Genomic DNA, 72,089 nt, shown 5'->3' on the forward strand with positions numbered 1-72,089 from the left:
TGGCCCCTGGAAGACTGTGCCCCTGAAAATGTATTAACTTTTATTGGGTATGTATGGCCCTTTAAGAACCGTCTGGGGACATATTGTGACTTTGGTGAACAATGCCCCTTTAAGACTATGTCCCCAGACCTGTAAAATAACTTGTCCCTGGCTTTCTCCCACTTGGTTCAGTAAATAGGGCTTACTGAACCAAGTACCACACAGGCAGAGTGTTCCACAGAAAGGGAGCACTGTTACAGAAGCATTAGTTTTCATTGTGTGCCATTAAGTTCAAGAAGCTATTTTCTAAATACAAGTTTGCTGGCATCAGCTCTAATTAAGTTTAGTGATAAACATTCCCATTGTCTAATCAACTCCAGAGTCAGACGGCTAGTTGATAAGATGGACTGCATTGTTTTCTTGTGTGTAACTTGTTATCTGCTGAAGTAATGTAATTCTATGGTGGCCTGTCAAAGGATGTTGTCTCTCTATCTAAATGTACCAAATGTGTGATTGGGGATTTTATGCCTCCCCCTGAGAGTGTCCTTTTTGCATGTAACCTCAATAACAACCAGGCTGGGTGTTCCAGCATGTCAGACCTTTTCTGACCCTCTAACTTGCAGCCTTGACTCATGTTTGTAGGGGACAGCTATAATCACTACAGGGATTGCTATGCTCTTCATACTCCCTTAGCTACTGAGCTCTTGTAAGAGCTCTTGTTCCTAATCCTGCTTCGCTCTACAGAAGGAAGAGGTTCACCTACTGGAGCCTGGTCGTAGGTCCAGGGCGCAAAGCAGACGGCGAGATACCAGCCCAGCAGCGGTGGTTCGTAGAGTCTGAATTACTTATGGTGGCTACGCAGTAGTTAAGGTGTCTACGGTGCTGATGATCCTTTGGTGAGCGCTAGGAGCATCCTTTTCTACGGTCCAACTTCCAGCCAGCCTGGAGGCAACCGTAACATTTAGCGGCAGTGGTGGGATGGCGTCCTAGCGCAAGGAGCAGCACCCCAACAGCACTGGTATCGTATGAGAGTTATTGAGGGCAACGCTAGCCACTGCGCAGCGTCCCTACCTACAGCAGCATGGAGCTGACAAGACACTGGTCAGAACCCTGTGAAGAGCACCTCAACCGGATCCGTCGCTATGAGGGCGCTGATTTCGTTCCAGAGGCAAAGAGGCGGCTAGTCCGATATGGTCCAGACTCTGTGCAGGAGGTAGTCAGTCGAATAATCCGGGAATTGGATACTGAGAACGAAGCGGCACGAGCCTTTGAGCGCCAACTGTGGAGTTTGGGGGTATGGACACCTGGTCTCCAGCGAGAAAGTGAGTTACAGGGAGAGGAGAGCAGCGACCTCCCTCCCCAGCGGCAGTATACCGTGCAGAGGGAAGAGACAACCGGTCTCCTTCCCCAACCCCAACCAGAGATACCCAAGGCAACAGGCCTCATAGACTGGTCCTGGGAGGACCCCCAGCAGGCAGGTGGAGATGGGACCACAGTCTCTCTACCGGCCCTACAGGGATGCTGGGCAGGCGGCCCAGATCCCCAGCGACAGACCCAGCTACAGGGAGGGGAGAGCATCGACCTCCCTCCCCAGCCGGAGTGTGCCTTCCAGGGAGAGGAGACAACCGGTCTCTCTCCCCAGCCGCAGCATGTTCCACAGGGAGCGGAGAGCATCGACCTCCATTCCCAACGGCCGCCAGAGTATCAGGAGGAGGAGGTAAGCCAATCTCCCCCTCCCCAGCTAACTCCTAACTTGGGCCCAGGGTTAACAGTGGAGATGTTAACCCCCACTGACCCCCACGTTCCCTTTGCCACCGGGCAGGACTATGCCCCAATTCCCCCAGCAGAAGAGCTGGCACCAGGACAGAGCGCTGCTGGCCTCTGCCCCACAGACCCCCTTGTTACAGGACTGGCCTGCAAACCCCTCACCCCAGCAGATGCGCTGGCACCAGGGCAGAGTGCCGCTGGCCTCTGCCCCCCAAGTACCACCAGCTATTTGCCCAGCTGCGCCAGGAAGACCGAGGATGCTACATTTTCATCCTACAACCTGGAACCTACAGGCCAGTACTACTTATTGTGGGGTGGCTACTTTGCTGCTAATTTTTATTTGTGGGTGGGTTGCGAGACTAACTTAGGCACTGACCGACAGAAGGTCAGGTGCCTGGTTAGTCTCCCTCCAAAAGGGGAGATATGTTACAAACTGCTATTTGTAACTGGCCCTTTAAATGGAAAATTGCCCTGTTTCCCTGGATTGTGGAGAAGCCTATTTGCTAGCCTCCTTCCTCATGACTATGGCCCCTGGAAGATTGTGCCCTTGAAAATGTATTAACTTTTATTGGGTATGTATGGCCCTTTAAGAACCGTCTGAGGACATATTGTGACTTTGGTGAACAATGCCACTTTAAGACTATGTCCCCAGACCTGTAAAATAACTTGTCCCTGGCTTTCTCCCACTTGGTTCAGTAAATAGGGCTTACTGAACCAAATACCACACAGGCAGAGTGTTCCACAGAAAGGGAGCACTGTTACAAAAGCATTAGTTTTCATTGTGTGCCATTAAGTGCTATGTGACAGACCATTCGGTCAGAACTGAAAGAGTTAAATGTGTTCAGCTTCAAGAAGCTATTTTCTAAATACAAGTTTGCTGGCATCAGCTCTAATTAAGTTTAGTGATAAACATTCCCATTGTCTAATCAACTCCAGAGTCAGACGGCTAGTTGATAAGATGGACTGCATTGTTTTCTTGTGTGTAACTTGTTATCTGCTGAAGTAATGTAATTCTATGGTGGCCTGTCAAAGGGCATTGTCTCTCTATCTAAATGTACCAAATGTGTGATTGGGGATTTTATGCCTCCCCCTGAGAGTGTCCTTTTTGCATGTAACCTCAATAACAACCAGGCTGGGTGTTCCAGCATGTCAGACCTTTTCTGACCCTCTAACTTGCAGCCTTGACTCATGTTTGTAGGGGACAGCTATAATCACTACAGGGATTGCTATGCTCTTCATACTCCCTTAGCTACTGAGCTCTTGTAAGAGCTCTTGTTCCTGATCCTGCTTCGCTCTACAGAAGGAAGAGGTTCACCTACTGGAGCCTGGTCGTAGGTCCAGGCGCAAAGCAGACGGCGAGATACCAGCCCAGCAGCGGTGGTTCGTAGAGTCTGCATTACTTATGGTGGCTACGCAGTAGTTATAGTGTCTACGGTGCTGATGATCCTTTGGTGAGCGCTAGGAGCATCCTTTTCTACGGTCCAACTTCCAGCCAGCCTGGAGGCAACCGTAACAGCCATATGACGCCATGCCAGTCTTGGGATAATGTTGGACCACCCGATTCTCACACCAGTCAACCACCCCTTGAACGTTTGCAGATCTGACTGGATTACCGCACTTAGGTCCCTATCGGAAATTGATCCAAGATGATTGCCTCCCAAGTTGAGGATTAAGATATGTTTTTTTTTCCCAACGCCTCATAGCATCTTGCAGTAATCCAGGCAGATCTGCCCAGCAAAGGCCTCTCCTCCCTAACCACCTAATCACCACCCTTGAGGAAGAAAAACCCATCTGCTGTCCTCCATCTGCTGTCCTCCCGGTCTTGATGATGCACGGATGGCTGCCCAGTGCATGAACGAGTGGCCGACTATCCAAACCTGCAGCGGACCTCTTGCAGGCCCTGCAAAAGAAATAACTGTTAGAACCATACAAATAACAGTGAAACATCAAAACACTAACAACAGAACTGGTCAGCAGTAAGCTAACAGGAGTCTCACATAGATCTGGTATCTTTTAGACTTCCGCCTCCCCATAACTTTTATTCGCTCAGCAGACCAATCTATAGGTGCTGCTGTCGTAGCCGCCCCTACATGAAAAGAATGGGGTGCAATAGTGTTATTTTTCAAACCAGCCTTCTCTGCTGCCCATCTCAATACCCTATGGAATTGGGATCTCGTACGAGCGGTACTATCATTGTGAACTAGAAACTTGTGATAGCCTACTGGACACACATCCAAGAAGGCCCTCAGCAAAGTATAAGGGCCACTAGGAGATCCCTTTTGGGTGGGCAGCGACTACCATGCTCCCCTACCCTCCTGGTCCACTTTGGAGTGAGGAATGAACAACAATACGCCACCGTCCACAAATGTAATGTGATCATACAGGATCCCCCCTACGGTGGCAGTTTTTGATTGGGGTATGAGCTTGCCTACTCTAAGAGCACAATGAAAGCAACCGCAAATACAGAGGAAAACAGTCAAACTTCAAAATGCGAGTTGCATATTTCCGAGTTGCTGACACACCTCTGACCTCCCCCAGCCCCGGAGAATTCAGTGAACAAAAAACGTCTTGGAAGAGTCTATCAAGGTGAACAACTTTAAAATAAAAAAACTTCCACAATCCTTGCTGTGACCGCCCATTTCTTTGCATGCCTGTCCCATAGCTCCACGAGCCAGCTCAAAAGCCAGCCTTGCTCACCTTTGCAGGAGGGGAATCCATGCAACTCTCAGAAGAAAACCCATTTCTCCCAGTACCTTACATATAACTTCCAGGTAGAAAGTGCCAGGGTTGCCTTCAGCAGTGGTATCAGTGATTGCCATCCAGTGCCACCTGACAAAGAAAAGGAGGACATGGAACACCATGTGTTGCAGCACTTGGCACAGCAGCCCTGAATGTATCCTATTGAAAACATGAAAACGCATCAGCTATGATTTTGTTAATGCCAGGAACATGTCTGGCCTGGAGCTAGATGTTCAGCCGAAGGCATCTCAAGACCAGTAGCCTTAAGGACCTTATCACTGCTGGGTATGATGAAGATAACCTATTGACAGCAAAGACAACGCTCAGCTTGTCTGTGCAGAAAACCACGGATCTGTTTTCTGTCGCCTCTTATCTCTAAGGCAACCAGTATGGGGAAGAACTCAAGGGGGCAAAGGCACCTGGTGAGCCCTCTCTCCTTCCATGCTTTGGGCCAAGGTTATGTGCTACAAATCCCACCCAGGTACACACCATACCCAAAATAACCCGCCGCATCTGTGAATAAGTGGATGGACTGATTAGAGGCTGGTTCTTTGTGCCAAATGCAAATGCTGTTACATTCCCTAAGAAAACAGTCCCAAAACTTGGAGGTCTTCTCCCATCTCAGAATTGACTGGAATCCTAGCCTTCGGTGAGGATACCCTCAGCAAATAACGTCTCATCCTCTTGAGGAAAATTCTACCCATTGGGATAACTGGCCCTGCAAAATTTCAGCAAGCCCAGTAGGGATTTCAATGCCTTGAGGGAGCAGGAACCAGTGAAAACAATCCTTTTAACCTTCACAAGCATCTTCTGAACTTTATCCCCTGATAGTCTACATTCCTCAGCAACTGAGTCGATTTCTATCCCAAGGAACGTAAGGCAGGTGCATAGCCCCAAATTTACATATCAAGACCCTCATGGAGTGCAACAGCAGCTCAAATTCCCTGGAACCCGGTCTTCCTACTAGTAAGAAAACATCAAGGTAATGAGCAATTCGATCCTCCCCAGCCACTTCGGACATCGTCCAATGCAGGAATGTGCTGAAAGTTTAAAAATAAATGCAGGAGATCGAACAACCCATTGGGAGACAACTTTCTATCTAGTAGAAACCTATAAAAAACAAACCATGAGGTTAAAAGAAGATGGGTAAATCTGCAGTAGTTGAAATGCAGATTCCACATCCAGTTTCACTAGCAATGCATATTGTCCTGCCCTACGCACTACCATGAGTGCTTTGTCAAAGGACTGATAGTGTACTTTGCTCAGCTCGGCAGGAAGGACATCGTTGATTGACTTACCCTTGGGGAAGGAAAGGTGCTGTATCATCCGGAATTTCCCTGGATTCTTCTTAGGTACCACCCACAGTGGAGAGATAACTAACCCCAGAATATGCTTTTCACAAAATGGTCCGGCCATGCAATCTAGCAAGATCTCTTTACCCAACGTTTTGGCATGCATGCCAAAAAGGAGCAAGATGCTAACAAGGTGCATTGCCTGTCCTGGAATTTCCTGCACACTCCGGCCACACGCCTCCAAAACCTAGGTGATGGACATACCTGTGCAGTTTCCCCGGGGGCGCAGGGTCCACAGGTATACATTCTGGACCTAATCTGGCCCAAAGCTGCATTTACACACACCCAAAGTCCAGCGAGTTACAAAATGGCTTCTTGAGGAAAAAGTCAGTTTATAGTGTGACCTCCCTTGGCACTAAGCACATCTTGAACTCTTTTGGGGAGACTATCCTGAAGTTTTCTGAAGTAATCTTCTGGTATATTATACCAGGCTTCTTTCAGCACTTCCAAGAGTTCTTATTTAGATTTAGGTTGCCTTTTATTTCTTTCTCTCTCCAGGTGATCCCTTACTGCCCTTATAATATTTAGGTCTGGACTATGTGGTGGCCAGTCCATGACTGTCAGTGTTTTATCAGCTGTTTTCCCTCCAAATATGATTTAATTGCTTTAGCAGTGTGCTTGGAATCATTATCATGCTAAAAAGTAAAACCATTCCCAATCAGGCGCTTTCCAGAAGGAATGGCATGATGAATTAAAGCCTGTCTGTATTTGTCAGCATTCATGATCGAATCAATTCAGACTAAAACCCCACTGGCAGAACTGCAGCACCAAACCAGGATAGAACCTCCACCATATTTCACTGAAGGTCACAAGCACTCCATCTCTCTCCAACTCTTCTTCTCACATATTGTCGACAATTGGACCTAAAAATATCAAACTTGGATTGAACACTGGGATGGAAAATTATTTTTCACTGATCTTCATTCTAATATTTGTGAGCTGCCTTTGGCATATCTTCGCCTTTTTGCCCTGTTCCCCTTCTTGGCTGCTATTCTTCCACAAAGACCATTCCTGATCAAGCTTCTTTGGACTGTAGAGGGGTCAACTTGGCATCCCGATGAATCTGCCAGATGCTGAGCGAGGACCTTGTTAGACTTCTTCCGGTCTCTCAAAGAACAAACTCTGAGAAACTTCTCTTCAGATTTTGAAAGTTTATTTTGTCCTTAACTTCTCCTGATTCTTCAAATTTCTTTATAGCAGCCTGAATATCACATATTGAGTATCTAGTTTGTTTGCTGATTTCCCTTTTAGAGTGGCCTTGCTAATGCAAAACTATGATTTTATGTCTGTCAAATTATGTAATCTTTGTAATTTTGAATGGAATGATGTGATTGAAAGTTGGTCTTATTAGCAACCTTCCAATTAATTAAAAACTCATACCATATGTGTATGTAATGTCTTGCATAAACCTGGGGTAATATACTTTTTGACATGAAATATTAAGGACAATAACAGGTGTTAACAATGACATTTATAATGGTTCCATTCCATTTAGGTTTACGAGAGCCAGGTTCCTGCTATTGCTCAAGTATAAGGGGAGGTCACCCTTAATTACTTGCCACTTTTCACTTATAGAAGCAGTTTTTCTGATTTGTTTCTGTTTTTTTTAATATGTATTTTTTAATATGTACAGTACTGTGCAAAAGTCTTAGGCCACCATTAGATTTGCTGTTTAGGCAATGGTATAATGACCATCCATATTTATTTTTAAGTCTCTTTATTAAGACACATACAGAAAATTCAGGAAATATTTACAAAACATATAAAAAACACAATTTTCAGAACAAATTGGCTTCTTTAGGCAAAAGTCAGTATTTAGTGTGACTTCCCTTGGTACTAAGCACATCTTAAACTTTTTTGCGGAGATTGCCCTGAAGTTTTCTGAAGTAATCTTTTGGTATATTATACCAGGGGTCTTTTAGAACTTCCCATAGTTCTTCTTTAGATTTAGGTTGTCTTTTATTTTCTTTCTCTGCCCAGGTGATCCCATAATGCCTCTATAATATTCAGGTCTGGACTCTGTGAAGGCCAGTCCATGACTGTCAGTGTTTTATCAGCTGTTTTTCTCTACAAATGTGATTTCACTGCATTAGCAGTGTGCTTGGGATCATTATTTTGCTGAAAAATAAAACTATTTCCAATCAGGTGCTTTCCAGAAGGAATGGCATGATGAATTAAAACCTGTTTGTACTTTTCAGCATTCATATGCCCATCAATTCGAACAATATTGCCAACACCACAGGCAGAAATGCAGCCCCAGACCAGGACAGAAACTCAACCATGTTTCATTGAAGGCCGCAATCACTCATTCTTCCATCTCCCTCCAACTCTTCTTCTCACATATTGTCAACAATTGGACAAAAAATGTAACTCCATAATACTCTTTTCCACTGATCTTCATTCCAATCTTGTGAGCTTTAACAATTCTTAGCCTTCTTTAGAAGCGTCAACTTGGCATCCCAAATGAAGATGCCAGGTGAGAGGTTCCTGCTATTTCGCAAGTGTACGGGGAGGTGACACTAAATACTTACCACTTTAGCCTATAGAAGCTGCTTTTTCTGTTTTTTTTTTAATTCTGCATGCAAATATCCTGTATTTTCTGGTTGTATTCTAATAAAGAGACTGAATAATAAATATATAAGGTCATTATACCATTGCTAAAACAACAAATTTAATGGTGGCCTAAGACTATTGCACAGTACTGTATATATATATATATATATATATATATATATATATATATATATATATATATATACAGGGAGTGCAGAATTATTAGGCAAGTTGTATTTTTGAGGATTAATTTTATTATTGAACAACAACCATGTTCTCAATGAACCCAAAAAACTCATTAATATCAAAGCTGAATAGTTTTGGAAGTAGTTTTTAATTTGTTTTTAGTTATAGCTATTTTAGGGGGATATCTGTGTGTGCAGGTGACTATTACTGTGCATAATTATTAGGCAACTTAACAAAAAACAAATATATACCCATTTCAATTATTTATTTTTACCAGTGAAACCAATATAACATCTCAACATTCACAAATATACATTTCTGACATTCAAAAACAAAACAAAAACAAATCAGTGACCAATATAGCCACCTTTCTTTGCAAGGACACTCAAAAGCCTGCCATCCATGCATTCTGTCAGTGTTTTGATCTGTTCACCATCAACATTGCGTGCAGCAGCAACCACACCAGACACTGTTCAGAGAGGTGTACTGTTTTCCCTCCTTGTAAATCTCACATTTGATGATGGACCACAGGTTCTCAATGGGGTTCAGATCAGGTGAACAAGGAAGCCATGTCATTAGATTTTCTTCTTTTATACCCTTTCTTGCCAGCCACGCTGTGGAGTACTTGGGCGCGTGTGATGGAGCATTGTCCTGCATGAAAATCATGTTTTTCTTGAAGGATGCAGACTTCTTCCTGTACCACTGCTTGAAGAAGGTGTCTTCCAGAAACTGGCAGTAGGACTGGGATTTGAGCTTGACTCCATCCTCAACCCAAAAAGGCCCCACAAGCTCATCTTTGATGATACCAGTCAAACCAGTACTCCACCTCCACCTTGCTGGCGTCTGAGTCGGACTGGAGCTCTCTGCCGTTTACCAATCCAGCCACAGGCCCATCCATCTGGCCCATCAAGACTCACTCTCATTTCATCAGTCCATAAAACCTTAGAAAAATCAGTCTTGAGATATTTCTTGGCCCAGTCTTGACGTTTCAGCTTGTGTGTCTTGTTCAGTGGTGGTCGTCTTTCAGCCTTTCTTACCTTGGCCATGTCTATGAGTATTGCACACCTTGTGCTTTTGGGCACTCCAGTGATGTTGCAGCTCTGAAATATGGCCAAACTGATGGCAAGTGGCATCTTGACAGCTGCACGCTTGACTTTTCTCAGTTCATGGGCAGTTATTTTGCGCCTTGGTTTTTCCACACGCTTCTTGCGACCCTGTTGACTATTTTGAATGAAACGTTTGATTGTTTGATCACGCTTCAGAAGCTTTGCAATTTTAAGAGTGCTGCATCCCTCTGCAAGATATCTCACTATTTTTGACTTTTCTGAGCCTGTCAAGTCCTTCTTTTGACCCATTTTGCCAAAGGAAAGGAAGTTGCCTAATAATTATGCACACCTGATATAGGGTGTTGATGTCTTTAGACCACACCCCTTCTCATTACAGAGATGCACATCACCTAATATGCTTAATTGGTAGTAGGCTTTCGAGCCTATACAGCTTGGAGTAAGACAACATGCATAAAGAGGATGATGTGGTCAAAATACTCATTTGCCTAATAATTCTGCACTCCCTGTATATATATATATATATATATATATATATATACATTTATATATACATATATATATATATATTTATACTGTTGTCTTTTGGAGTCTGACGAAACGTAACCAATTAAAGGTCATGATTTTGCAAATTCCTGGAGAGTTCATCCTTTCTACCAGTTCTATTTATTATTTTGGAAGCACCCTGGGTGATTATTGGAGGATTTGTGAGTGCTGGCCCCTGCCTGAATTGTATATATATAACATAGATATAGATAACATACAGTATGTATCTATCTCTCTCTCTATATCTATATATATATATATATATATATATATATATATATATTTGTTCACTTGGTCTTGAATTCTTCCATTTATTTCAAGCCATACCTATTTTCCAGAGGCAGAAGTTCACAATGACAACATCATATTGAAGGCAGGCCTGGGAGTCAGAAAAAATATGTAATGGACAAGACATTTGGCTACAGTACTGATGCACATTCCTCACCATTGTGCATCTCGCTGAAGTTCCCTCCCTTCACCAAAGCATCATTCTCAAAGTAGATCTCTCCCTTCTGTTTAAATGTTGTTTCTGAGAGATACTGCTCTTGCTCATGTTAAAGGACTTTCACAAGGACTTTGTAAACAGATCTGAGTATTGAGTCTACAAGGATAACTTCAAAAATGTTTAAGGAGCAGGTATGTGAGATGGTGAATGTGAGTGAACTTTATTTCCTTTCACCCTTACTACTTTCGCTCCACTTGTCACATTCCTTGGAATTGTATTTATCGACCTATGTACTAGAATCTAGAGGTCTTCTTCAGTAACTCTGCTTCCAATCCTGCTCCCGCCTTCCCTGCTTTGTGGTAGTCATCATTTGGCATTCATAGAAGATCTCAATTGCTCAATTAATGGCATTAAATTTACTTTAACATATGATGAATGTTCAATCCATTTTTTGGATACAAAAATCTATAAAGGTGAGGATGGGTTGAAAGTTGATATTTATTCCAAACCTACGAATATGAATAACACATTCGCCTAGATTTAGATTTTTGCGTTAGCCGTCAAAACCAGTGTATAGGGCTTCTAACTCTGCTTTTTACCACCCACTGGTATTTAGAGTTTACTTACCAACACTCCAAAATCTCCTAACGCTGAAATTTCTACCGACAACTCAGACCCAGGAGTTAACATCTACCGACAAAATAAACATCCACGAATCACAAAACAAATATTACACAAAGTACACTTACACTTATACAAACACTACGCTATACTTATTTTTCATATGTAATATTTTTTCATCAAAATAGAAAGGATCAAAGTTGCGAGATCTCGGGTGTTAGAAAAAAAAACAACACAAATCCATTTTGCCATTGACTTACATTGACAGACGGGAAAAGACACTCATATAGCTACATCTAACTAATGATATTATCACAAACATACACTCATCGATGCATACAAACAATATACACCACATTACATACACAAAGAAGTTATTTATTACGAAATGAACACGATTTAGCTACTTTTTCACACAAGACCATGGCGTCACTCACTTTACGCTTAAAACCAGTCTTGGATTTTATTTACACACAAATTTTGAGCCTCCATTGACTTCTATGGGGAAGACGTGCTCGTGCACGCGACAGACAGATTTCCCTAACGCACGCAAAAAAGCATAGACAAAAAAACTCTAAATACCAGCACTAGAATTCGGAAAATAACTCATGCTTTTCTGCGTTAGACCCAGCTATGACAAATAGATCAAGAAATGGCTATTTCCCTACGGTGGACTTATGGAGTTTACTTATGGGAAATTCATAACAACATTAAGTTGTATGATACTTTTACATTACATCAACTACAAATCACCATCACTAGTAACAAACATTTTCAACAATTACATCACATTTAAACGGACACAAAAATAATTGGAACATTTCAGGATTCACAAACAATACACAATGGGAAACACCTCTCGTTTACCTTTATTATTGCATTTCATTTATTCAACTCATATGCTTGCAACAACAGCATATCTACATAGGCTTAACACATGATCAGTCATGGATGCACATACATTACTTTTATCATTCACTCATACATGTGCATTCAAATGATGGGGGAAAAACACATTACATTCTCTCTAGGAATCAGGAAACAGAAAATAGGGGATTTACTGTACCTTTAACATCACGATTCACTCACAATATACCATTAGGAATTACGTACAATAAGAACATCATTAGAACAGATTACAGCTGTCACTTTATGGGAAGGAACAACAATGCCAGACCGCTATATAGAAGTCAGCATATGTGGGAGACAATCACAATATATACATACATGTACATAACACGCATCACCCATCACGCAACCACAAAGCACACATTTATATTTTAATCAGCACACAATAACAATGTAGTAAAATACAAAAACACAATGATGATTTCAGAACTACACAGGCAGGTTAATAATATGATGACGTCATTAGAAGATTCAACCATACACATTACAGCTTTAGGACTGTACCGCCCCTTTCAGAACTTTAGCACTCAATACTACAATACAACATATGTAAACAACAGTTTGGAACATCATTATTATGGCGATTTTAATGGGACGCGTAATAAATATTGTCAGCTCGCAAATCACTTATATATACAATACTACAGATGACAGCCGGAAGTTCAGAATTATTATGGCGATTTTAATGGGACGCGTACAATATTGACATCTCGCAAATCACTTATATATACAATACTACAGATGACAGCAGGAAGTTCTTCAGTATTATTGAGATTTTAAAGGGACGCATACAATATTGACATCTCGCAAATCACTTATATATACAATACTACAGATGGCAGCCGGAAGTTCAGAATTATTATGGCGATTTTAATGGGACCCGTACAATATTGACATCTCGCCAATCACTTATATATACAATACTACAGATGACAGCCGGAAGATCTTCAGTATTATCGCCATTTTAATGGGACGCGTACAATATTGACATCTCTCTAATCACTTATATATACAATACTACAGATGACAGCCGGAAGTTCGGAAATTATTATTGCGATTTTAAAGGGACGCGTACAATATTGACATCTCGCTAATCACTTATATATACAATACTACAGATGACAGATGTTACTTTATCGTTTACAAACAATATTGCAGCAACATTGATCGATCAGATTCTATGCACATTATACACAACTATGCACTTTCATTCATGTTAGCCTGGACGTGTGCTTTTTACTATAAGATCGCGTTTAATAAATATTTATTACGCATATGAACAAACATTACAAACATGCACTGTATGTGTGATATTTTACACTTTCACATTGAGAATCATTGGCGGAAAACAACATTTCACCAAACACCTAAGTAAACCGCCCACTTTGAAAGCATTCGCGCCGCTCACATACAAACAAGTGTATACAATCAGCAATCATTACAAACTCACTACCATTGGACTAATTGCACTATAAATCCCACAAACAACATGGCCAAAGCGTCCATGGTGATCGACATTGTATCAATTCGCTTCTGTGTTTTTGCATACCTTGTTACTCCTTGCGTTGTGTTTGCTCTGCTGTTTGGCTTTGTGCTGCTAAGCTTGGCAAATATGGATGACGATGATCTGGTTGACGCTGCTGGTGGTTCTGTTGCCCAAGTAGCGGTTGATAGAATCAGGCAGCCTCGGCGGCCCGAGTGAGACAAAGGGCTCGTCTGGTTAGAGGTCCTCGTGTCTACAGGGTAAGACCCACCTTGGAAAACATGAGCGACTTCGAGGTTTATGACAAGTATAGGCTCAATCGGGAACAGCTCATTGGCCTTTACGATGTTCTTAGACCTCATCTGGAGCCACGTATACGAATAAGGACTGCTGTCCCTGGCATCACTAAGATGCTAGTTTTCAATCAGGAGAGATGTACATGCATGGCCTGTCTCAAGGTACATTCTCTGTGGTGTTTGATCACTTTCTGGACGCCATGGTGCGTATCAGTAAGCGTTACATAGGATTCCCTCAGAATGATGGTGATTGGAGGCGCCTGAAGAGGGAATTCTTTGCTATTGCTGAATTACCCAATGTCTTGGGAGCAATAGATTGCACCCACATTGCACTGCGTGCTCCAGCTGATGACTTGCCCTTCCGAAATCGAAAAACATTTCCATAGCCTCAACGTGCAGTATGTTTGTGAAGCACGTATGAGGATTATGCAAGCGTGTGCAAATTTTGGCGGGGCTTGTCATGATGCCTGCGTCCTCTCTCTGTCCTCCCTGTGGCGGCAGTTTGAGGAAAGATAATTTCCCCCTGGGTATCTAGTTGGTGAGTATTTGTGCACAACATGGTTAATTAGTTAGACAATTGCCAGTGTAGTCTTAAACTGTTAGTGTGGGGGGCGGAGCCAGCTACAGAGGTGGAAAGACGTGTTTTCAAGGAGCTCTGAGCCCTTAGTTATAAGTATATACTTTTAGTCACATAAAGAGGGTCTGAGCCTCTGCTCTAGTACAGTGGTCGACTATCTTAAGCCGTTCTGAAAACATATTGCTAGAAAAAAAGGAAGAAAGAAACAAAATAATTTTTTTTCCGCCATCTCAGCTAAGCCACGTGGAGTCAACAGAGCATAAACATTCACAAATCATACTACTACTATGGAAGCCTTAGATTCGTGGGACCATCATATCCAATGGTGTCTAGAGAGACATTTCAGGAGCCTGAAAGAGGACCTTGTAGCTCTGATATACGCCTGTGTACCACGATCGGAAGACTCAGATGTGTACCCTGATATCATACAATGGAGTAAGGCCTATATTGAAATCCCAACTGAGATTCCAGATGATGAGGGGGCTCCCTCTGGCAGTCTAGTGGTGAATACGAGATGCGGTAAGCTGAGACACACACCGGACTCTTACATTAGCTCACCTATACCAGATGCACCAGAAACTATAGCAACCTTTTGTTCTCATGCACTGCGCACCCCAACTCAGAAATCCACTGCTGCAGTGGCTCCCCCCAACACCACAGCTCGGTCAGAGAGCGTTACAACTGCTGGGTCTCATTTAGAAGGGGTAGCACGATCTCTCTCTACCTCTGGAGACATAACCTGCGGCAAGAGCGCTGGCAGCCTTGGAGCAGGAATGTTAACTTGTCCGGGCATAAAGCGGCTTCCAGTTACAGAGGGCCCATTTAGGAGACTGCAACTTTCTGCTTCTGACTTCGCAGCTAATACCATAGGTAACATCACACCAGGATCTAGGCTGGAGTGGGAGAGGGGGCCCTCCGCTAACCTGCCAGTCGCAATGACATCACAGTGGAGATATACAGGGCAGGTAACCCCTACCTACATGGCCACAAACTGTCTAGCCACTGTTACTTTTGAGAGCCCCCACTGCTGCTCTCCTCAAGCAATCAGAGTTGGGTAGCACTTAAACTTCACTGACACTAATCTATACCCATATTGCCCTGTTGGCTACTGATCTTGCACCTGTTTAATATGTTTGTGACTGTTTTATATGTTGCCTGTTCCCTGTGTTCTGTATTTGATTGCTTATTACACTAAGATCTAATTTAACTTGGTATAAGGTATTTCCCTTCCTCTGCATCTGAGCCTGCTAACCTAGTTCAGATGGCATTTAACCCAATTGCCTGAAGCCGACTATGAGATCAACATGCCTTAATAATAAGATCCACTGGATAGCAAATAACTCCCCTCTGCATGCTACACAGTTAGGTTGTGCACCCATAGTAATCCATAATATCTATGGAGCACTCCCGTATGCATGTTAATATGTAGCCACAGCACCCTAACTCATAAAGCACATAGCCTATAACATGCTCATATCCCTACTGTTCAGTAACGCATGTTGTTCAAAGTCTATCAGATACACATAGCCCTATCTGCTTTATTTATGCACCTCTGTGACAAGGTCTGAGGGATCCGTTTGGACTCTATGGCTATGAATGATGCTATATAAATGTGTATCCAGGATCATTGTGTGCAGCCTTACACTGCATATTATACTACATCTTATAATTTCCTACTACCGCTAAATATAAGGTTTTAAAATAGCCCTCATGCGCACTTGATGTATGCAAGAACTCATTTTCCTGTATGCGTGCAATTTGGTATGTACTAGTTATAATCTTCTCTTACAATCATAGCATATACATTGTGTCTGTTAACATGCTGTATAATTCTATGCTGAATACCAATGTACCCTACCTTTTTTAGAGTTCCATTATTTCCTATGGTTCATATGAGCTACTTCATTAACCCTCAAGTGCAGATAAGATTTACAGTACTAATGTATTTAGATATGCTTCTATAAATCTTAGTAAACCTCTGATATATACGATTTTCTTACCAATGTTGTTTTATGCTGTGGGATAGATAATGTCACCCTCGAAAGCTCTTCTTGACATGCGCTACATAAGCTATTGTTCTGTAACATTTACCATGCTACTTTTGCTTCCATGTTTATAAGGTTTATTGATTATGACATCTGTAGTTACTGTTCATCGCCTACAGGTCTCTACTGGTCATCGTGATCATACTTTATATCACTTCTCCCTCATATGCTTCACGCAGCCTCTCTTTAACACTCTAGTTTAAGTTATCAAGACGTGATATTACGCTTTAATGGTTATCCTACAGCAGTTACATAGACCTTGCCATTCTACAGATATATTCCCCCTTACCAAAAAGATAGAATTATAACCCCCAATACCAAATGCCATGGAGCCCAGTTTATATATTCAGTCTAAATTGTCCACTATATTATTAACCGCACTATTATTGTTTTTGAGGAATATCCTATCTCTCTGTATTATGGATCTCTTAAAGATGCCAAGTTACCACTATCAGCCAAGCTTATAAATTACATTCCATTTCCATATGGGAGACTCACAACATACATGATCCCAGGTACCCCTCAGTATACTCAACACCACATGAAGACTGGGAAAGATATCTTTACCAACAATTTGCTTATTTTTCATTTTTTTTTACTCTAGCCCTTTTGTATAACTCACAGCACCTTTTTTAGCTCTCCTACGACATTCAGTCATATAATTACCTCTGCGTACCCCCCTAGTAGTCACCTAAACAGTAAGTCACTCCTTATAGAGTACATCCCTGTAACTTTATCACATGACCTTTATTCATCCCCTCCACATTACTATCCTGGCATCTCAGATGGCTCCGCCCCTCATCCCCCCCCCCTCCTTTATTTCACTTTGAGTGGCTCTGGCCCACTGGACTCCCTTTGCCCCCTCCTGACTAAGTAGGTCCAACAGCGACCTACCAAATACTATTCCGCACTTGCCCCAATTCTACCAGAATGAATAGCTACATAAACTCCCTCTATGGTAAAGTGTGGACCATTCTTCTTACATATAACATATAAAACTGAGGTTTCAGTATTCCACATACAAACATTTTCCCCTTTACTAACATCTATGTTTTACATGCTTCACAATCGCAATTACATGCGCCTCTTATCTGTTGCAAATTTTCACTTCCATAAAAGAGGCATGAACATTGATCACAGCTGTATATTTCATGATTTTTGTACTCATCTTATCCCAAAGACACAGAATTTTTGCTGAGAGCTGTTACCTCTCTAATTCATGGCTATGTTTATATCCTGGAATGAAATGTACTCTTTAGTTCCATGTTAACATTGTTTTCAGATGAAAATGTTATGTCTCATTTCTTATAACCTCAAAAAAAAAAAAACAAAAAAAAAAAAAAACAAACTGTTAGTGTAATGTGCAGCTATAGGATGCAATTTAACCATTTATTTCGCTTTCCGCAAATGTCTAGTTTTAGCTCAAAACAGATATGTAGCATGTCTTACCTTAAATGCTCAGATACAGAATGCAATGTAACAATGCCATTGTCTCATTCCGAAAATGTCTAGTTTTAGCTCAAAGCAGATATGTAGCATGTTTTAGCTTAAATGGCCAGATTGAAAATGCAATTTAACAATTTATTTTGAATTTTAGCAAAGGTCTGGTTTATGCAAAATACGCATATCTAGCATGTCTTAGCTGAAATGGGCAGATAGAGAATAAGATTTAACCATGTCATTGTCTCTCTTTACGCAATGTCTAGTTTTAGCTCAAAGCAGATATGTAGCATGTTTTAGCTTAAATGGCCACATTGAAAATGCAATTTAACAATTTATTTTGTATTTTAGCAAAGGTCTGGTTTATGCAAAATACGCATATGTAGCATGTCTTAGCTGAAATTGGCAGATAGAGAATAAGATTTAACCATGTCATTGTCTCTTTACGCAAATGTCTAGTTTTAGCTCAAAGAAGATATGTAGCATGTTTTAGCTTAAATGGCCAGATTGAAAATGCAATTTAACCATTTTTATTTTATTTTAGCAAAGGTCTGGTTTATGCGAAATACGCATATATAGCATGTCTTAGCTGAAATGGGCAGATAGAGAATAAGATTGAACTAGCTTATTATTTTTAAATTAAAACATTTGTTATTGGATTATCGTGTACACAAATAAATTTGTTTAATATAATTACATTTTTGTGGATTACATTTTAATTTTGCTCTGTTCATAATTTATAGGTGAATCTGGTTATGTGATCCGGCCTTGGCTCATTACGTAACCCTACTGATGAGGCTCAGGAGCGCTACAATAGGGCGCACAAGAGAACTAGGGCTGTGGTCGAGAGGATGTTTGGGCTCCTCAAAATGAGATTCAGATGCCTTGACAGGTCGGGAGGAGCCCTCCAGTACAGTCCTCAGAAGGTGGCTAAGATTGTTATAGCCTGTAGCGTCCTGCATAATATTGCACAGCGGGCTGGGATGCTGCAGGCCGTCCAGGCGCCCCGACGCCTGCTCCAAGATGAGGAGGACGAGCCTGTTCTAGAGGGGAGATTCCGGGACGAGGGGCACAATGTCAGAGCAGACATCATCAACCGCCACTTCAGACAGTAAATAATAGAAGTTAGATTGGAGTATTATCAATAGATGTGAACTCTAGGGAAATGACAAGTAGAGAATTGTGCAAACATGTTAGGATTGTTCATCAAATTATAACAATTTTTACATTTATTAATATAGGTGATGCTCTGGTCATTGGGTCCTGTAACGAGTCTTTGCCACCTGGTTTTTAAAGACAACATCAGCTGGTAAGTATAAATTTATGGACTGTGGCTGGCAGGAATTTTCTACAAAAATACATCATATGGCATACATTTTAAAAACTAGTATTTAGTTTACACATTACTTAAAATTTAAATACTCAGAAAGGGATCCTCTAGCATGACTATGGTTCAAAGTCAGATTCAAAGTCACACATTAGAGGTTCGTTCTGCTCAATATGACTCATCTTCACACTTGATTGATAGAACATAACACAAGATGCTACACACGCTTAGTAAGCTAGTGACAGAAATTGTTTCAGAAATGGGGGGTGGGAGAGGGGTACAGAACTGATTCACACACTTGTATTAATATTTTTATTCACACTTTTTCTGCCATTAGGGAGATGACTTCATCTAAAGACTGAAAGTGAATAATTCCAAGACTGAAAGTGAAGAATTCCAAGACTGAAAGTGAAGAATTCCCAGACTGAAAGTGAAGAATCCAAGATTGAAAGTGAAGAATCCAAGATTAAAAGTGAAGAATACCAATGGGATCATGTCTGGCATTGTCTTTCAAATGTGCTGACCTAGAAAACCATACAAAGACACGTTCACATGGTAAGTGGCAACAATTTGATGGATTAAGGCTGTGGAGGCATCCTATTGGAGACACTTAGATTATTTTTTTTATCTTTAGATGGTATTTCACAGTCCTCTATTTTGGAAATGATGAATAAGACACCTATTGAAGATAAACTGTTTTCTAGAGAATTGACTTTCAAAGACCATGCATAATCCAGGTTGGTTTGCCCAATCCATGCTAGTTAAGAATCACAGGAGGAAGAATGTAAAATATTTTGAAAAGATACATGTCCTATATTAGAATATTTGTAGCTTACATACATTACCCCTACTTTGTGATACAGAAGAATCCAATTATGAACAATCAGACAAAGGAATACATATTATAGTTGATATAGAGGTATTTGAATGGACATGAAATATTACATTTATGTTCAGCATACATATATGTATTTTTATTATTTTAAATGTTATATGCATTATTTGGTATAATTGGAAATGCTGATATTTAAATGTAATATTGATTACACAATATAATGATATTTTAAATGATGGATAGGTATAGATTTTATGTTTATTTTTTATATTCGAAAAATATCTTTATAAAATTTCGCAAAAAGTTAGAGCATAGACACTGTCATGTCCCATTGCAGCTCAATGGAATGCTGTAGTAAAGTCTGTTGGCTCCTATAAATCCTGCATTGGTCTCTCTGCATTCTCTCACAGGTTGATGTGAGCCTCTCGCAGGTTGATGTTTGCCTCCTCTGGAGGGCAATGTATTCGTCGCCCATGGCGGAAGTCAGAGGATCTATAGGCTCTTCCCCATCAGGGACTCTAGGCGCAGGTTCACCTCTAGCTGCTGTTTCAATTTGAACATCCTCAGCTGCTGGTGCTGCCGGAGGGATCACAGCTGGTGCTGCCGGAGGAATCACAGCTGGTGCTGCCGGAGGGATCACAGCTGGTGCTGCCAGAGGGATGATGACAGGTGGTGCTGTCTGAGGGATCACAGCTGGTGCTGCCTGAGGGATGATGACAGGCGGTGCTGCCTGAGGAATGCTGACAGCTCTATGCTCCTCCTCAGATGCTGGAGCTCTTCCAAGTGAAGCAGATGGTGGAGATCTCCGGATGGACTGGTAGTCCCATTGCCGGCTGGTGTGCACCCACTCAGCCTGCTGGTATAATCCCTGACTGGCCTAATATTGGTGGGGGGGGGGGGTACAGACATCTACCCTTCGGGGCTGACTTGGCTCCCCCTCCAAGCCAAAGGAATAGTCTTCTGGCCAGGGCTCCTGCCAGGTATCCTCTTGCAATGCTGGCGGCATGAGATCTGGATTGTCAACAGAGGCACTCCAACCCAGCTCATGCCTGGGAGCATACTCTTGTTGGACTCTCTGGACCGGTGGTTGAGGTGGAGATATTCTTTGTGGCGGTGGTGGAGGTGGATGCATGGGTGTTTGCACCCTGGTGACTGGAGGTTTTGTGGAGGAGTCAAATGATGAGAGGGATTAGTACAGTCAGATATATATCCATGTGGGCATACAATGTACATGCTAGGGCCTATACACATTCTCATGTCAAACTCTATAACATGCATGTGCACATTGAGATTTGTGATATGAGGGTTTTTAATATGCAAAGTATACATGTATGTGTTTCATACAATAGTTCTGTGTACATGTCAGTGATGGTGAAAATGTGTTCTTTAAGTGACACTATGGTTGTGATGACTATAGTGTCCATTTACTGAAAACTCTACATGTGGCTTGTGGCCTGTGTTGCTCTGAGACATGTTAGTATTTCACTATTCCACCTCATATCATGAATTTCAATGTGTTAAGTAGCATTAAATGGACATTAAACCCATTTTTATTCTTTCATGATTCAGCTAGAGCATGCAATTTTAAACAACTTTGAAATGTACTTCCATTACCTAATTTGCTTCATTCTCTTGATATTCTTAGCTGAAAAGCATATCTAGATAGGCTCATAAGCTGCTGATTGGTGGCTGCACATCAATGCCTCATGTGATTGCCTCACCCATGTGCATTGATATTTAATAAACAAAGAATAACAAAATAATGAAGGAAATTAGATAATAGAAGTAAATTGGGATGTTGTTTAAAACTGTATTCTCTATCTGAATAATGAAATAAAAAGATTTGGTTTAATGTCCCTTTAATGTGAAATCTAATTGTAGATGTTTTTGTTAGTAGGCCAAATACCATGCACCTCATTGTGTACATGAATGTGTGACATTATAGGATGTTATATCTCAAATACATATAATACTGGTGTGTGGGATGTTACTCACCAGCATGATGTGCTGTGGTTGCAATCCCTGAGTCACAAGCCCCTGGAAGTCCATGGACTGCTGTGACGCTCAGGGACCTACGAATGAGCTCCTGCCACTCGTTATATTCTGCCTCCTGGTGAGGCCCACCTCCTGTTGCCCTCTGGGACATTGCTTCTTGGCCCATCTTCTCCTTGACTCTCCTCTTGCAATCGTTCCACCTTTTCTTTAGGCCATCCACAGTCCTCCTCTGCTGGGACACACCATTAACTGCCTCCTCCACCTTCAGCCAGGCATCTTTACGCCTATGGGCAACTCCTTTGCCCTTCTCTTGGCCAAAGAGGGAGGTATGGTTCTCCAGGACGGCTTGGTCTAGAGCGAGGTTTTCAGCAAAGGGGAAGTTGGGGAACCTCATACGCTCATCATCCTGGGCCGCCTGGCTCCCTCCCTGGGATGTCCCTGGTGTGGGTTCCTCCCTATCCTCTCCCTCCTCCCCCCTTCTATCCCCATGTGCACCCTCTATCCCTCTTCTACTGAGTGTGCCTGGCCTTGGGGCAACCCACTCCCATCCTCCCTTCTAAGTCTCCCTCTCCCCACCCCACTGACTCCCTGACGGGGACCCTGCTGCTCTTCCTGACCATAATCCTCTCCCTGCAACTCCCCTTCCCTCCTCCCCCCGCCCTAGCTCTCCCTGACATCCTCACACTACACACACTCACACACTCACACTCACTCCCACTTCAATCACACACAATCACAACTCACACTCAGCCTTTCACACTGTAAAAGATAAATAAAATGTGTAAGGTGTTATAAAAAAAAAATGTTGTGTATTTTGTATATGTGTGTATGCAAAATGTGTGCAATATGTAAAAAAGTGACAGTAATGTACAAGCTTAACAAATCCACCAAATCCGACCTAACTAAATATATGCAAAGCGCCTCTCTCTCTACTCTAACCACTTTCTCCTACTCACTGTAGTGTACTGTAGCTCCAAGAACCAACCAAACACACTAAAGAAAATGGCGGCTGCGCAGGGGTTTAAGTATGATTTTTGATTTAATGAATAATTACGTGGCGCATCTTTTAGAACTGGCGGTTAGTTTTTACGATTTGTTGCCTAATTTGCATAAAACTACACTTTATTGAGACTTTACGTGAACAAAATACTGGCGTAAGTACTTGCAACGACTAAAATGTGTATTTGCGCACATTTTAGCTGATCAACGGTTTTTCCTACTTACGCCAGTTTAGCATCTGACGGCGCAGTATATTGGATAGGTCGAGTTGCGAGGTGAAATTACGGGCGGCGCAGGTTCCCTCGCTTGCGCAGAAAACTACGCCGTATATAGGATCGCGCCCCATGTATTGAATTAATTCGAAAATCCACTTATTCAGAGAATGTTAAAGTCAAGTAGCTTTTATAAATTAATTTGGGAGTGAAATCCATTGATGCTTTTATTGTGTAATTTATAGATGTTAAAATTTTAAAAAAAAATCGGATATGTAGTCAGAATTCGACATAACAACTTTGTTAATTTCACTTTTAAGAAGGGAAAGTGGTTCACTTACATTAAAGTGACAGTGTAGTTGAATTTTCAATTTGTTTTATAAGATCTTGTATCTTCCTTAGGTATACAAAAACATTATTTTCATAAATATAGCTTTAAAAATCATGAAAATGGTAAGTCAGTTAATTTCATATTTCGCACAAGCTAGTTATTGGATGCCATATTGATTGATTTTCTGTTCTAGTGGAGTCATTTGAAGGGTCATTTAACTATAGCTAGTTTGTAATATAATTTCACATAATTATTTATCTTACCTCTTGGTTAGATATCACATATCTATATGTATTTTCATTCGCCTTTAGTTTATTTCTACAATGTTAAACCAACATATTCCTAATGGTTTGGTCCTTAAAGGGACATTCCAAAAATATATTGTGTATTGAATTTTAACCAATACAAATTCATTTTTCTAATATTTTGAATGTACTATTATCTAATTACATTCAGTCTTTAAATATACTTTGAAAACTATATATCAATGCACATGTCTTAGACAATGACATAAGGCATCTATGTGCAACCAACAATCAGCATCAAAATAGCCTATCTAGCTATGTTTTTAATCCAAGAATATATATATTTAAAAGCAAATGAGAGAATAAAACTAAATATGAAGTTGTTTTAATATTCTATTATCCATCGAAATACGTAAAGAACATATAGCTTAATGTCCCTTTAAGCTGAAGACGGCAAAATACAACCATTAGAATATATTTCATTCACAGTGGGGAAAACAATCCAGAAGGTAATCTAAATATGCTTTAGTCACATGTTATACTAAGTTTGAGAAAGGAAGGTACATAGGTTTATGATCTTTCAAGCATTATTGGGAAATGTCTCCTTAAAGGGAGATGAACACAAAATATCCTTAAGAGATTTAAAGAGTGTCTTTTACTTCTCTTATCTCATTATCTTGACATACTTTGCTTGAAAAGCATATCGAGGTAGGCTCAGTAGATGAAGATTGGTGGATGCACAGAGATGCCTTATGTGATTGTCTCAACCATGTGCATTGAAATTTCTTCTGTTAAGGATATCTAAATCAAAAGATAAATTGAGTTACATTTTAAAGTCTAAACATTTTTTATCTCTACAGATCATTTGTTAAAATTATTTTGTTGTAATGTCTCTTTAAAAATAAAGACGCCATTGCACAATAACATATGTGAGCAGTTCAGACAAATACAAGCTCAAGGTTTATTTACTAATAAGAAACAAACGTGTAGTTTAATATTTATAAACAGATTATCCAAGTTACGGACATTATAACCAGAAATTGCGCATTCTGAAATGTTGCGTGGGAAACGTATCTTGCAACACGAGATTTGCATCTTTAAACATTCTAGTCTAATGTAACGCAATAGTACACAATCAATGTGCATTATAAATACATTTAATAGAGCAATGTCAATACTTCACAATAAGTCACGGAATTGATTTAATGAACAATAAATACATACAATGTTAAATGTGTATTAATCCAACGTATTTGTATTAAAGAAACAGAACGATACTAAACCGAGAAATGTCTACAACATTTAATAATGTGACAGTATTAGATTTTAAAGATAATTTAAACATTAAGATTTAACGGATCACGGATATTAAATCTGCGTCACACATATCCGCATGACAGGCCCATGAGTTACAAATAAGTCTACATGAAAAATGAAGTAACAGCACCACCAAGCGGTATGTGTAAGGAAGTTACTTAGATATGAAACATTAAGGAACGGCCAATCAGAGTTCATCACACAAACACAACTTGAGTCAGGATGGTCTCACAGACATTCTAACAATATTTAAAACTTTTATCCAATCAGATGTACAGATAACATGTCACATGGTGCATCTCATGTTTACTTCACCATATAAAAGTCCATTACACGTTGCCATCTTTGTCAGTTCTCTAATGCCTGCAGGCTGTTTATATATTTGTTATATATACCTATACAACTCGGCAGGCATGACACCTCCCAGGTTTGCCAAGCAGGAGAGCCCTGCACTGGTCCACGCAGTCCAGAGGTTTTATCCGCAGCTGTTTGGGAACCAGAAGAGGTTGACAGATGCGCATGTTAAGAAGGCCCTCTGGGAGTCAATCACCAATAAGGTTCAATTGGTGTTGGGCGTCCAGAGGAGCCAGGATCAGATCATGCGGAGGTTCAGAGATATGAGGTTGCGTCTGCACAAGAAAGTCGACCTCATAAGGGAGTTGGGTACAAGCCCGTCGGAGGGATTGTCGCAAAATTAAACCCCCAAGGTAAATATCCTACTTTATATAATATATTAATATTTTAATAAATGTGTAGATAGTCATATATTTAACCTATATAGATCTCACAACATACGCTAGATATGATGTTTAGATATCTGATTTTTGATTAGTCACACATGAAATAGGAGTGATGTTTCTTGCGTTATTCAGAATATGCGTCACAGAGTGAAAATGGAATTGCGCATCCCGTGAAAATCCCGAGCATCCGCCATTTCATACATTGACTCTCTAATCATAACCCAGTTATAAATATTATTTGTTATTGTTCAATATTAACAAATATACGATTTCCATCTCGTAATACACCCAATTGAAAATATATCATAATTTGTTATGAAATGATACTCATCACACTACTATATCCAAATTAATTCTGATTCACGGATGCGCAATTCCGCTAGGAGTAATTGCGTAATGATCACGAAAGATAGAATTGCGCACACACGTGAACATGTGTTTGCTGTAACTGGCATCGCTTTACACATGTTGGTCAAATCACGGATGCGCAATTCCGCTAGGAGTAATTGTGTAATGATCACGAAAGATAGAATTGTGCACACACGTGAACATGTGTTTGCTGTAACTGGCATCGCTTTACACATGTTGGTCAAATAACGGATGCGCAATTCCGCTAGGAGTAATTGGGTAATGATCACGAAAGATAGAATTGCGCACACATGTGAACTTGTGTTTGCTGTAACTGGCGTCGCTTTACACATGTTGGTCAAATCACGGATGCACAATTCCGCTTGGAGTAACTGCGTAATGATCACGAAAGATAGAATTGCGCACACACGTGAACATGTGTTTGCTGTAACTGGCATTGCTTTTGTGGAAAGGTGATAACTAAGCGCCAACTATATAACGCAACAGACCTCCAGCTCTAGTAAATTGGCACCTAGTTGCCAAGGGTGGATTCAATTTTAAGATTGGATATCAGAGCGCCAAACAACGTAGGCAGGGTCTATGGGCAGATAGTCAAATACCAAAGGTAACAATAGGTTGAAATAATATGATTTAATACATAAGATAAAAAAGTTGGTACATTTAAAATTATACAACAATTAGTCATGAATCAATGTTACACTTTAAAATATATATTGAAACACTTGGAACAATTTAAAAATGCTTGTAGAACAATTAATAACAACAAAACAAATCTAACAAATAATGTCTATTGCATTAAACTTAAATTCTAATATGTGAATGCTAGGAGCGCTTATGCACACTCTATTTATAAAAACAATGGGTTACAATGCACAGGTGGAGAGATTCCAGGTTGCTTGAAACCGGTGGGTGTGAAATGTAAGTGGCTCCGAATTGGGGTTTTGCCTATGTGCTTATCCAAAATTTGCATTGCTTTACACATGTTGGTCAAATGTATATGTTAATTAGTATATATGGGAAGAATACAGTATCCTTATTTACAATCTTCTACATTATACAAAATATACTAGCAAGATCAAAAGAATAAACTATAAAATATAGATATCAATTGATGATAATGCAACAAGTCAAGAAATGAATTAAAGCTACAGTCAACAACATAAAGTTTTGAAAATAAGAATACAGGATCGATTTATTGAGACATTAATTGATGAAACAATTAACTCATGTGAATATAAAAATAGATTCTTATTTATTAAATGTAAATGTATTTTTATCTTTTTTCGATACATGACCTGATTATTATCAATGATATCCAATCCTCATTGAATATTTTACAGATATGGATGTTGGTGCTGGACCCTCGGGCCAGGGTTCTCTAGACTTTGGTATGTCTCATTTTAATAGCAATTTGTCTTAGAAACATGTACACAACATTACATAACATAATACATTCACATTTGTCGAAATTTATATGGATACTCTAATTATCTTTTGTGTTTATTTCAAATTAAAATTCAAAAATACATGTTTTGATTACATTGTAGTACAAATCCTAAATTATGTGAATTTGAATATATCGCTTCTATTATTGATCTGTTCATTTTACTGTTAGATTAGTTTCCTGCCAAATTTATATTCTGCCCCTGTGTATTGCTTGTCATTGGTTTGATATATTTTGACAACAATCACACATTTTTGCATATGTTAATATTTTAACAATATAAATTACATACGTTTTTGGGTTGATATCATTTAAGGGACATGAAAACAAAATTTAAAAATGACGGATTTAGACACGGGATTTTCACTAATATTTTTAAATCACAGGCTGGATTTAATTGACCAATTAATCCAATAACACATTTTGCGCTTCATGTCCCTTTAAGAGAGGCTAATTAAAGAATATTGTTGATATTCTTAAATTACAGTTTTCCTTGTTATTGCATGCTCAATACCATTCATTACATCAACATATGTTTATGAAAATTCATTAACAGCAAAATTGACACATTATATTTAAATATTAAAGGGCTACTGACCACATATTATTTCTGTTGTCATTCACATAGAGCATGCAATATCAATCAAATATTTTATTTACTCCTATAATCATATTTTCAACATTCTCTTGTTATCTTAATTTAAAAAGCAATAATGTAATTTTAGATGCAGGTCCATTTTTGGTGACCAACCTGGGTTGTTCTTGATGATTGTTGTATACCTTCCACGAGCAATATTTAATGAACAAAAAAATTTCTTAGTTGCATTAACATAAAATAACATAAAAATTATAGGAGTAAATGTCAAATTAAATAAAACATTCATTTTATTTAAAAATCAATGTTTTAACCAAATTGATGTCAGTGTCCCTTTAATAATCAATTGATTCATTCCTCATTACATTGTTTGGATGAAACAATATTGATATCTAAATGACATATTCAGTCTTGGACTTACTTTATAGAAATAAGCATACCCTAACAGCACCATGATTACATATTTGGATGAATAACTTCTGTTTTGCATTGTGATCAATTGCACAAATGGATCGATATGACACATGGCTTTGGTTTGATTTATCACTCGTTTTTATTTAAAATGTTGTTTGTGTGTATTCGTTTAAAAACATTGATCAATGGGTATATTTAGATATGCAATATAATCATATGAGATTATTTGTGTGTCTAATATAGTCAGAAATTAAACATATGTTAAAGACATCTTTTTATTCAGAATAACCTGGATTCACTCATGCATTTATTCTTCAGATTAGTTCTCTATTGTTCTCATTTCGAAGTATATTTTTCGTAAAAATCGATAATGATGTGACTTAGTGATGTCCAAACTGTGTTCACTAATAGATATCTATATCATTCATAGATATAGTTCTTGTTGGGAGCCCGGGGGGATCCAGCACCGACGAGGAAATGCTTTCCAAGCATTCTGATAAGTCCATTGACTCATTCATATGTCATTGAATATGTATTTGTAATCTATATTATGATCATGATTCTGATGAAGCATTACATTTGAATCAAACATATAATTTAGTACTATGATTATATCTCTAATTTATTTAAATATTGAAAGATAATATCTCAAAGCTTCTTAGTCTACACCTTTGTTGTTCAGAAGATGGATAACATATGTTTGTTTTTCTTATAAATTGTGTAAACAATCATGAAGTGATACACACATGAGAACTCTCAAATGTTGCATGTACTCTTATTTTGTGAATTTATATGAAATCAAAACACTAACATTAAATTCTTACTCATTGAGAATAACAAATCTAATGTCATTTGTATGCTCCATCAAAATGATGTAAATCATAACTTTGGATCAGTATATCTCTAATGCAACATTGATGTGTGTCTTGTAGCAACAGTAACATATGTTATAATATCTGATATTAACGTGTACACAACATGTTATGTTTTACAGATATTGATGTAACATGTGGAACGGAGGAGGAAGAGGCGGCCATGGAGTCTGATGGTATGTGAAAGCTATCTAGCATGTATCCAACCTGTCTTATTGTTTGTAAACATTCTCATGAGGAAATTCAAAGTCTACAGCTTTGGCACTTGAAAAAGGATTATTCCATTTCTTTTAGAATCCACTACTGCCCCCCTTTCCATATCATGCAGCATGAACATATGCTTGTATTATGTTTTCATTTATGTCTGATTTTTAATTAATGACATCATGATGTCACTTGCATATTCCATGACAATCATCATTGTTAATAAATTGTAAACCACTTCTAAGTATATATAAAACCTAATCATGTTGATATGCCTTGCTTTGAGATCATGATGTATGAGATGTTAATATATATTTTATTATATATTTCAGATGGACACTCCACTTCTGGGCATCATTCTCCCACCCCTGCCCAGGCCCCTCCCCCTGAAGAAGAGCCTGCCCAGGCCCCTCCCCCATTAGAAGCCCTTCCCCTGTAGAAACCCCTGTAGACGCCCCTCCCCCTGTAGAAGCCCCTGCCCAGACACAAGACCTTCCCGGCCCTTCCCATTCCTCCAGGCCTGTCCCTCCCAGAATTGTCCCCGTTCGCCTCTCTCCCCGTATTTTGGCCCGTACAGTTCCCCAACCTGCCCAGTCCCCAACTCACCATGCCCAAGAATCCCCAGCTGTACGGGCTCCCCCAGAGCGGCACCCCAGCCCTCGCCAGCCCAATCAAACATGCATGTAACATGCAATGTTAATCAACTTGATAATTTACTCCTCTTATCAATTTCTAAGAGTTCTCTTTGTCTCTTTATTTTTATGTTGAAAGGCATATAATTGTTCAAATAATGTGATCTGTGGGGGGGTTTCTGTTTTATTGTTGGATTAATTGATCCACCAATCAGCAGGGACAACCAAGATTGATCACAAAAAATGCTTAAAATATAAAATGACATTATTGCATTTAAATAAAAGATACAAAGAGAATGTATTAGATTTGATAATAGGAGTGAATTAAATGTTTAAAATATTTTTATGGTCTATCTGAATCACAAATTAAAATATTTGTGGTCAGTGTCCCTTTAATATCATCTCACTCCATATACCAATCACTACTACTTGTATTGAAAAATAGAAATATAAATTTTTCTTACATTCTCTCTTCTGTAAACCACTGGGAGTGTAATTTCTTCTGCTTGCTGTGTTTACACATGTTGGACTCAAGGCAAAAAGCTTTAAGAATAGGTGTGGATACCACAGGATAAATAAACTATTGAAATTTACAATGTATGGACAATGGAAATAATGTTCAAAATATTCATAGACTCAAGCTGGAAAACTGGATCAGTGTCAACAAATTACAGGGATAACATTTTGGAGTAAACTGTACCTTTAATGGTTTATGTATTAAGAACATATTTCATGTGAAGATAAGCAATATTGAATATTTGATTGTAAGAATGATTTTGATTTCAAATTCAAATGTATATTTGCTAGATTTATATTATGCTGTGTAATTAAAATTAATATTCTTCTATTTATTTGTTTTAGGTTGTGACTCAGCATGGCTCATGCTCAAAACTCTATCACGTATAGAGCAGGCCGTGCTGAGGAACTCGCTGTTCCTGGGAAGGATGAATGACACCATTCATACCCTGCTCCAGGTTCAGCATTCGACTCTACGCCATAATAAGACATTTACAATCAATGCCTGAATCTGGAGCAGAGCATGAAGAGAACAATGAAGGTGATGCCCAGTAAGTGGAGTATCTGGAGATGCTCAAGGTCGCCTTAAGATTCTTCCGTCCACATTTTAAAGATTTGTTTGTTACTGTTGCCATTTGGCCTTTTTTGTTTCTTGTTGTGCCATGTTGCACTCTTTTACCTTGTCAAATGGCTCAAATGCGGCTGTGCTGGCCCTTGCCAACTCTCTCCAAAGGGACTGTGATGCACCTTCTTTTACCTTGTCAAATGGCTCCAATGGGGCTGTGCTGGCCCCTTGCCAACTCTCTCCAAGGACTGTGATGCACTCTTTTACCTTGTCAAATGGCTCCAATGGGGCTGTGCTGGCCCTTGCCAACTCTTTCCAAGGACTGTGATGCACTCTTTTACCTGTCAAATGGCTCCAATGGTGCCTGTGCTGGCCTTTGTTTGGCCCTGTGTCAACTCCCTCCAAGGGACTGTGATGCACTCTTTTACCTTGTCAAATGGCTCCAATGGGGCTGTGCTGGCCCTTGCCAACTCTTTCCAAGGACTGTGATGCACTCTTTTACCTTGTCAAATGGCTCCAATGGTGCTGTGCTGGCCTTTGTTGGCCCTTGTCAACTCCCTCCAAGGACTGTGATGCACTCTTTTACCCTTGTCAAAATGGCTCCAATTGGGCTGTGCTGGCTTTGTTGGCTCTTGTCAACTCCCTCCAAGGACTGTGATGCACTCTTTTACCTTGTCCAAATGGCTCCAATGGGGCTGTGCTGGCCCTTGCCAACTCCCTCCAAGGACTGTGATGCACTTTTTTTACCTTGTCAAATGGCTCCTAATGGGGCTGTGCTGGCCTTTGTTGGCCCTTGTCAAGTCCCTCCAAGGACTGTGATGCACTCTTTTACCTGTCAAATGGCTCCAATGGGGTTGTGCTGGACTTTGTTGGCCCTTGTCAACTCCCTCCAAGGACTGTGATGCACTCTTTTACCTTGTCAAATGGCTCCAAGTGGGCTGTGCTGGCCCTTGCCAACTCCCTCCAAGGACTGTGATGCACTCCTTTTACCTTGTCAAATGGCTCCCAATGGGGCTGTGCTGGCTCTTGTCAACTCCCTCCAAGGACTGTGATGCACTCTTTTACCTTGTCAAATGGCTCCACTGGGGCTGTGCTGGCCTTTGTTGGCCCTTGTCAACTCCCTCCAAGGACTGTGATGCACTCTTTTATCTTGTCAAATGGCTCCAATTTTAATGATCTTTCAACATTTTAAAAAAAATAAGTTGTTTATGTTTTCTAACATACTAATAAAATACATGTTATTCCACGATTCTTTGTCCTCTTTATTCATGTCATTGATTGAAATCTCTAGTTTATGTGGTTAATCCTTAAAGGGACCTGAAACCAAATAATGGTCTTTCCGAAATCATATATGTAATACAATTGTAAATGACTTTAATATTTACATCTCCAATTTAATTTGATTCATTTTCTTGATATAGTTTTCGTAAAGCTTTATCTTTGCAGGATTATGATTAGCATAGTAATTATTTTATATATGTATATATATATATATATATATATCTTGATGTTTATATATATATATATATATATATGTATATTTTAAATTTCACATCCATGTGTTCATTTGTAAACTCTGCATGAATTGATGCACCTTTAACAAATGATCCCAGGATTGATACAATGAGATAATCTCTGTAAAGTGTTATTTTTATGGAAATAGAATTCTCTCTGTGGATCCTTTTTTTTTTTTAATTTGGTATTTCATGTCCCTTTAAGTGATGCTGACCACAATTGTTAAGGAATGGATCTCCATTTCTTAAGTGTTTTTGTCCTTTTTACATGAACAAGGACATATAATCTTATTTAAAATAAATCTTATTGGAATGTTGACAGCAACATGTATTCCAATTTCAAATTATATCTTATTGTAGTAGTGTAACCAAATCAATCACTGTGTGTAATGCGCATATTTTAGATGATGAATATCTTTATATTAATATTTTTAAAATAATTCTCCTCCAATATATGGCTATAGGTAGGCTGACCATATTTCAACTTGAAATAAGTGACACGTTTTGATCAATACATGTGTCATTATTGTTATTCAAAAACAATATAAAACATATCTGAAAACATCAATGACATATGTATTATCATGTGTACCTTTTAAATGTTAAAGATGGACACCATAGCTATAGTTAAAGGGACAGTCAAGTCCAAAAAGTTGATTCATGATTTAAATAGGGCATGCGAGTTTAACCAACTTCCTAATTTACTTTTATTCACAATTTTGCTTTGTTCTCTTGGTATTCTTATTTGAAAGGTAAACCTAGGAGGTTCATATGCTAATTTCTTCGAACTTGAAGACTGCCTCTAATCTGAATAAATTTAGACTACTTTAAGGCATTAGTTCAGATGTTTCATATAGATAACATTGAGCTCATGCACGTAAAGTGACCTAGGAGTGAGCATTGATTGGCTAAACTGCATGTCTGTCAAAAGAACAGAAATAATGGGGCAGTCAGCAGAAGCTTAGATACAAGATAATAACAGAAGTAAAAAGAATATTAATATATAACTGTGTTTTGTGTTCAAAAATGAGTAATGTGTATTAAAGGGATCAGCTATATTTTAAACAACAAAATTTTCTGGGGTTGACTGTCCCCTTTAACATATAATATATCTAACACATCCCTATTTTCCGAATGCATCTCCTAGCATTAATTCTCAGTTAAAGGGGCATAGAAACACAATAATCCAAAGATTTTCATTTATTGTTACAAAGTATTTCAAATTGCAATGTCGTACATAATCGTGTAACCTTAAAATATTGTTTTCATGTCTATTTAATAACATGCTGCTTGCTAAATAGTTTAGTTAAAAATACTCTGCCTTCTAATGAAATATCTCCTTATTTTCTATAATGTATTCTATTTCATATATCACAGTATTTTTGTTATCTAGCGTGACATTCCTAGATAGCTAATATAGACACATACTAGTTCTAAAATTTAAAATCCGTTTCTTATTAATATGCCAAGCTATCAAACTGAGTCCTTGTATTGGCTGAGGTTTTTTCATCGATCTTGGATGCGCCATGTTGCTTAAGACATCACCTGCCAGGCTGTCCAATGATTCCTTGTATTGTTTTTTACGTGATCAAGGATGCGCTTTTTATTGGATAGCGTATTTACGCGATCAAGGATGCGCCTTTTATTGGATGGCGTATTTACGCGATCAAGTATGCGCCTTTTATTGGATGGCATATTTAGGCGATCAAGGATGTTTCCTTTTATTGGATGGCGTTTTTATGCGATCAAGGATGCGCCATGTTAATTAAGGCGTCACATGCAAAGGTGTAAAAACCGTCTGATTGAATTACGTAGTCCCGCAATATTTGATTTTGCACGTAACCCACGTTTGTGAATGAGAAGACAAGTTTAAAACCATGGCGAGTATGGATTGTGTGAATCATGTAACATTGTTGACCCATAGCTGATAAAGAACACAACATTCTCTTTTGATGGGATGTCTGGTTGAATAAAACGAATGAAAGCTAAAAATGTTTTCATGCATAAGATATTTCGAGGAGCAAGTGCATACTCTCTGACTATAGTCCATCTTGTTTAATTTGTTTTGTCAACATATGTTCCTTTTTATGAATAATGACTGTGTGTGTTTAATTTTCAACATATCGAATTCATAAAATATGCGCTATTGTATTAAAATCAAGTAATCAATATGCATTTATCTTTAGCATATGCTAAATATATGAGATGCCCGACTTCTTTAGATGTTATTTTGTCGTATATTTTTATTAAAGGGTCAATTATACACTCACATTAAAAAACCAAATATGTTTTTTTATCTCTATTTATATAGTCCATTTTTTAACAAATACATGTCTAGTTTTGCTTATGTTCAAATAACATTTAAGTAATTTTCTGACTCCTCAACAAGCCTCAAAGTTTGATGTGAGTAGCCTCAGCTACCTTCTCCAGCTTGCTCCTGTTTGTGTAAAGGGTCTTTTCATATGCTAATGAAAGGGTAATTGTCTTGTTTTACACTTGGAATGGGCTTTACAGCTATCTTTTCAATATAGATAAACCGATTTTCTTTGAAAGTGTTTAAAGCTTTTTCAGATTGATTTTGATATCAGTATGTGGTAATATTGTGGTTTCTAGTAGTGTCTATTAGATGCAGTTCTCTGAAAAAGATTGTATACTGTCCCTTTAATGCAAATGTTGATTGTTGTGTCATGTATGAGTTCCACATTGGTTAATCTCCAAAATTTAATATTGTGAGCTTATATTTGTTTATTTCACTCATAAAAGGACTTTAAACCATATTCCTTGTTAAAACAAATGTCTTTCTAAAATAATTCAAACACAATAATGTCTCTTTAAGAAAATAGACTTTATTTAACACGTCAATAGAAATCCTATTCCAATATTTCTTGTTTGAACAAGTACATGTAGATATACCAACAATCACCAAATATTAGTATATGTTAAAACGTAATTTTTTAAAGGGACAGTCTAGAAAACAAATAATAATTTGCATTATTAAAAAAAGCAATTTTTAAAATAAAAATTATAGCAAACGTTTCTCACCAATTTATAATTTTTCTCTGGTTATTCTTATTTGCTAGCTAAACCTATTAGGTTTGTGTGCTCATTTCTTAGAGCTTGAAGAGTGCATGTAATCAGAATGCATTTTGAACACTAGAGGGAATTTTGATAGCATTTTCATATAGAAAACCTTGAGCTCATACAGCATATTTACCCTGGATTGATCATTGATTGTCTAAAATGTTGTTATGTCAGAACAACAAATAAGTGGTCAGTTTTCATAGGCATAGATACAAGGGTAAGCACATAAGTCACACGTATTTCTCCATGTTTTTGTTTCAAACTTGATAATGCGTAATACAGTGTTTTCTTTGTAAACAATAATGTTCTGACTGTCCCTTTAAGCTGTGTTTATTGTCATTCAAACAGTAATATACCATCATGGATAATTGTAATGGTCATTTTGTTTGAGATTAGGGAAACAGTTTGGACATCACATCACAGAAAACCAATCAATATCAATTAACAAGGATAGGTATGTGAATGATGTGGTGTCCACACACCTTATAACCCCACACCTCTGCAAACAATCTGCCTCCATGGACCCGGTCAAATAGAAGCAGATATATACTGTAGTGTGGTCCACAATGTGTATGAAAACCACTTCATCACATACCTATCCATTACACATTAAATAAATATGAAATAAACATATAAAAAAAATACTTACTTCCTCTTCCTTCCCCTATTCCCACGAGGCTGAGGCTCTGGGGGGGGGGGGCAACTGCCCCCATCCGATGAGTTCTCATCGGAGACATGTGGGAAGAGGGGAAAGAGGAGTACTGGGATGACCAAGGTGAGGAGATGGAGGAGATGGCCCAGGAGGAGATGGCCCAGGAGCAGATGGCCCAGGAGCAGATGGCCCAGGAGCAGATGGCCCAGAAGGAGATGGCCCAGCAGCAGATGGCCCAGAAGCAGATGGCCCAGCATGCGCCTCCCTGAAGAAATTGAACATAGCTTCTTGTATCTGGAAACTCCGGTTTTGTCCTTGTTCGATTCTTGTAAGGATCTCTATAATATTGTGTTTGTCCTTCTCTAAATGCCACAAAGTTCTTCGATAATCTGAGTTCTCCCCTTGGGATATTTTCCATCCGGGAGGTACGCATCTGTTTAATGTAGTCGACTAACACACGCACCTCGGGCTATCTCCTCCTGTTTGTGCACTGCGGCCTGCCTGTGCACGGTGGCCTGTTGATGCACGGCGGCCTGCTGGTGCTTGAGGGGCCTCTTCCTTTGCTTCAGGGGCCTCTTCCTCTGCTTCAGGGGTCCTCTTCCTCTGCTTCAGTGGGGGGGCCTCTTCCTCTGCTTCTGGTGGGCCTCTGCTTCAGGGGGGGGGCCTCTGCTTCTTGTGCAGGGGGGGCCTCTTTCTCTCCGATGAGGTGGCGATTCATCCCCACCACTCTCATACCCGGGCGAAAAGGAGGAGCCTGTAGTTGGTGTGCTGCCTCCTCCCCAGACTCTGTATATTGCTAAAAGAAAGAAATGTATATATTAGCATATTTCCAAATAAAGATGTAAATGCTTTTGCTTACAATAGAATATACAAATAGCAGCCTCATTAATCCCACTTTGAAATCTAACAATCAATACGATTCTCCGCAATTTTCCAAACCGTGTTTGTGATATCTACTCTGGTCAAATCTGATGTTTTTGCGTTTGTTTTCAGTCTGTTTAAATGGCAACACCTAACACTGTAGCCTAGTTACTAATGTATCTGCAAAGTAATTGTGAATGCGTTTACGTAATAATGTATTAAACAGCGTAATAGCATTAATCTTATCCTTAAATTAACATTCGGTATGTTAATAGATTCTTAAATGAGCTTACCGTCAAGATGTTAGTGCCAGGTTCCCGGTATCGATTCCTCCGATCCCGACTATGGCCACCTCTAGGAGATGCTGGGACGTAACATTTCTCCCATCGGGAGTTACTCATCAGTCAGTGCTGGCCCACCACCGGTCCCTGTGGCATGTTGGTACTCACCTGGTTATTTTTATTTTTCAGCTCCATCTTGCAGTCCCGGTAATGATGTTTAATAGACTCCATATCTCTGTTACGGCCCCCCACTGCATTAACTGCATCCGTTATCTCCCGCCAGAGCTTCCTCTTGTCACTCGGGGTGGTCTTCTGACCCTGCAGCCTCCTATACCTGCCCATATACGCTTCTATGAGGGCCTCCTTCTCCTCCATAGTAAACCTCACCTCCCTAGTCAGCTTGGCCTTCCCCTGTGATGGTGCCCTCTGTTTCCCGGACTGTGAAGCCCTACTCTGTCCGCCACTGGGCCCAGCCACTTGTTCATCTTGAACCAAGTGGTTGTGTCCACCCACCGCTTTCTCCCCCGCTTCCTGTCCCCCTTCCTGTCCTGTTCCTCTCCCCCCCTCTCCCTCTCCTCCCCCCTCTACCTCTCCCCTGACTAATCTCCTGCCTGCCCTCCTCTTCCATCTGATCCCTAAACTAAGCCTTAACTACTCCAACAAAAAGTGACTGTGCCCAAATGAAAGGGGGTCAAAATAAATAAATAAAAAGACCAAAAAAGTGCTGAAAGTGTTAAAGGGATATAAATAAAAGAGGGTAAGGAGTATTTAACCAACCAAAATGTATAAGAAGACTAAAAGGAGGATATGTAAACTAAATGTAACTAGGGGGATGGGGATGGGATTAGAGGGAATGGGGTATGGGATTAGAGGACATTGGGATGAAAGGGAATCGGGACTTCCAGGGAATGGGGTATGGAGTGTAGCATGAAAGGGTATGGGGTATGGAGAGTATGTAGTGTTATTGATAACTGTATGTATGTATTGAATGTGTTTGCGTGTAAATGTGTTAAGTATACAGAAAAAGCACTCGCACACTCACCCAAACTAACTGTCGCTCACTACCGCTCTCTTACTAACTCACGCTACCACTAACTCACGCTCCCAACAACTCATGCTCCCAACAACTCACGCTCCCACTAAACTCATGCTCCCACTAACTTACACCTAACACTAACTCACACTACCACTAACTCACACTACCACTAACTCACACGCTCCCCACTAACTCCCACTAATACTAACTCCCACTACCACTAAACTCACTCAACGATAACACTAACTGACTCTCTCACACTAACAACTATCTCGCACTAACTCTCACAATAACTCACTAAATCTCAAATCTCCAATCTCATAAAAACCCACCAGCAACCACAGTCAAAGAAGCCATGCTGTGTGGTGTCTATATATCCCTGTGTAAATGAATAATGAGGTACAGGTTTGCGTTGTAATTTTGTGTTCAGGTGTGCTTTGTTAGTAATTAGTATGCGTGCAATGTATATTAGTTGTGTGAATTTGCGCATGCTCATTTAGAGTTAGCATTTGTGGAATGTGTAGAATGTGATGATGTCATAGTGCTCGTTTTCTTTAGAATTGTCCAATAGTATTATGTAGTTATTGTCTATATTTGCGATGGTGTCGTATTTGTGAAGTGTTGTATATGTATGTTTGTCCCTAATATTTTCGTAATGTGAATGCGTAGTATATTTGCTTGTGTATGAGTGTGCATTTATTTTTTCCCTTTTTGGTATTTTCCGTATTTCCGTATCGTAAAGTTATATGCGTATTCCTTTATTTTTTTCTTTTACACCGCTTGTGAATGTGTAATGCATGTGTGCTTTGTTTTGTGATTGTTGTTCTGACAATTTGCAGTGTGTTTATTGTTGTGCATTATGTGGTATACGTCATATGACAGAAGCAGTGCGTATTTCTCGCGAGATTGAGTGTTAGGTGAAAAAAGCGTGTGTTGTTTGATTTGCCATTGATCTCTATGGGAGACTGTCTAACGAGGGCGTAATTTACGCATCTAAAATAGACGCGTTAGGAGTCGCGTTAGAAGTATGTTGTTTTAAACTCTATAATACCAGCGTAAAAAAACACAGTTGCGCTAGAAAAAAAGACGCGTAGCTAACGCACCCCTTCTAACGCAAAACTCTAAATCTAGGCGATAGTGTTTTGAAAGCTTTCATCCACCCTCTACCTTTAGGGCAGATCCCAAAAGTCAACTCCTAAGGGTTGATTGGATCGTGTCAGATCCGGCCATTAAGGAGGTCCGTTTGGAGGAGAAGTCAGAGAAGTTTATCTCTAGAGGTTATCCCAAATTATTAATTGAGGACATAAAACAGAATGTGAGTGTGACCAGGGATGAATTGAAAGCAGTGAGGAAAGCTAAAAATGGGTCGAATAATCTGGAGATAATTAAATTTATATCTCAGTACAATACAAGGAGTAATCAAATTAATAAAATCATTCGGAAATATTGGCACATTCTACCCCAATTGTTCATCCAGGTAAATAGTGCCTTTGCACTACCGCCTAAGTTAGCTAATAAACGTAGCCCTAATATTAGGATAGTTTGGTGAGCCAAAAACGGAAGGGATGTTACCCCTGTTTATCTTGCATTAATTGCAATTCAATGATCATGGGTGACACCTTTTTTCATCCTTACACGGGGAAGAAGTGTTTTATTAAAGAATATTTGACTTGTAGGTCTGAATATATTATTTATGCAATTAAATGTCTGTGCTCCTTATTGTACATTGGTCAATCGACCAGGGAGGCACGTGAAAGGATTTCAGAGCACAAGTCAAACATTCGTTGTAAAAAGAAGGATGCCCCAGTAGCTTCCCACTTTTTAGAGGCAGGTCACGGGATAAGTCAACTTCGTTTTCAGATTATTGAGAGGGTTAATACACCAAGAAGAGGGGGTGATAAGGAGAATATACTGAGTAGACGTGAAACATTTTGGATAAATGAACTGTGCACTTTATGACCGAAAGGTTTGAATAGAGAATGTAATTGAACTGCGTTTTGGTAATTGAACATAATAAAAATGAAATTAAAACTCTCTTTCTTACATAGATATTGTACTGATTAATTTACATGTATGTGTGCTCATATACACGCATAAACATGAGACTTTTTTGTCTCTGTGTGTGTGTACATATAATGTTGAATATCCAACATTAACCAATATACAAGTGTGTCAATCTACTGATTAAATATGAAATGAACTAAAACAACATAATATTAATGTAATAAATAAAATAGAAATATGTTATTTATTGATAGATTGACACATTTGATTTATGTTTTTAACTTGATGTATTGTGGTTATTGTACCAAATGACAATTGAATTTTCCATGTATTTTAAATTTTACTTAATGGAATGTATGAATTTTTAGTCACCTATATATTGATAAATTGACTAACACTGAACATTTTTTTTATATATGTTAAACTTTTTATATATGTTAAAAAAAAATTCTGATTAATAACATTACGATTGCTCACTAGGTGGTGATATATTCAGTTATCAAAATTGTTCACAAAGATGCACTTTAAACACATTTTTAGATGTAATATCGTTACTGTTCACTAGATGGCAACAGTATACACTTTTTAATCACAATATTTGGCGCCATTGTGGCTATTTAAATGTTTGTTCACTACTATGGTCAAGCTTGAGAAAGGGCCGATTGTGGGCCTGAAACATTGCTTTGTTTTGTTTGTATCCCAGATTGCACAATAAAAGGTTTTTGCACCAGCTGGAACATTTCTGCTTTTTCGTAGTCATCATTTGTCAATGCCAAATACTCAGGTAATTGCTGGCCGCTGTGTCCAAGAGTCTCGAGACAAATGTTACATTCCAACCTCCCCTGGAGTCATATTTTTGAGGTATATGTAATGTCAGGCCTACCTACCTAATTCAGTAACTCTTCTGTGGAATGTGGTACCTTTCCTGGGAGAGCAGCCCAGGGAGGAATGGCTGTCCAAATTGGATAGATTGATCCAGGCTGAGGGGGAGCTGGAGGATGGCTACAGAGCCCTCCGGTGGCATGCTATGCAAGCACGGCCATGGCTGGAGGATGACACCCAATAAAGGGCTTTGGCTTCAGCGGCCCTGGATTACTATATGAAAAGATGCTAAAGGACCCAGAATTTGGGAGCAAAGTGGTCCAAAGACTGGCAGAAATTTGCGAGTACCGAGAGAGACAGCTGTATCTCTGGGGGTAACCTGGCTGCAAGCCAATATGGATTATATATGTGGCCAGGAATGGGAGTTAGAAAAGGATTACAGAAGGCTGCTGAAGTTGGCTTCCATGGAGTGGCAACAAGGAATAAGCGACAAAGAGCTGCTAGAGCTGACCCCGTTCTTATGGTCTTGGACCAGGGAGCCACTCCAACAGAAGCACCTGCAGCATCTCCAAGAAACAAGGAAACGGAGGTCGCCTACCTCTCTCCCCACCAAAAGAATCCCTTCCAGGGAGCGGAGACAGTTGGTCTCCCTCCCCAGTGACACAAACCCTTACAGGGAGAGATGACAGTCGATATCTCTCCCCAGAGGCAGAACCCCTTCCAGGGAGCGGAGACAGTCAGTCTCCCTCCCCAGTGGCATAACCCCTTGCAATGAGAGGAGGTGGAAGGCCTTCTTCCCCAGCGTCAGAACCCCTTGCAGGGAGAGACAGCAGTTGACATCTCTCCCCAGCGGCAGAACCCTTTGCAGGGAGGGGAGGTAGCAGACCTCCCTCCCCAGCGGCAGAACCCCTTGCAGGGAGAGACAGCAGTCAATATCTCTCCCCAGTGGCAGAACCCCTTCCAGGGAGTGGAGACAGTCGGTCTCCCTCCCCAGAGGCAGAACCGCTTGCAGGGAGAGACAGCAGTCAATATCTCTCCCCAGAGGCAGAACCCCTTCCAGGGAGCGGAGACAGTCGGTCTCCCTCCCAAGAGGCAGAACCCCTTGCATGGAGAGATGGCAGTCGATACCTCTCCGCAGTGGCAGAATCCCTTCCAGGGAGCAGAGACAGTCGGTCTCCCTCTCCAGAGGCAGAACCCTTTGCAGGGAGAGACAGCAGTCAATACCTCTCCACAGCGGCAGAACCCCTTTGAGGGAGCTGAGAAAGTCGGTCTCCCTCCCAAAGGCAGAACCCCTTGCAGGGAGAGACAGCAGTCGATACTTCTCCCCAGTGGCAGAATCCCTTTCAGAGAGTGGAGTCAGTCGGTCTCCCTCCCCAGCAGCAGATACCCTTACTGGGAGTAAGTCTCTCTCCCTAGCGGCAGAGCCAGGTACCAGGAGAGACGGCAGTCGGTTTCTCTCCCCAGTGGCAGAGCCATTCCCTGGGAGTGGAGGTAGTCGCCCAGCCTCCCCATCAACAGAACCCCGTCATGGGAGAGGAAACAGCCGGTCTCCCTTCCAAGTGGCAGAGCAGTTTCCCAGGAAGCAGAGTTAGCAGATCTCCCTTACCAGCAGCAGAAACCCCTCCCAGGAGAAGAGACAGCCGGTCTCTCTCCCCAGCAGTTTGTCAAGATTGCCACCTTTTACCCGCCCAGGAGGATTTCTCAAAGGGGGCAGGCGTTGCATGGAGCAAGGAGGATACCCACTCCTGCAGTTGGTGCCACAAGTTTGGGCACCCAAGCTTTATCTACCCCACCAATGAGCAACCTAAACCTACAGCCTGGGGAGGGAATACAGCCGGGAAACCTGCAACAAATTTGGTTGTGGGTAGGTTGGCAGGTAATCAGCCGAGTGTCACAGAAGGAGGCGGTGTGACCCTGAGACTTAAGGACACTGGGACTTGGGGGAGAGCAAGTGTTTTGAAGCTGGCCTTGGAAACCTGGGACTATACTTTATATAAATATCCCTGTGCCCAGGGCGGCAAGGAGCAACAAAGATACCACAAGCCCAGGAGGAACTAGGATGTCCCCTCCCAGCCACGACAAGTGGAGGGCCACCATCAGACAGCCCCAGGCTGATCCATTGGGATCTAGCCAGGTCTGCTGGACTGGAAGGGGGGAGATGTCACGGATACCAGGCCACCAAGGCTAACCCCCACCCCCCTACCACAGTTTTCACTCTTTTCTACATCGGATTTGGCCTTTTAATGGCTTAGGCGATCTCCCAGATTCATGCTAGATGTTGTTTTTGCTATGAGTACTCAGAGGAGAGCTGATCTATGACCGGGAAAACCCTTCTAGGCTGGCTGGGCTCCTAGACCTGAACATTGGTCTGGATACTATAGCTTATTTTTGCAACCCAACAACCTACAGATAGGTTTGAGAGGGGACTGTTTGTTATCACTCAGTCTTATACCTTTGGCAGCAGAGATGGAGCTTAACGCAAAGATCTTGCTTAAAGCCAAAGCTCAATTTTTTTTGACCATTTTATAAGCCTATCGCAGCATCTTGCTACTAAGTGGAGTCGAGTGCAGGCTCTTAATGCTTAAACCGGAAGCTTATCTCAAATAAATTGTATGTATACTGTAAAGGATAGAGTTTTCTTACAAGTGCATTCTACAAAACAGAGTTATCCTTAGCCAGAGACTTACCTCCTAACATGGATTTGGGGTGTTCGGATGCAACTACATTAGTTTACCCCTGCTCAAATGAGGAGGAGCCCTTGGAGTGAGTCCCTAGAGATGACGAGGAGGTCATACAACTTAATGTTAAGAGGTCGATCACAGAGAGAGAAGTTGATTAGTTTCTGAGGAGCAAGCCTACAGCAACTCTTGTTGCACATGAGACTCTTGGTTAGGAGAAATGGGCTCAAGTGTTTTTTGTGCTCTCTTATATCACATATGAGGCAGGTGTTACCGGTATTGCTGGAGGTTTTAGCCTTCTGATTTAATAATGCATTTGGCTGACACACTGACCCGGGGGCTTTGCTTTCCTTCAAATAATCAGCGAGACACCTGCTACTACATGATAATTTGGAACCGCTCCGGAGTGGGTTGAACTTAAGGTTAGATCTGAATCAAAACCCCAATATTGTAATATATTTCGCTGATGGGGACTTCATGGAATTGTGTATGTAAACACGAGTTACATACGAGCTCAAGAATGGAGACTTTTCAACCGAATGGTTAGACATAGGATACACCAAATTACTGTAATTGTCGCGCTTCACTTTTTTAATTCTCCCCAACAGACTAAATCATAATTATGGTCTGCAATTTGTATTGTGGAGAGTCTAGCAGTTCTTTGAGCTACTCTTGATATCAGTCTTAAGTTTTACCTATCAGAGTCAACTGTTCACTATATATATTATTCAATCAAGGTGTAGAAACATCTAAAAGATAACCCAGATAAATAAGATATTTATGTCAATGTGATAGATCAGTTTTTACTTTTTAATATTTACATTAAAATTTGCAAAGTTATCAAAAATCAGTTTTTTGCTTTATCATTATGAGGTATGGAGTGTAGATTGATGTAGAATTTTTTTTTTTAATACTTTCTGATTATAGTGTAGATATTCCAAATTTGTCTTCCAAGCTGAAACCTCTGCATTAAACGAGTAAATGAATTAAGAGGAATCTCATCAAATACATTGTTGTGTTTTTTTTATTCAGCATTAATTTAAACTACAACAGACAACGGTCTATATTAAATATGAGGATTCTTCGTGAGGATCTGATTGCTGAAGTAGGCAGCTGTTCAAATCCAGATCACTGAAAAATGCCGAGCTGCACCAACAGCTGTCTATTTCTGCATTCGGCTCCCCACAAAGGATCCAAATGCACAAATCTAGTCAGCTAAACTTACTTGTAAAACTAATATCTCACTAAAACTCAAAAAGTGCAGAACTTGTAACCATCCAACATCATGGGATAGATAGATAGATAGATAGAGATTGATTAGATAGATAGATATATTATACATAGATAGATGATAGATAGATAGATAGATAGATAGATAGATAGATAGAGATTGATTAGATAGATAGATAGATTATAGATGGATAGATAGATAGATAGATAGATAGATAGATGATAGAGTAAGATATACACAGCTGTGCAACTAATGTCTTCCCAGCTACAAACTGCTGCTTTACTTAATTCTCTGTCTTATTAACCTTGGAGCCATGTAACCAGGGCTGCCATCAGGGGGTGACAGGGGTGACTCCTATCAGGGGCCCAATGGGCCAGGGAGGCCCCATGAGGCAAGAACTAATACAAAAAATTTTTTTATTTTTTTTTTACAATTTGGCAGCCACCAGTGGGTACTACAGCAGAGTGCTAATTGGGCATGTTATTACAAGGAGTAAAGTATTAGTATTTGAGAGGATTTTTAAATTTGCACTATACCACTATGCACAGCGTGAGACAGACTAGGCACTTTGTTTGTACAGTGTGTGCCTGAGTCAGACAGCAGATCACTTTCATTTGCAGAGGAGGTAGGACTTACTTAGCAAATGTTTTTTATTTCTTTGTGCAATTTTGGATTGTAACTTCAGTGTGGTAGTAGTTGTATGGTGGGGCCAGGGGTCCATAAAAACACATTTTTTAGCAATATGTAGCAGTGTATTTATGATTATTTGACAATGCTGCAGAAATTCTATATTTAAAGCCATGTAGAAATGTTTCCTCCTCAATACACAAATGTTAGGTGCCCTTTTGGCAGATATTAGTTTTTTTTTATTACTATATATATTTTCATTACATTCCAGTTTACTGCCCCTTTATGCAAGGACTTTCCAGATGCAAGGAGGCATTTTATCTAAGATTTTTACATCTGCATAAAATGTTACTCTCAGACTAAGATTGCTCAGTGTTTGAAATGAGAAATTAGGTTAACTTAACACTGTTCAGTTTACACTACAGCTGACTTAATTTTGAAATACATACCAACAAGCCTAAATCCTGCATTTAACCAGATCTAATGGTATGAGTACCACAGCTTATGGTTCCACCAAGACCATATAGAGTACAGCATTTTCAAAATACATAAGTACAGCTGACAGATGGGAATCATTTGTACACTATATTTGAAGTGGTGCTCTGGTTGGGGAAAATGGGGAAAAAAATCTAACAAACGTATGTCAACCTTTTAAAAGTACTTTTTCTTCATCTAGCCTTCTAACCCAGATCATTAATGTACAATTTTGAATTCACATAATTATTTTTGTTTACACATTTACAAATATGATTCTTTAAAAAGTGTTCTCTTAATTTCTGCAATTTTTTTATCATGCATGTCACACACTGTTGATTTAGGGGATGCGAGGTGCATAAATGTTTCCTCCTGTGAGTGTTTCTGTGGGTGTCTGTGTTTATGTCTTTGTGCTTTGGTTTGTGTCTCTATGAGTGTGCATGTGTTTTTTTTTTTCTGTGGGTCTCTCTGTGAGGGTGGGTGTGTATGTCTTTGTGCATTTTCTATGGATGTCTGTAAGGGTGTGTGCATATGCCTTTGAGCTTTTTCTATGGGTGTCTCTGCGAGGGTGTGTGTATGTTTGCCTTTGTGTATTTTCTCTGGATGCCTCTGTGAGGGTGGGTGTGTATGTCTGTGTTTTCTGTGGATGTCTCTGTGAGGGTGTGTGTTTTCTGTGGGTATCTCTGTGAGGGTGTGTGTATGTCTTTGTGTGTTTTCTGTGAATGTCTCAGTGAGAGTGTGTGTATGTATGTCTTTCTGTGTTTTATGTGGTTGTCTCTCTCTCTGTGTACGTCTTTGTGTGTTTTCTGTGGGTGTCTCTCTCTGTGTGTGTGTGGGTGTCTTTATTTGTTTTCTGAGGCTGTCTCTGTCGGTGTTTCCTTGGGTGTATGTGCAAGTTTGAGTTTGTGTGTGTGTCTATTGTCTGTTCCTTTTTAAGACATTTTGACCTTACTACTGATTATTCGACGTCTTTCCACAGACTTTGAGACTATGAGGACCTTTTCCGGAAGGCTCACCAATCCACCATTTAACCCTTTAAATTATTGTTTAGGCAGTTCAGGGCCCTTCCTTTCAGCCACTGCATGCTGTGTGTCATCATTTAGTTGGCATTCTTCCTTTACAAAAGGATCCTTCAGAACTCCATATTGTGCTTTTCTAAATCTCCTTTTTTTACAAAACTGTAGTCTAACCTCATTACTTGTCAGGTCAATGTAAACAAGTGCTGAGTGTCTGTTTGGGTGTCCTGTGTATGAGTGTGTTTGTGTGTTTCTTTCGTGTCTTGCTAGAGTTGTCTATATGTGAATTCTTATGTGTGAGTGTGTGTGTGTGTTTCAGTATATGAGTGTGTCTGTTTCCAAGTTTAAATAGACACTTAAGAATAAAGTGCATATACGTTTTAGTCACCTGGTCAAAAATTGCACATGTCAAAGGGGGGGGGGGGGCCTGATCAATGGTTAAGTCAGGGGCCCCAAAATTTCTAGTGGCGGCCCTGCATGTAACCATGGATTCCAAAGCTGACTTACCTGTTTCTAGAGGTAACTCTGTAAAATGGGTCATGGTAGATGGGTTCTCTAAGAGGGTTCACTTTGCCCCATTACCTAAGCTACCAACTGCTGCAGAACTCTCTAAATAATTTATAGAGCATATTGTCTAAATCCATGGTCTACTCATCATTTGTCTCAGGCAGAGGTTTTAGGAGAACAGTTTGTAACAAACTTGGCATCGCCATTTCCCACTCGGTTACTGATGTTTGAGGGGGGGGGGTTCTATCATAGCATGGTATAGCATTCCTAGCATCTTTGGTTACTTTTGTGCACTGTGCTGTCAGTTCACATCTCGGACCTTTGAATCTTACTATATTTACTTTTTACTACTGCACTATGTCCTGTGCAATTGTTTTGGATTAGTCTGCCTTGTCATTTTCAGCGCTACTTAGTTTAAATACCATGCTTCTACTGGTGCCGTGTAATGAATCCTGTATTCTTGTGTGCATTATTCCTTCTGCTGGATCTACTGTTTCTGTTTTAATAACTCTCTTGACTGCTGCTTGCTCTGACCCTTGAACTGGCTCTGACTATTTTTCAGCCTGCCATTTTACTACTTTTGCTGCCCACCTGGTTCTAGACCTCTGCCTTCCTCTAATACCTCTTCTGTCTTGGGATTCTGCTTTTTTCTACTTGACCCGTTGCTGACCCGACTTGTCTTACCACCCCTTTTGTGCATATCTTGGGGTTTTTCTTCTGCCTCGACTCTGTGTTGCCTTTTTCACTTTTTAGCTACTAAATCCTTGTGCTCTATTATTGGCTGTTGGATTTCCTAACTATCATTCCACTTGACGCTGGGATAAGAAGACTACTGGTATGGTAATTGGTTTGATTTGTGGCTCTCCCTGCAGGCCTTGACAGATGATTGATTGATTGATTGATTGATTGATTGATAGATAGATAGATAGATAGATAGATAGAAAGAGAGATAGATATTTTATCACAAAATTATTACTATATAGTATTACCTGAATTTACACACAAACAACTTTTTTTGGATAAAAAATACATATTTATTTGGTACAATAGACTCTATAGACTAATAATCAATTAAAAAAAGCATTACACAGTTTCACCAACCAGAGTGTAATCAGTAGAAGACGTACATAACATATCACATGATTATTTTCTTAGTAGAGGGGTGAAGGTATACAGCCGTAATCAGTAGAAAGACGTAAAATTTACTACATATCACATGATTATTTGCTAGTAGAGGGTATTCAGGCAACAGCCAGTAATCAGTAGAAGACGTATAATTTACTACATATCACATGATTATTTGCTAGTAGAGGGGTGTTTGGGTAACAGCTGGTGATCAGCAGAAGACGTATCATTCACTACATATCACATAATTATTTGCTAGTAGAGGGGGAGTTGTGGGTAACAGCCAATGGAAGCAACAGACCTTGTTTCACTCCAGGTTTAAGCATTTTAGTTTCTTTCTAGGAAGGTTTAAAAATATTTTATTAATAAAAGATAAACCAAAAAAAAAACATAAAAATGTCATCATAAACCCAAATAACTGGGTACATGTATTATTAATTGCAATCTGTTAAAAAAAGAAATTGTGTATTTAAAAATGATTTTACTACAAAAAAAGTAAGTTATCCCAGAGCACTTTTTCATCATACAGGCTACCCAATGAATGTCCAGATAGAAGTGAAGCGCTATTGACGGGATAAGCACTATCGCTGGACTGAGCTAACATAAGAGCGCAACTTGATATTACAAGTCCATGGTAAGTCAGATTTACCATAGAAGGGTTAGTGCAGCTGACATCGCTCTAGCACACCCTATACTTTTAATGGACATCGCGACCAATGCTAAATAGTGCTGACATTTAAGTTGAAAGTTATGGGTTGCAATTTGAGCGAAAGCCCAAACTGTGCTAGGATATTTTGCGCAACTTGAGACCTTGAAGTAAAGTGTAAGGTTAATATAAAAGTTTTACAAAACATATCAAAACATATTAACAAAGTATTACACTTATAAATACATATTTTTGTTTCAATTCAAATATTCTATATGGCTAAAAATGGTGTAAAAGGGTTAAAACGCTATATGGAATATTGCAAGGTGTTTGATTGCAAAAGACTCCAAAATATTTCTATCTATCTATCATCTATCTATGTCTAAATATGTGTTTGTATAAATTTGTAAATATGTATGTGCACACATACATACAAAGATATAAAAGGAAAAAATGGAAATACACCCAAAGTTCAGTCAAATTAGTTCATACAGTGGCCTCTAGTTATCAAGCCGTCAACCACAAATACGCTGGAATTCCACAGCGTATTTGTGGCGAGGCTGATTCGCCATAGTTATCAAGCCCTACAGACCGGCAAAAGTAGAATCTAGTGACGTAACATACGATCCGCCGGAATCAGTCCGACACAGATCGATGGTTACGTCACTACAGATGTTCCGAAGTTATCAAAGAACAACCAGAAGTTATCAAAGAACAACCAGGTACGCTCGCCACTATTCCGGCCCAGCGTACCTGGTGGTCAATCCAATCAGCCAATAGGATTGACCTTGCATCTATTGGCTGTTCCATTTTTTTCTACCTTTTCCTACCTTAATTCTGATTGGCTGATAGAATCCTATCAGCCAATCGGAATTCAAGGGACGCCATCTTGGATGACGTCATTTAAAGGAACCGCCATTCTTCATTTAGTCGTCGGGATCGATGGGATGCTCCCGCGTCGGATGTCTCAAGATGGTGCCGCTCCTCGCCGGATGGAAGAAGATGGAAGATGCCGCTTGGATGAAGATTTTCTGCCCATCTGGAGGACCCTCTCTGGCCGGATTGAATGAAGACTTCTGCCCATCTGGAGGACCCACTTCGCCCGGATTTGTTGAGGACTTAGGCCTGGCTGGGTGAAGACGGCTCAAGGTAGGGTGATCTTCAATGGGGTAGTGTTAGGTTTTTTAAGGGGGTTTGGGTGGGTTTTAGAGTAAGATTGAGTGTGTGGGTGGTGGGTTTTAATGTTGGGGGGGTGTATTCTTTTTTACAGGTAAAAGAGCTGATTACTTTGGGCAATGCCACGCAAAAGGCCCTTTTAAGGGCTATTTATAATTTAGTTTTAGGGTAGGGAATTTTATTATTTTGGGGTGCTTTTTTATTTTATTAGGAAGCTATAGGACACGGATGAAAGGGAGGGACAAGACAGGAACCTAAACGGAAGGCACCACTGCTTGAAGAACCTTTCTCCCAAAACCAGCCTCAGAAGAAGGAAAATGTGGAAAAAGTGTGAAGAGACTACCAAGTTGCAGCCTTGCAAATCTGTTCAACAGAAGCATCATTTTTAAATGCCCATGAGGAAGCCAGAGCCCTAGTAGAATGAGCTGTAATTCTTTCAGGAGGCTGCTGTCCAGCAGTCTCATATGCCAGACGGATGATACTCTTCAGCCAAAAAGAAAGAGAGGTAGCCGTAGCTTTCTGGCCCCTACGCTTTCCAGAAAAAACAACAAATAATGAAGATGATTGACGAAATTCCTTAGTCGCCTGCACGTAAAACTTCAGGGCACGGACCACGTCCAAGTTATGCAACAGACACTGCTTCTTAGAAGAAGGATTAGGACATAATGAAGGAACAACAATTTCCTGATTAATATTCTTATTTGAAACAACCTTAGGAAGGAAACCAGGTTTGGTACGTAAAACCATCTTATCAGAATGGAAGATAAGATAAAGCGAGTCACATTGTAACGCTGAAAGCTCAGAAACTCTACGAGCAGAAGAAATAGCAACCAAAAATAAAACCTTCCAAGATAACAACTTAATATCTATGGAATGCATGGGTTCAAATGGAACCCCTTGAAGAACATTAAGAACTAAATTCAAACTCCAGGGTGGAGCAATTGGTCTAAACACAGGCTTGATTCTGGCTAGAGCCTGACAAAAAGACTGAACGTCTGGAACATCTGCCAAATGTTTGTGTAGTAAAATTGACAAAGCAGAGATTTGTCCCTTTAAGGAACTTGCTGATAACCCTTTCTCCAATCCTTCTTGGAGAAAAGATAGAATCCTGGGAATCCTAACTCTACTCCATGAGTAGCCCTTGGATTCACACCAATAAAGATATTTATTAAATGAGCAAAATAAAAGGGATTCCAGGTACACCATTTTTTCTTATAGTGCATACTGATTACCCCTCCCCAGTTAGGGAATAATGTCAGCCTGTTCTGATGTATCTAGTCTCACCAGAACAATGACTGAACATACCTCAATGCTGCTCCTAGCATGACACGGTTCTCCACACTGAAGATATTTCTTTACACTACCTTCAACCGCTCTGTGGGAACAAGCAGAATCTTAGATAATGTTTGCTCAGATCATCAACATCAGGGCAGAAAAATAAGATGTCTGCACTCCTCTTGGGAATTAATTGACTGACAAATTTCTCCCTGAGAAAAATAGTACTCACTGGCACCATTTTAAAATAAAAAAACTTCTTGATTGAAGAATCTAAACTAACACCTCACTTTACTTCTTCCTATCACTAACACAGGCAAAGAGAATGACTGGAGTGGGAGGGAAGGGAGGAGCTATATATATTCAGCTCTGCTGTGGTGCTCTTTTCCACTTCCTGCTGACCAGGAGGCGTAATCCCATAAGTAAGGATGAAATCCGTGGACCCGTCATATCTTGTAAAAGAAAGAATGCTTGCTTTTTCCACAGATAATCTCTGGATACACTATTTCCAATGCAGCAAAGAATTTTGGGTAAGACATGCAAATGAGATTCACTTTTTTTTCTCCATTGAATTCTATGGGGGAATAAGCTATCCTATACGCAATATTCTAAGTTTGGCATTTTACGAGCATTGGGTTAGCGCAAGAGCCAAAACAGTTTACTTTCAACTTGTAATATGAGCACAACCCCTGACAAGCACAAAACTCTTATTTCTAGTGCAGTTAAAACTCGAGCGGGAAAATTAAAAAGCACTCCACTTGTAATCTGCAATCCGAGTGCTCATTATTGTGTGTAACTGGGAGTGAGCTAGCACTAACCCACACTCACACACAAACTGAGTGCTCATTATTGTGTGTGACTGTAACTGAGAGTGAGCTAGCACTAACACACACTCACACACACAAACCGAGTGCTCATTATTGTGTGTGACTGTAACTGAGAGTGAGCTAGCACTAACACACACACACACACACACAAACCGAGTGCTCATTATTGAGTGTGACTGTAAGCAGGGCTGGCTCAAGAAATTGTGCTGCCTGGGTCCGAGAATGCAATGACTCCTCCTCCAGTAGTAACATTATTGATTAGTATATCAACCTACTAGCCTGGTCGCTGTCCTTACTAAGGCTCAGGGCTGGCCTTTGGGCAAGGCAAGTGAAGCGGCCGCCTAGGACTCCGCATTGGGGGGGGGGGCCGCGGCACCGGTTAAGGCAAAAACAAACAAAAATATTTTTTATTATTTTTTTTTTTAAATTAAATAAAAAAAATTGGCGCCATTTTTTAAAAAAAATTTTTTGCGCAAATGTGTGTTAGCCCGGGAGTGAGGAGTAGCCCGGGAGTGAGGAGGATGGCAGACACAGTGACAGGTGCGGTGCTGAGAGAGGGGAGTAGTCGGAGCACTGAAGGCAGCCTGTCAGCACAGTGGGGTCAATTTGCAGGCAGCGCGGCAACGACAACGACGACTTGGTGAGTGAGTCTGGTCACTGACTGTCAGACAGTGGTGGACCTTCTGGGACTGTGTGTAGTGTGTGCCAGCTGTGTGGGAGTCGGACTGGGACCAGCAGGGGAAGGAGGACGCAGCCGCGTCGCAGAGAGCAGCAGAGGAGGGAGATGATCTATGAGGGGCAAGCAATGTGGCATATTATTATATACGATATAATATAAATTAATGATGAGGGGCATATTATTGTTAGTAGATCAATGAGGGGCAATGGGGCATATTATTATTATACAGATATGAGGGGCATGATATTATTGTTATTTGAGGGGCAATGGCAATATGGAATATTATTATTATATGACATGAGGGGCATATTATTTAATGTTAGTAGATCGATGAGGGGCATATTATTATTATACATATGAAGCTTTATTGTATGCTGGATGATTGATTGCAAACTCACTATGTATTGTTCTCTACTGATCCTTATGGGGGGCTATAAGGGGGGCATGGTGAGGGCAATGGGATTATTATTGTTAGGTGAGGGGCATATTATTGTAGGTGAGGGGCATATTATTGTTAGGTGAGGGGCGTATTGTTGTTAGGTGAGGGGCATATTGTTGTTAGGTGAGGGGCATATTATTGTTCGGTGAGGGGCATATTATTGTAGGTGAGGGGCATATTATTGTTAGGTGAGGGGCATATTGTTGTTAGGTGAGGGGCATATTGTTGTTAGGTGAGGGGCATATTGTTGTTAGGTGAGGGACATATTATTGTTAGGTGAGGGGCATATTGTTGTTAGGTGAGGGGCATATTGTTGTTAGGTGAGGGGCATATTGTTGTTAGATGAGGGGCATATTATTGTTAGGTGAGGGGCATATTGTTGTTAGGTGAGGGGCATATTGTTGTTAGGTGAGGGGCATATTATTATTATTATTATTATTATTATTATTATTATTATTATTATATGAGGGGCCTGCATATTATTGTTATATGAGGGGTATATTATTGTTATATGAGGGGCATATTATTGTTATATGAGGGGCATATTATTGTTATATGAGGGGTATATTATTGTTATATGAGGGGCATATTATTGTTATATGAGGGGTATATTATTGTTATATGAGGGGTATATTATTGTTATATGAGGGGCATATTATTGTTATCTGAGGGGCATATTATTGTTAGGTGAGGGGCATAGTATTGTTAGGTGAGGGGCATATTATTGTTAGGTGAGGGGCATATTATTATTATTATTATTATTATTATTATTATATGAGGGGCATATTATTATTATTATTATTATTATTATTATTATTATTATTATTATATGAGGGGCATATTATTATTATTATTATTATTATTATTATTATTATATGAGGGGCATAATATTGTTAGATAAGGGGCATATTATTGTTAGGTGAGGGGCATATTATTGTTAGGTGAGGGGCATAGTATTGTTAGGTGAGGGGCATAGTATTGTTAGGTGAGGGGCATATTATTGTTATATGAGGGGCATATTATTGTTATATGAGGGGCATAGTATTGTTAGGTGAGGGGCATATTGTTGTTAGGTGAGGGGCATAGTATTGTTAGGTGAGGGGCATATTATTGTTATATGAGGGGCATATTATTGTTATATGAGGGGCATATTATTGTTATATGAGGGGCATATTATTGTTAGGTGAGGGGCATAGTATTGTTATATGAGGGGCATATTATTGTTATATGAGGGGTATATTATTGTTATATGAGGGGCATATTATTGTTATATGAGGGGCATATTATTGTTATATGAGGGGTATATTATTGTTATATGAGGGGCATATTATTGTTATATGAGGGGCATATTATTGTTATATGAGGGGTATATTATTGTTATATGAGGGGCATATTATTGTTATATGAGGGGCATATTATTGTTATATGAGGGGTATATTATTGTTATATGAGGGGCATATTATTGTTAGGTGAGGGGCATAGTATTGTTATATGAGGGGCATATTATTGTTATATGAGGGGTATATTATTGTTATATGAGGGGCATATTATTGTTATATGAGGGGCATATTATTGTTAGGTGAGGGGCATATTATTGTTAGGTGAGGGGCATAGTATTGTTAGGTGAGGGGCATATTATTGTTATATGAGGGGCATAATATTGTTAGATGAGGGGCATATTATTGTAGGTGAGGGGCATATTATTGTTATATGAGGGGCATATTATTGTTAGGTGAGGGGCATAGTATTGTTAGGTGAGGGGCATATTATTGTTATATGAGGGGCATAATATTGTTAGATGAGGGGCATAATATTGTTAGATGAGGGGCATATTATTGTTATATGAGGGGCATATTATTGTTAGGTGAGGGGCATAGTATTGTTTGGTGAGGGGCATATTATTGTTAGGTGAGGGGCATAGTATTGTTAGGTGAGGGGCATATTATTGTTAGGTGAGGGGCATAGTATTTTTAGGTGAGGGGCATAGTATTGTTAGGTGAGGGGCATAATATTGTTAGGTGAGGGGCATAGTATTGTTAGGTGAGGGGCATATTATTGTTATATGAGGGGCATATTATTGTTATATGAGGGGTATATTATTGTTATATGAGGGGCATATTATTGTTATATGAGGGGCATATTATTGTTATATGAGGGGTATATTATTGTTATATGAGGGGCATATTATTGTTATATGAGGGGTATATTATTGTTATATGAGGGGCATATTATTGTTATATGAGGGGCATATTATTGTTAGGTGAGGGGCATATTATTGTTAGGTGAGGGGCATAGTATTGTTAGGTGAGGGGCATATTATTGTTATATGAGGGGCATAATATTGTTAGATGAGGGGCATATTATTGTTATATGAGGGGCATATTATTGTTAGGTGAGGGGCATAGTATTGTTTGGTGAGGGGCATATTATTGTTAGGTGAGGGGCATAGTATTGTTAGGTGAGGGGCATATTATTGTTAGGTGAGGGGCATAGTATTTTTAGGTGAGGGGCATAGTATTGTTAGGTGAGGGGCATAATATTGTTAGGTGAGGGGCATAGTATTGTTAGGTGAGGGGCATATTATTGTTAAGTGAGGTGCATAGTATTGTTAGGTGAGGGGCATATTATTGCTAGGTGAGGGGCATATTATTATTATTATTATTATTATTATTATTATTATTATTATATGAGGGGCATATTATTATTATTATTATTATTATTATTATTATTATTATTATTATTATATGAGGGGCATATTATTGTTATATTAGGGGCATATTATTGTTATTATTATTATTATTATTATTATTATTATTATATGAGGGGCATATTATTGTTATATTAGGGGCATATTATTGTTATTATTATTATTATTATTATTATTATTATTATTATTATTATTATATGAGGGGCATATTATTGTTACATTAGGGGCATATTATTGTTATTATTATTATTATTATTATTATTATTATTATTATTATTATATGAGGGGCATATTATTATTATTATTATTATTATTATTATTATATGAGGGGCATATTATTATTATTATTATTATTATTATTATATGAGGGGCATATTATTGTTATATTAGGGGCATATTATTGTTAGGTGAGGGGCATAGTATTGTTAGGTGAGGGGCATATTGTTATTATTATATGAGGGGCATATTATTATTATTATTATTATTATTATATGAGGGGCATATTATTATTATTAATATTATTATTATTATTATTATTATTATTATTATTATTATTATTATTATTATTATATGAGGGGCATATTATTGTTGTGTGAGGGGCATATTATTGTTGCATGAGGGGCATATTATTGTTGTATGAGGGGCATATTATTGTTGTATGAAGGGCATATTATTGTTGCGTGAGGGGCATATTAATGTTGTATGAGGGGCATATTATTGTTGTGTGAGGGGCAAATTATTGTTGCGTGAGGGCTAAAAGTCCGGCCACGAAAATAACCATGTTCACTAATCGGTTGCTTATTTCACCTGTGCTCCAGTTCAGATATCCTCACAATGTGGCCTGTTAGGGAGCCCTCAGGACAGGTTTGTAAACAAGTGATATGTATGTGGTTTTAACTGTAATGATTTAGAGACAGTGTACAATTAAAAACACAAGTTACTGCAAGCACTGATGCAATATAGTGCGCAAGGCACCGAGATCCATCCTGCTTTAGAACCCCAAAAAGGTGGATAGTAATTCTATTAGGCTCAGAGCACCAATGATAAGAGTAAAACACTTGATTTAGAGGCTAAAATCTTAGGATATCAGGGTTGTATAGACTTTCTGACCTATGGAACGGTCCACATTTTCTAAGGTACTAGGTCATTTCTGAGGGGCTCTGTAGTTGCACTTCCAGAAGTCAATATCTTTTCCCTCTTCCTGTTAGATATGGTGCAGTGTGAAGAGGGGCACGCATTACATGAAGCCATAAACTGTCACAGGAGGCATAAACTGCACTCACTATACGACAAGTAGAGTGGTAGTCAGGGGCTGGCCAGGAGGGATAATAGGAAGTGCTGTTCTCTCATTCAATCTGATGCTAACGCCACATGTATTTAGCACTGCTATGTCACTATCTGCTGCACAAGGTACAATACTCTCTTCAATCTGATGCTCACCACTTGTATTTAGCACTGCTATATCAATATCTGCTGCAGAAGGTTCTATACTCTCTCTCCAGTGTAATGCTCACCACTTGTATTTAGCACTGCTACATCACTATCTGTAGATAAGAAGAAAACAAGAGAGGCGCCAAACATAAAACAATATCGTCAGAACAATGGGCCAAAAGCCCCCCCCCCCCCTGTGTGCAGGATATACTCACAGAGGCAGCGGCACACGTACTGTGCCTATTGAAGCGGATCGGGACTGTTCAGAGTCGCCCGACGGACACACAAAGAAGCCGGTACACGTGATCCCTGTGTAACCAATAGCAGGCCACTTCACCTGTCAGAAGGTACATCACTATCTGCTGCAGAAGGTACAATACACTCTCCAGTGTGATGCTCACCACTTGTATTTAGCACTACTATGTCACTGTCTGCTGCAGAAGGTACAATACTCTCTCCAGTGCGATGCTCACCACTTTTATTTAGCACTGCTATGTCACTGTCTGCTGCAGAAGGTACAATACTCTTTTCAATCTGATGCTCACCACTTGTATTTAGCACTGCTATATCACTAGGAAGTGCTGTTCTCTCATTCAATCTGATGCTCACGCCACATGTATTTAGCACTGCTATGTCACTATCTGCTGCACAAGGTACAATACTCTCTTCAATCTGATGCTCACCACTTGTATTTAGCACTGCTATATCAATATCTGCTGCAGAAGGTTCTATACTCTCTCTCCAGTGTAATGCTCACCACTTGTATTTAGCACTGCTATATCAATATCTGCTGCAGAAGGTTCTATACTCTCTCTCCAGTGTAATGCTCACCACTTGTATTTAGCACTGCTACATCACTATCTGCTGCAGAAGGTACAATACACTCTCCAGTGTGATGCTCACCACTTGTATTTAGCACTACTATGTCACTGTCTGCTGCAGAAGGTACAATACTCTCTCCAGTGCGATGCTCACCACTTTTATTTAGCACTGCTATGTCACTGTCTGCTGCAGAAGGTACAATACTCTTTTCAATCTGAAGCTCACCATTTGTATTTAGCACTGCTATATCACTAGGAAGTGCTGTTCTCTCATTCAATCTGATGCTCACGCCACATGTATTTAGCACTGCTATGTCACTATCTGCTGCACAAGGTACAATACTCTCTTCAATCTGATGCTCACCACTTGTATTTAGCACTGCTATATCACTATAGTGACATAGCAGTGTTAAATACAAGTGGTGAGCATCAGATTGAAGAGAGTATTGTACCTTGTGCAGCAGATAGTGACATAGCAGTGCTAAATACATGTGGTGAGCATCACACTGGAGAGAGTATTGTACATTGTGCAGCAGATAGTGACATAGCAGTGCTAAATACAAGTGGTGAGCATCAGATTGAAGAGAGTATTGTACCTTGTGCAGCAGATAGTGACATAGCAGTACTAAATACAAGTGGTGAGCATCAGATTGAAGAGAGTATTGTACCTTGTGCAGCAGATAGTAACATATCAGTGCTAAATACAAGTGGTGAGCATCACAATGGAGAGAGTATTGTACATTGTGCAGCAGATAGTGACACAGCAGTGCTAAATACAAGTGGTGAGCATCACACTGGAGAGTGTATTGTACATTCTGCAGCAGATAGTGACATAGCAGTGCTAAATACAAGTGGTGAGCATCACACTGGAGAGAGTATTGTGCATTGCGCATCAGACAGTGACATAGCAGTGCTAAATACATGTGGTGAGCATCACACTGGAGAGAGTATTGTACATTGTGCAGCAGATAGTGACATAGCAGTGCTAAATACAAGTGGTGAGCATCAGATTGAAGAGAGTATTGTACCTTGTGCAGCAGATAGTGACATAGCGGTGCTAAATACATGTGGTGAGCATCACACTGGAGAGAGTATTGTACATTGTGCACCAGATAGTGACATAGCAGTGCTAGAATACAAGTGGTGAGCATCAGATTGAAGAGAGTATTGCACCTTGTGCAGCAGATAGTGACATAGCAGTGCTAAATACAAGTGGTGAGCATCACACTGGAGAGAGTATTGTACATTGTGCAGCAGAAAGTGACATAGCAGTGCTAAATACAAGTGGTGAGCATCACACTGGAGAGAGTATTGTACATTATGCAGCAGATAGTGACATAGCAGTGCTAAATACATGTGGTGAGCATCACACTGGAGAGATTATTGTACATTGTGCAGCAGATAGTGACACAGCAGTGCTAAATACAAGTGGTGAGCATCATATTGAAGAGAGTATTCTACCTTGTGCATCAGATAGTGACATATCAGTGCTAAATACAAGTGGTGAGCATCACACTGGAGAGAGTATTGTACATTGTGCAGCAAATAGTGACACAGCAGTGCTAAATACAAGCGGTGAGCATGACACTGGAGAGTGTATTGTACATTGTGCAGCAGATAGTGACATAGCAGTGTTAAATACAAGTGGTGAGCATCAGATTGAAGAGAGTATTGTACCTTTTGCAGCAGATAGTGACATAGCAGTGCTAAATACATGTGGTGAGCATCACACTGGAGAGAGTATTGTACATTGTGCATCAGATAGTGACATAGCAGTGCTAAATACATGTGGTGAGCATCACACTGGAGAGAGTATTGTACATTGTGCAGCAGATAGTGATATAGCAGTGTTAAATACAAGTGGTGAGCATCAGATTGAAAAGAGTATTGTACCTTGTGCAGCAAATAGTGACATAGCAGTGCTAAATACATGTGGTGAGCCTCACACTGGAGAGAGTATTGTATATTGTGCAGCAGATAGTGACATAGCAGTGCTAAATACAAGTGGTGATTAAGCATCAGATTGAAGAGAGTATTGTACCTTGTGCAGCAGATAGTGACATAGCAGTACTAAATACAAGTGGTGAGCATCAGATTGAAGAGAGTTTTGTACCTTGTGCAGCAGATAGTGACATAGCAGTGCTAAATACAAGTGGTGAGCATCACACTGGAGAGAGTATTGTACATTGTGCAGCAGATAGTGACATAGCAGTGCTAAATACATGTGGGGAGCTTCACACTGGAGAGATTATTGTACATTGTGCAGCAGATAGTGACACAGCAGTGCTAAATACAAGTGGTAAGCATCAGACTGAAGAGAGTATTGTACCTTGTGCAGCATTTTGTGACATATCAGTGCTAAATACAAGTGGTGAGCATCACACTGGAGAGAGTATTGCACATTGTGCAGCAGATAGTGACACAGCAGTGCTAAATTCAGGCGGTGAGCATCACACTGGAGAGTGTATTGTACATTGTGCAGCAGATAGTGACATAGCAGTGTTAAATACAAGTGGTGAGCATCAGATTGAAGAGAGTATTGTACCTTTTGCAGCAGATAGTGACATAGCAGTGCTAAATACATGTGGTGAGCATCACACTGGAGAGAGTATTGTACATTGTGCAGCAGATAGTAACATAGCAGTGCTAAATACAAGTGGTGAGCATCATATTGAAGAGAGTATTGTACCTTTTGCAGCAGATAGTGACATAGCGGTGCTAAATACAAGTGGTGAGCATCATATTGAAGAGAGTATTGTACCTTTTGCAGCAGATAGTGACATAACAGTACTAAATAGAAGTGGTGGGCATCAGATTGAAGAGAGTATTGTACCTTTTGCAGCAGATAGAGACATAGCAGTGCTAAATATAAGTGGTGAGCATCAGATTGAAGAGAGTATTGTACCTTGTGCAGCAGATAGTGACATAGCAGTACTAAATACAAGTGGTGAGCATCAGATTAAAGAGAGTATTGTACCTTTTGCAGCAGATAGTGACATAGCAGTGCTAAATACATGTGGTGAGCATCACACTGGAGAGAGTATTGTACATTGTGCAGCAGATAGTGACATAGCAGTGCTAAATACAAGTGGTGAGCATCAGATTGAAGAGAGTATTGTACCTTGTGCAGCAGATAGTGACACAGCAGTGATAAATACAAGTGGTGAGCATCAGATTGTAGATATTATTGTACCTTGTGCAGCAGATAGTGACATATCAGTGCTAAATACAAGTGGTGAGCATCACACTGGAGAGAGTATTGCACATTGTGCAGCAGATAGTGACACAGCAGTGCTAAATTCAGGCGGTGAGCATCACACTGGAGAGTGTATTGTACATTGTGCAGCAGATAGTGACATAGCAGTGTTAAATACAAGTGGTGAGCATCAGATTGAAGAGAGTATTGTACCTTTTGCAGCAGATAGTGACATAGCAGTGCTAAATACATGTGGTGAGCATCACACTGGAGAGAGTATTGTACATTGTGCAGCAGATAGTAACATAGCAGTGCTAAATACAAGTGGTGAGCATCATATTGAAGAGAGTATTGTACCTTTTGCAGCAGATAGTGACATAGCGGTGCTAAATACAAGTGGTGAGCATCATATTGAAGAGAGTATTGTACCTTTTGCAGCAGATAGTGACATAACAGTACTAAATAGAAGTGGTGGGCATCAGATTGAAGAGAGTATTGTACCTTTTGCAGCAGATAGAGACATAGCAGTGCTAAATACAAGTGGTGAGCATCAGATTCAAGAGAGTATTGTACCTTGTGCAGCAGATAGTGACATAGCAGTACTAAATACAAGTGGTGAGCATCAGATTAAAGAGAGTATTGTACCTTTTGCAGCAGATAGTGACATAACAGTGCTAAATACATGTGGTGAGCATCACACTGGAGAGAGTATTGTACATTGTGCAGCAGATAGTGACATAGCAGTGCTAAATACAAGTGGTGAGCATCAGATTGAAGAGAGTATTGTACCTTGTGCAGCAGATAGTGACACAGCAGTGATAAATACAAGTGGTGAGCATCAGATTGAAGAGAGTATTGTACCTTGTGCAGCAGATAGTGACATATCAGTGCTAAATACAAGTGGTGAGCATCACAATGGAGAGAGTATTGTACATTGTGCAGCAGATAGTGACACAGCAGTGCTAAATACAAGCGGTGAGCATCACACTGGAGAGTGTATTGTACATTGTGCAGCAGATAGTGACACAGCAGTGCTAAATACAAGTGGTGAGCATCACACTGGAGACAGTATTGTATTTAGCACTGCTATGTCACTATCTGATGCACAATGTAAAATACTGTCTCCAGTGTGATGCTCACCACTGGTATTTAGCATTGCTATGTCACTATCTGATGCACAATGCACAATACTCTCTCCAGTGTGATGCTCACCACATGTATTTAGCACTGCTATGTCACTATCTGATGCACAATGTACAAGTAGTGAGCATCACACTGGAGAGAGTATTGTGCATTGTGCATCAGATAGTGACATAGCAGTGCTAAATACATGTGGTGAGCATCACACTGGAGAGAGTATTGTACATTGTGCAGCAGATAGTGACATAGCAGTATTAAATACAAGTGGTGAGCATCAGATTGAAGAGAGTATTGTACATTGTGCAGCAGATAGTGACATAGCAGTACTAAATACAAGTGGTGAGCATCACACTGGAGAGAGTATTGTACATTGTGCAGCAGATAGTGACACAGCAGTGCTAAATACAAGTGGTGAGCATCAGATTGAAGAGAGTATTGTACCTTGTGCAGCAGATAGTGACATATCATTGCTAAATACAAGTGGTTAGCATCACACTGGAGAGAGTATTGCACATTGTGCAGCAGATAGTGACACAGCAGTGCTAAATTCAGGCGGTGAGCATCACACTGGAGAGTGTATTGTACATTGTGCAGCAGATAGTGACATAGCAGTGTTAAATACAAGTGGTGAGCATCAGATTGAAGAGAGTATTGTACCTTTTGCAGCAGATAGTGACATAGCAGTGCTAAATACATGTGGTGAGCATCACACTGGAGAGAGTATTGTACATTGTGCAGCAGATAGTAACATAGCAGTGCTAAATACAAGTGGTGAGCATCATATTGAAGAGAGTATTGTACCTTTTGCAGCAGATAGTGACATAGCGGTGCTAAATACAAGTGGTGAGCATCATATTGAAGAGAGTATTGTACCTTTTGCAGCAGATAGTGACATAACAGTACTAAATAGAAGTGGTGGGCATCAGATTGAAGAGAGTATTGTACCTTTTGCAGCAGATAGAGACATAGCAGTGCTAAATATAAGTGGTGAGCATCAGATTCAAGAGAGTATTGTACCTTGTGCAGCAGATAGTGACATAGCAGTACTAAATACAAGTGGTGAGCATCAGATTAAAGAGAGTATTGTACCTTTTGCAGCAGATAGTGACATAGCAGTGCTAAATACATGTGGTGAGCATCACACTGGAGAGAGTATTGTACATTGTGCAGCAGATAGTGACATAGCAGTGCTAAATACAAGTGGTGAGCATCAGATTGAAGAGAGTATTGTACCTTGTGCAGCAGATAGTGACACAGCAGTGATAAATACAAGTGGTGAGCATCAGATTGTAGATATTATTGTACCTTGTGCAGCAGATAGTGACATATCAGTGCTAAATACAAGTGGTGAGCATCACACTGGAGAGAGTATTGCACATTGTGCAGCAGATAGTGACACAGCAGTGCTAAATTCAGGCGGTGAGCATCACACTGGAGAGTGTATTGTACATTGTGCAGCAGATAGTGACATAGCAGTGTTAAATACAAGTGGTGAGCATCAGATTGAAGAGAGTATTGTACCTTTTGCAGCAGATAGTGACATAGCAGTGCTAAATACATGTGGTGAGCATCACACTGGAGAGAGTATTGTACATTGTGCAGCAGATAGTAACATAGCAGTGCTAAATACAAGTGGTGAGCATCATATTGAAGAGAGTATTGTACCTTTTGCAGCAGATAGTGACATAGCGGTGCTAAATACAAGTGGTGAGCATCATATTGAAGAGAGTATTGTACCTTTTGCAGCAGATAGTGACATAACAGTACTAAATAGAAGTGGTGGGCATCAGATTGAAGAGAGTATTGTACCTTTTGCAGCAGATAGAGACATAGCAGTGCTAAATATAAGTGGTGAGCATCAGATTCAAGAGAGTATTGTACCTTGTGCAGCAGATAGTGACATAGCAGTACTAAATACAAGTGGTGAGCATCAGATTAAAGAGAGTATTGTACCTTTTGCAGCAGATAGTGACATAACAGTGCTAAATACATGTGGTGAGCATCACACTGGAGAGAGTATTGTACATTGTGCAGCAGATAGTGACATAGCAGTGCTAAATACAAGTGGTGAGCATCAGATTGAAGAGAGTATTGTACCTTGTGCAGCAGATAGTGACACAGCAGTGATAAATACAAGTGGTGAGCATCAGATTGAAGAGAGTATTGTACCTTGTGCAGCAGATAGTGACATATCAGTGCTAAATACAAGTGGTGAGCATCACAATGGAGAGAGTATTGTACATTGTGCAGCAGATAGTGACACAGCAGTGCTAAATACAAGCGGTGAGCATCACACTGGAGAGTGTATTGTACATTGTGCAGCAGATAGTGACACAGCAGTGCTAAATACAAGTGGTGAGCATCACACTGGAGACAGTATTGTATTTAGCACTGCTATGTCACTATCTGCTGCACAATGTACAATACTCTCTCCAGTGTGATGCTCACCACTGGTATTTAGCATTGCTATGTCACTATCTGATGCACAATGCACAATACTCTCTCCAGTGTGATGCTCACCACATGTATTTAGCACTGCTATGTCACTATCTGATGCACAATGTACAAGTAGTGAGCATCACACTGGAGAGAGTATTGTGCATTGTGCATCAGATAGTGACATAGCAGTGCTAAATACATGTGGTGAGCATCACACTGGAGAGAGTATTGTACATTGTGCAGCAGATAGTGACATAGCAGTATTAAATACAAGTGGTGAGCATCAGATTGAAGAGAGTATTGTACATTGTGCAGCAGATAGTGACATAGCAGTACTAAATACAAGTGGTGAGCATCACACTGGAGAGAGTATTGTACATTGTGCAGCAGATAGTGACACAGCAGTGCTAAATACAAGTGGTGAGCATCAGATTGAAGAGAGTATTGTACCTTGTGCAGCAGATAGTGACATATCATTGCTAAATACAAGTGGTTAGCATCACAATGGAGAGAGTATTGTACATTGTGCAGCAGATAGTGACATAGCAGTGCTAAATACAAGCGGTGAGCATCACACTGGAGAGTGTATTGTACATTGTGCAGCAGATAGTGACACAGCAGTGCTAAATACAAGTGGTGAGCATCACACCGGAGAGAGTATTGTACATTGTGCATCAGATAGTGACATAGCAGTGCTATATACAAGTGGTGAGCATCACACTGGACAGAGTATTGTACATTGTGCAGCAGATAGTGACACAGCAGTGCTAAATACATGTGGTGAGCATCACACTGGAGACAGTATTGTATTTAAGCACTGCTATGTCACTATCTGATGCACAATGTACAATACTCTCTCCAGTATGATGCTCACCACTTGTATTTAGCATTGCCATGTCACTATCTGATGCACAATGCACAATACTCTCTCCAGTATGATGCTCACCACTTGTATTTAGCACTGCTATGTCACTATCTGATGCACAATGTACAAGTGGTGAGCATCACACTGGAGAGAGTATTGTGCATTGTGCATCAGATAGTGACACAGCAGTGCTAAATACATGTGGTGAGCATCACACTGGAGAGAGTATTGTACATTGTACATCAGATAGTGACATAGCAGTGCTAAATACAAGTGGTGAGCATCAGAATGAAGAGAGTATTGTACCTTGTGCAGCAGATAGTGACATAGCAGTACTAAATACAAGTGGTGAGCATCAGACTGAAGAGAGTAGTGCATTGCCCCATTTCTTTTAAGTATTTTTTGTTATGGGTAGAGGCCCGTGCTGTCATTCTGCCTAGGGACCTGCACTTGCTAGGGCAGCACTGACATCTCTGTTCTTGTTATCATAAGAAAACACATAAAAATAAGGCCCATTTCAACTCAACTGTTCCGAATTGTCAGCATAAATCTTCATTATATACATAAACCGATGTTCCAATAGTATAACTTATATATATTCCAATATATACAATGTTATAGTGCTCCACTTTAGTGGATTTATAAGTTTTTTATTTAAAATGTTGTGCATTACCTTAAATGATTTTTCTCCCATTTTTTAAAAAAAAATTGTAAAAATGGTGGTGCGGACTTGGGGGCGGAGATTGGGCGGAGTTGGGGCGGAGATTGGTTGGGGTTGGGGGCGGGGATAAAGGGGGTTCCATTTTGTCATCCTGCCTTGGGCCCCGCAATGGCTAGGGCCGGCCCTGCTAAGGCTGCCTACCTGCATGCTACCAATGCTTATGCACAATTGTGCAATAAGTGGGAAGGAAGTTGCAATTTTCCCACCTTTAATGTCACCCTTGACCGATTTTGTGTCTTTGTACATAATGGTCTGAGTCTGACAGTGGCTAAGTCACTGAAGTGCTGCCCATTGTCAAGTGCTGCCTGGGTCCCTTGGACCCACTTGGTCCCATGGTTGAGCCGGCCCTGACTGTAACTGAGAGTGAGCTAGCACTAACACACTCACACAAACAAACAAACCGAGTGCTCATTATTGTGTGTGACTGTAACTGAGAGTCAGCTAGCACTAACACACACTCACACACACAAACCGAGTGCTCATTATTGTGTGTAACGGTAACTGAAAGTGATCTAGCACTAACACACACAAATCGAGTGCTCATTATTGTGTGTAACTGAGAGTGAACTAGCACTAACACACACTCACACAAAAACCGAGTGCTCATTATTGTGTGCGACTGTAACTGAGAGTGAGCTAGCACTAACACACACTCACACACACAAACCGAGTGCTCTTTATTGAGTGTAACTGTAACTGAGAGTGAGCTAGCACTAACACACACAAACCGAGTGCTCATTATTGTGTGTAACTGTAACTGAGAGTGAGCTAGCACTAACACACACACACACTGAGTGCTCATTATTGAGTGTGACTGTAACTGAGAGTGAGCTAGCACAAACACACACACTGAGTACTCATTATTGAGTGTGACTGTAACTGAGAGTGAGCTAGCACAAACACACACAAATCGAGTGCTCATTATTGTGTGTAACTGTAACTGAGAGTGAGCTAGCACTAACACACACAAACCGAGTGCTCATTATTGTGTGTAACTGTAACTGAGAGTGAGCTAGCACTAACACACACTCACACACACAAACCAAGTGCTCATTAGTGTATGTATCTGTAACTGAGAGTGAGCTAGCACTAATACACACAAACCGAGTGCTCATTATTGTGTGTAACTGTAACTGAGAGTGAGCTAGCACTAACAAACACACACCGAGTGCTCATTATTGAGTGTAACTGTAACTGAGAGTGAGCTAGCACAAACACACACACAAAAACTGAGTGCTCATTATTGTGTGTGACTGTAACTGAGAGTGAGCTAGCACTAACACACACTCACACACACAAACCGAGTGCTCATTATTGAGTGTAACTGTAACTGAGAGTGAGCTAGCACTAACACACACACACACTGAGTGCTCATTATTGAGTGTGACTGTAACTGAGAGTGAGCTAGCACAAACACACACACTGAGTACTCATTATTGAGTGTAACTGTAACTGAGAGTGAGCTAGCACAAACACACACAAATCGAGTGCTCATTATTGTGTAAGACTGTAACTGAGAGTGAGCTAGGACTAACACACACTCACACACACAAACCGAGTGCTCATTATTGAGTGTAACTGTAACTGAGAGTGAGCTAGCACTAACACACACACACACTGAGTGCTCATTATTGAGTGTAACTGTAACTGAGAGTGAGCTAGCACAAACACACACACAAAAACTGAGTGCTCATTATTGTGTGTGACTGTAACTGAGAGTGAGCTAACACTAACACACACAAACCGAGTGCTCATTATTGTGTGTAACTGTAACTGAGAGTGAGCTAGCACTAACACACACACACACACACACAAACCAAGTGCTCATTATTGTGTGTTACTGTAACTAAGATTGAACTAGCACTAACACACACACACACAAACCGAGGGCACATTGTGTGTGACCGTAACTGAGAGTGAGCTAGCACTAGCACACACAAACCGAATGCTAATTAATGTGTGTGACTGTAACTGAGAGTGAGCGAGCACTAACACACACACACAGAAACTGAGTGCTCATTATTGTGTGTGACTGTAACTAAGTGTGAGCTAGCATTAACACACACTCACACACAAACTGAGTGCTCATTATTTTGTGTGACTGTAACTGAGAGTGAGCTAGTACTAACACGCACACACACAAACCGAGTGTTCATTCTTGTGTGTAACTGTAACTGAGAGTGAGCTAGCACTAACACACACACAAACCAAGTGCTCATTATTGTGTGTAACTGTAACAGAGAGTTAGCTAGCACTAACACACATACACACACATACTGAGTGCTCATTATTGTGTGTAACTGAGAGTGAGCAAGCACTAACACACACACAAACTGAGTGCTCATTTTGTGTGTGACTGTAACTGAGAATGAGCTATCACTAACACACACTCACACACAAACCGAGTGCCTATTATTGTGTTTAACTGTAACTGAGTGTGAGCTAGCACTAACACACACACACAAACCAAGTGTTCATTATAGGGTGTAACTGTAACTGAGAGTGAACTAGCACAAACACACACACTCACACAAACCGAGTGCTCATTATTGTGTGTAACTGTAGCTGAGAGTGAGCTAGCACTAACACACTCAAACCAAGTGCTCATTATTGTGTGTGACTGTAACTGAGAGGGAGCTAGCACTAACACAGACTCACACACAAACCGAGTGCTCATTATTGTGTGTGACTGTAACTGAGAGTAAGCAAACACTAACACACATACACACCAAGTGCTCATTATTGTGTGTAACTGTAACTGATTGTGATCTAGCACTAACACACACAAACCGAGTGCTCATTATTGTGTGCGACTGTAAATGAAAGTGAGCTAGCACTAACACACACTCCCACAAATCAAGTGCTCATTATTGTGTGTAACTGTAACTGAGAGTGAGCTAGCACTAACACACGCACACACCAACCGAGTGCTCATTATTGTGTGTAACTGTAACTGAGAGTGAGCTAGCACTAACACACACACAAACCGAGTGCACATTATTGTGTGTGACTGTAACTGAGACTGTAACCTTTCTCTGAGGTTTGTGATATAATTTCCCTTCAAAATCTTGCCTTAGAGACAGGGACTACCCCAGGATCTGTTAATAGTGGTTTTTCTTTTAAAGACGGATCATGCTTTTACCCCATACATAGTAGAGGCTCAGTTGTTGAAACTTTCTATTCATGTGTTGAGACAGACCTCCAGAACCTGAAAGCAAATTCTGAAAGTCCACCTCCTAACCTCCCTTTCAGACTCAGACAAGCATTAAAAACACTTCAACAGAACGTTAATCTGGTCATACGCCCAGCAGACAAGGGGGGCACCATCGTTGTAATGAACAGAACTGACTATATATTAGAAGCCAATCGCCAACTCAGTAATCCACATGACTATTTTTCTCTCCAACGTAATCCAACTAATAAATATAGAAAAATCTTAGTGGACATTTTGGATGCCGGTGTAGAACATGGCTGTCTTGATCAAAATACAGCATCATTTCTAAATGTGCTACATCCAAAAATTCCCATGTTCCACATTTTCCCAAAGGTCCACAAGTCTTTGGTAGATGTCAAAGGGCGCCCGATAGTGAGCGGCGTTGACTCACTATTGGAACGCCTGTCGCAATTGCTAGATGCCATCCTTCAGCCCTTGGTGCTCACCCTGCCATCATACACCCGCGATTCTAAGCATATACTCAAACTCCTCGCAGATATTAAGTGGGAACCCAATTATACTTGGATTTCAGTAGACGTTGTCTCTTTGTATTCCACTATTCCCCATTGCAAGGGAATTGAGGCAGTAGAGTATTTCCTTAGAACTGCTACTAACTACACTGATAATTTTAAGATTTACATTTTACGTGTTTTAGAATTTCTTCTAACACACAATTTCTTTTCTTTTGAGGGGAGTTACTTTCTCCAAAGATGCGGTACTGCCATGTGGGCTAAATATGCCCCCTCTTATGCTAACTTATACCTTGGCAAATGGGAACTTGACAGCATCTTTAGAGAGGGTAACCCTTTCAAATCTTCAATTTGTTTTTACCAAAGATATATTGATGACCTCATATTGATTTGGTCTGGCTCTCAATCTGACATTGCGTAGGTTGTAGATACTATAAATTCCAATGACCTCAACCTCCGCTTTACATATACTTCAGACTCCAGTTGCATTAATTATTTGGACTTATGCCTCACAGGAGAT

Source organism: Bombina bombina, chromosome 4 (assembly GCF_027579735.1).
Source record: "Bombina bombina isolate aBomBom1 chromosome 4, aBomBom1.pri, whole genome shotgun sequence".
NCBI lineage: Eukaryota > Metazoa > Chordata > Amphibia > Anura > Bombinatoridae > Bombina > Bombina bombina.